The sequence below is a fragment of the Falco peregrinus genome, chromosome 14, assembly GCF_023634155.1.
Source record: "Falco peregrinus isolate bFalPer1 chromosome 14, bFalPer1.pri, whole genome shotgun sequence".
In the NCBI taxonomy this organism is placed as follows: Eukaryota; Metazoa; Chordata; class Aves; order Falconiformes; family Falconidae; genus Falco; species Falco peregrinus.
This window is the reverse complement of record NC_073734.1, coordinates 5737757-5808354: the sequence shown is the minus strand read 5'-3', so window position 1 is coordinate 5808354 and position 70598 is coordinate 5737757. Positions and strand designations below refer to the sequence as shown.

The 70598-nt window shown below is 47.3% G+C and overlaps 3 protein-coding genes across 3 annotated transcripts; 1 reads left to right on the top strand and 2 right to left on the bottom strand.

Annotated features, from left to right (window-relative positions):
- Window positions 1–36362: 36362 nt before the first annotated feature.
- On the bottom strand, window positions 36363–37492 carry FOXL1 (forkhead box L1). The gene has a single exon (XM_055819199.1). The coding sequence runs from the start codon at window positions 37354–37356 to the stop codon at window positions 36472–36474; it is 885 nt and encodes a 294-aa protein (XP_055675174.1). The 5' UTR covers window positions 37357–37492; the 3' UTR covers window positions 36363–36471.
- A 5636-nt stretch (window positions 37493–43128) lies between these two features.
- Window positions 43129–45823, bottom strand: FOXC2 (forkhead box C2). Its single transcript, XM_027779406.2, has one exon. The coding sequence runs from the start codon at window positions 45490–45492 to the stop codon at window positions 44017–44019; it is 1476 nt and encodes a 491-aa protein (XP_027635207.2). The 5' UTR covers window positions 45493–45823; the 3' UTR covers window positions 43129–44016.
- Window positions 45824–50672: 4849 nt separating this feature from the next.
- On the top strand, window positions 50673–67996 carry MTHFSD (methenyltetrahydrofolate synthetase domain containing). The gene is made up of 9 exons (XM_055819001.1): window positions 50673–50705; window positions 51946–52037; window positions 52233–52335; window positions 53768–53881; window positions 54478–54591; window positions 56245–56335; window positions 57232–57344; window positions 57556–57681; window positions 65871–67996. Exons 1-9 carry the CDS (start codon window positions 50673–50675, stop codon window positions 66384–66386), a joined length of 1302 nt encoding a protein of 433 aa, XP_055674976.1. The 3' UTR covers window positions 66387–67996.
- The last annotated feature ends 2602 nt before the right edge of the window (window positions 67997–70598 follow it).

Sequence of the window (70598 nt, the reverse complement as noted above, 5' to 3'; positions counted from 1 at the left end):
AACGTTTAATTTGAGCTCAAATGCTTCATCAACCAGGGAAGGCAAGTCCACCTAAAGAAACCTTCTCAGCCTCGTGAGTTCCTACAGAAGTCAATTAAACCTACTCAAGGGCGTTCACCTTTTTAAAGATCAGGCCAATTCCAGTTAGAAAGCCGCAGATGGGTTTTGATGGCTAAACATCAGGTCCTATCTTTAAGAAGTGGGGCCCTGAATTACAGAAATGGGTTAGTCAAAGCACTCCAGCCCCCATAGTAAGATGGGAGATGCCTTCCTTTTGCAGCAGTCCTGCTGTCCCCATCCAAAGGTCTTCCCGATGTTGAGGCCACAAGGCTGAGGTTCAGCAAATCAAGCTCATGATGACGGTCCTGCACCTAAAAGCCCTTTCAAAAAGGTAGTTGGTGCTTTTTAAAATCTTTTTCTTCATTATTGCACTTACCACCTCGTAGAGTTTTACCAGAGAATGTGAAAACCTAAGACCCGTAGATAGCTGCTCATGTTTGCGTTTCCATTATTTGCTGGTCTGAAGTGAGTTATCTGCCCGTGAACACACAGGGCCTTGATTTCAGCATCCTGTGAAAGGCAGGATCTAATAAGGCAGAGGAAAGAAGTGACAGATTTTGGCTTCCTGCAGCCCATCCTCAGAAATGGAAACTCCCGGTGTTGACTGACCAGCTTGGCTGAGAGATAAGCCAAAATGGATTTGGGCACCAGGCCAGGACGGGGACGGTTCCTCCTTCAGGATAAGATTAACGAGTTTCGGGAGGAGGGCAGAGGTTCGGGGCTCCTCTTACATCTGATTTCCCCCCTTGCGGCGGTGGCATTCGTCTCGCTGGCACGGGGTCTTTGTATTGCTTGCTCGGTTGCCATCTGACTCTGGATTGCTCAAGATGCGCCAAAAAAGCCCGTTCCCTGCAAAACAGACATTCCAGCCTGGAGAATTTGGCAGGTCTCCTTCACATACAATATCCTTGGTAAAGGAGATTTTTTTGGAACCTATAGCTAATGCTGCTTGCTGGTAGTGGCTGTTTGCCTGCAAAATAAACAGGACCAGAATATGCCTCATTACAGTCACACAGTGGGTTTTATTTTTCTCTGACATTTCAGGAGGTGGTGCAGAAAATGAGACTCTCTCCAGAGTGATTCACGCAGTGGCCAAAGAGGTCTCTGTGGCTGACAGTAAACCGTGTGACCTACCCATTTCCCAGTAAGGATCCAGCACCCGGCGCCAGCATGGGACAACGGGGAAAGAGGGAGAGGGGAGGGAAGAGTCTTGGTTTGGAAATATCTCTGGGTGAATTTGGGATGCAAAAAAGAAAAAGAAAAAAAAAAAGGAGGGGGGAGAAATGAAGGCAAAGTTTAAAAAACACCAAAACAACTAAGCCTCCTCAAACTGAGGCCAATCTTTGATTCCTTCTCTGAAATGACATCATCGCATACCCAGCGCAGCCACAAAGCATGACAGCTGTCATGGGCCTGCCTTGGGAAGGATATATCACTTCCCTTTGAGAAATACGGAAGGTATTGTCTGTAATCGCAGCCTGCCCCGGCCGGGCAGGGGGGCTGGTTTTTGCAATGAGATCCTTCTGCAGCCTTTTTTGTTTTTCCCTTGGTCTTTCACACAAATTAGACGACTCCCGGAGGCTGGAACGCTCTCCGCAGCGGCTGTGCGCATCCACAGGCATCAAGCGAGGAGGTCAGAAAGGGATGGAGTTGGACGAAGAAGCCTGATTCATGCAATTCATGCAGATGTGGCTGCTTGCAGCCCCGAGGTGAGGGCTGCAATGTCCCCTGGTGCCATCTGTTGCTGGTGGCATTCACTGCTGAATGCTTTCATGCTTAACCCCACGTCTGCCAGGCTGTAACTGCCTCCCGTTCTCCTTCCCTTCTTCAGCGATGGACCAGGAGAAGCAGGAAGAGTCTTGTTCTGCAGGAGGCATGGATATGCGACAACCCAGCAGTGCTTCCTTAGGTGCAGGTAGATACATAGGAATTGTATTTCCAGGGATCATCTCATCTTGATGTCAAAGCAAGTCATCACAAAGAATGGACAAACTAAACCCCCAGGAGCAGAAGGTGACTTTGGTCTGGTTTTTGATGTGATGCATATAATGGGCAGCGGGAGTTTTACTGTCCATGACTGAAGGGAGAGAAAAGGAGGTTGGGGTTCCCTGGTGACTTGCTTTTGGCTGGTCAAATGGCCTGCAAGGACACGCATGCATCTGCCTTTCAATAAGCAAAGCTGGGTCAGGAGGAATTTGTCCCCAAGGGAGAGAGATTAGAGCCCTGCTTCGCTCCACAAACTGCAGTCTGGCAAAAAGATGGACAGATGCCATAGGAATCTGAAGGATGTATTTATTAGGATATGTGTAGCTCATATTTCATTCTTCCAAATGTCTAGCTACATTAATGAAACCCATGTTTCATTGTTTCAGAGAATTTTAAGGCCAAAGGGACCATTAGATCATCTGGTTTGACCTGGGTAACAGGGGCCAGAGAATTTCATCCACAGAGACAAATAATGTGTGTTTGATTAAGTTCAGTTAACACAATGTTTCACCAAAACAATAGAAATGGATGCACTTTCATAATCCATATTTTTAGGAAAGATCTTACAATTTACGTTTTCCCTTTGGGAATAGGAGCTCAGCCTTTATTGTTCTTTTAAATGGCAATGCTGCCCGCACTGGTGGCCTGGCCACACGCCCACCAAGGGGGAGGATGGGGAGCGGAAGCCACAGCCACATCACAGGGGACCGCGCACCATCATGTGCCATGCCAGTGGGGCTGGAGCCCTCAGAACCCCCCCTGCATCAGGTCCATGGGGGTGGTGGGGTCTGCCCACTGCGCACCTGGACCTGTGGAGCGAATCCGGCTAGGGAGATCCTCTCTCCCTCTCCCAAAACCAGCTCAAATGAGCAGTGATTAGACTGAACACAAGCTGAGGATGCTTCTGCAATTTGCCGTTTTTTGTATTATTATTATTAGCAGAAATGCAGTGGAAGATACTCAGACATTCTGGCCATGAGCAGAGAAAGAAGCTTTGAAATAAAATATCATTATTATGGCTGCATATTTCAGCTGGCACCAGATGAAGACTGTTGCAATGAGCACTACACAAGGAATTGCTGGAAGACACCATGAACAAATGGCAGGAGAAGACTGACTAGTGGTGAGAAAACCAAAATATCTTTAGAACCACTGGAAATTATTGACGTTTTGACAACATTCTTCATGGCATCCCTCTCCTCTTTCATCAGCTGTGGAAATGATCAACATTTTTTCTCATTCAAATTTTGGCAAAAATCTGCCTTTTGCATCCCACAAAAGAATATCCCGTATTCTTATTTCCTTTTCCCAAATTATTGAGTAATAAACAGAAGCACAAGAAGGCTTTCCCAAGGTCAGACAGGAAGCCTAAGGAAGGGGCCAGGAATTAAAACCAGGATTTCTGGGTCTGAATCCATCATTGCAACCAATAAGGAAAAGATTATAAACCCTTTTATTCGCTATAGGATATACAATGCACATTCCTTAGCCTAAATAATGTACATTTTAGACAGGGGATAATTATGAAGCTAGGAAGAGCTGCAGCTAGCTATGATAGTCTCCCAGCTACTGCCAGTGATTGTGCAGTATTTTAAACTGTTTAAATGAGAGGAGAAAGGTTTGTCGCAGACAGCAATCACTGCCACTTTGCATTTTTGTGACGAAACCCATGCAAAAGGTTATGATCCTGAAAAAGAGGTATCTGTGAATGTCATTTTTCACAAGACTTTCCATTTCCAAAATGGTACAGCTTATTTGAACAGAGCCTTTTGGTAATGGGGTTGTTCAAGATGTTCATAGCACATAGTAGAAAACACTGACTCTACAGTCTTTTCTCATTTCTTTTTTAAGACGCACTTTTTTTCTTCTTTTTTTTTTCATCTTGTGGTCCACATTACTCATGGACTGCAAATGATTCCCAAGAAAGCCACAATCAGTGGATTCTCCCTCTGTCTGTACAAACAAGACTGGATCCGACCTGCCGTGAGGTCATTGTTAGCAGCCTGCTTTTGGTTGGACCCAAGCCGTGAAGCCAGTTCACACACACACGGCCACCCCTCACGAGGTTTGCATTGCAAAGGGCTAGCAATGCTCCCACGGCCACTGCCCACAGCTCAGGCAGCCAGTCCTGGCCGGTGAAGCAGGACTTCTTCAACCACCCTGCTATCTGCTGTGCTGGCCAGGCTAGAAGAGCATTATGCTTTCAAAGCAGCATCAGGAATAAAATAACGAGAGCGCAGCAGAGGATTATTTAGTGGCAGGTGCTGGGGTGCCCCAGAGGCATCGCGAGGGGCTCAGCATCTCTCGTGGTGCTCACTGAGCTGAGCTGCTCAGATGTGGCAGAGACAGAGGGACAGAAAAGGCTCCTCAGACAACCGTGGGCAACGCGCCATTGCAGCCCAGGATTATCTGGTTTCCAGTCTGAAACATCGTGACCTCAGCCCCGTTCCCTGCAGACTTCAGCCAGCAATGCTAATTTAGCACCAGCATCCTGGCTGGCACAGTCAGCCGGGAGGCCACGAGCTAAAGCTCTCCTCCTCAGTGGAGATCTGAGTCAGACGGAGGGCTGGGAGACGGGTGGAGGAGGCAGGGAAAGGTGTCACTGGGAACAATCATCGTTTGTGCTACCTGCCCCTGGACACAGTGGGACTTTGTTCCTCCACCAGCTCCCACCAGCACGGGAGCCCCCCCTCCACCAAGCGCACGCATCCCCTTTGCCAAACAGTAGACTGAAGAAATTAGCCCTTACCACCAGGAGCGCCTTGAAAGGTGGCAGGTTTTAGCTGGTCATAATCACATTAGAAGGAGGAATTAATTTTAAGTTATCACAAAAGGTGACAGAGTTGTCTTGCTTATGAACTGCTGCTGATTCTGTGTGTACTGATCTGTCGAGGAGAAAAGAGCCAGAAGCCTTTATTGGCTTCGCCGTGCCTAGCGAAAGTGTCTGCCCTCTTCCAGAAGATAAGTTCAGCCTTGTTTATTTTCATTATAGCTATTCAGAAAGCTCCGTTATGTGCTGTACCAGACAATATCGCTGTGCCTTTAAAAAGGAAAGGAAGCGTGGTCCTGGCAAACATAACCGGAGCAATAAAATATAAATCTTTGTAATTGTTGTGGAGACAGAAAGCAAAACAAACTGTACTTAAGTACATTGTAAGAAAATGTCAGAGATTTGAGGGAATGGTCATTAGCATACGAAATCATTTATCTCCCATGAGTAAGTGAGTTGGACGGAGACCAACCCATTTAATTTTCAGTATTTTTCCTTTTGGGATTTCTTGGAATGTCAAAACTACTATTTTTTCCTCCAGAAAGAAAGATTGACTTCAAGGCTGATGTTCAGAGACCACAGAAACAAGTTGATCAGCGTGGCACCTCCCCCAGTCACCCCCTGCACACATGCGTAGCCAAGTGCCCAGCTACGGGTGCGGATGCCCCTGTGCCCAAAGCGCTTGTGCAGGTGCCCCATCTGCAGTGACATGAAACATTCATGGGTGCTGCCTGGCATTGACCTTCCGAAACCTCTTAGACTGCCTCCTGTATCATCACCCCCACCCATCAGAGTGTCCCCAGGATGTCAAATTTGCTCAAATTAAAATGACGGTTTCCTGTAAATCTGCAATCCACATAGCCACTGCATAAAACCATCCCAAGAGCAGCAGGATCCTTTTAGCTTCACCTCAAACCACCCACTGTCTAACTGGTCCCGCTGGTCCCTTCCCTGCCGGGAATTTGGCCTGAAAGCCACTTTCACAGACAGCCACTTCTTCACCATGCCTGTGTCACCCGACCAACGTCACGTCTCCTTTCTTTATTTATTTGAAAGCTAAATTACGGAGGGAGAAAGCTATTGGGAAAAAAGTGATGTGAAGTATCTCCAACCAGCTGGCACCAGGTGATGGGTGAGGTGTCCCAGTACCCTCCAGCCCCCTCCAGATGGTCCCTCTCCAGGAAAGTCAAGGGACAGGGATGGGTTGAACCTGACGGGGAGCCCCACACCGCCATGCTTGGTTACACAGCTGCTGAGCTGAAATGCATGAAGTTATTTGAGACAGATATGGAAACATTTGGGTACCCTGAGCTTCTCCCTGCTGGATTCTCGTCCCAGATGGGAAGAAAATGAAGTTCAGATCTTCTGGGATTAATATAATCACAGAATCTGAGAGGAAAACCCGTGAGTCATTTTCCTCCTTTCTTTGATGAGGGAGGGTGTCTCCAAGGTTAATGAACTGCATCCCTCACAGTAGGCAAAATGATATCACACATGTTTCAGAGCAGAGCAAGCTTGGAGGTACCATGGAAAAGGTTTATTCTTTTAATTATAGAACAGGAAAATCGTGTTTCAGCTCCCTATAAGATTGTTTCTAGCAGGAAAGTACTGGACAGGACCAAATGCAAATATCTTGCCTTCCTTTTTTTTAATAAGGTGGTCAAAAGGTCTAAGGGGAAGCAGGGATTTTGGAAGTATGCACAAAGTCAACAGTGCAGTTAGCAATGGGATAGTAAGATTTCACAGCTCTGCTTTGATCAGTATTTCAGAAAAGTGAAGCCATAGTACAGAACGTCCTCTGAACTGAAACCAAGGCAGGCTTTGTCTTTTATCTCAAATATCAGCTAAGAAAATTAGAATGATATGAAAATGCTGAACTCATTACATTTTATTCGCGGTTTTACAAAACTGCTCCAGGAAGGCATATGGTTTCTTAATGAAGGTAAAAATTTCTGAGACACTCTAAATGCTTTGTAGGGTCTATGTGTGAGCCAAAGGAGTCATCGACTCCCCAAAATGCTTTAGAATTTGAAGCTGCCGTCACTTTTTCACTGTCCTTGATTTTTGGAGCATACTGGTGGTTTCACTTTCTTTAAGACACTTTGAGAGTTCCCGCTGCTAAAATGTCATGTAGGAAGGGAATGATTGATTTTGCTTTTCAGCCTAATTATTTTCTCCTTCCTCTCACTTTATTTAGTCCTTCTTTGTTATTTTTATTTCAGTGCAAAAGTCCTTAAGATGTTTGTTTGAACTAACACGCAAGCAAAAGGAAAATGCTCATCCATAATTCAAAGCAGATGCAGCTTCAGTACTCAAAGCTTGGATCGTACCTGGAGGTTGTGTTACGGACCTCTCTTCAGAAGATATTACAGATGCATTTGGTGACATCTGTGGCTTTGGTGACTTCACTGGATTTGGATCAGGCCTATAGTTGTATAATAGACATCCATTTTCTCCCTGAACACCAAAGTGATGTCCACCACCTGCACTTTCATGGCTCAGTGGAGAAAGCCCTAGGTGAAAGGGAACTTAGCATGATGTTAAGAGCCCTTGCTAGTACTTTCCTCCCTATCATCTTTTTCCTAAAGCACTTTCTTCCTCCAGAAAGTCATTATTAATAAACAATTAATTAGAGCTCAGAAATGTTCTTTGCTTTCCCCTTATTCTGTCAGCGAGTGATTTCAAAAACTCCTACCAAGCATCTTCTTATAAAAATATCTGCAGAACTGCAAGTGGCACAGAGTCAAGTGACAAACCCCATCCTCAGCTTGCATGAGAGGACCTCATCCTGTGCCACGGCACTGATGCTGGTCCAGACCTCTTGGATGTATTGGGAGGTCAGACAGAGCTGGAGGTCAGGGCTTATTTGTGTAATTATCCCGTGTCTGTTGTTCTTAGCAAAACCACAAGACCTCACTAAAGCAGCCTCACCCAGGATGCTTCTAGCCTGGGGGGTAGCACAACAGAGAGGAGAGTTGAGTGAAATTTTGTTTTCTTTAAAGCAAGCAGTGTCTTTTCATTGTTTGAATTTCAGGCTCAGCATCATAGGGGTGGTTTTTTTGCCCCAAATGATCTGCAAATAATGAGTGACAATACTGAAACCATTCTGCAGGTAGAAGTTCAGCCTGCCTGTGGGGAGGGGGCACGGGTGGTGGGGAAGAGCAAAGCCATCTCCAGCAATGCCACAGACAAAGCCAGGGAAAGCCCGTGCTCCTTGGGACAATTTAGCTTTTAAACTTTAAACTTTATCAATGCCTCTGCACATCGGTACCAGGCTAAACAATTACTGAGTGCATGATGGAAAATAAGGGACGAGGTCTAGGCAAACCAAATTTTGCTGTCCCAAGGATCAGGAGCTCTTCTTCCATGTCACAGTGAAGAAACAAGGGAAATGGTGCTGGTAACGGGGTGGGATGAAATGCTGGAGACCTGGGGCAGGTCTGGAGCAGGAGGTAAGCTTTGTGCATCCCAAACCCTCCCCTGACAGCAGTGTCACCATCACCCTTGGCATCCAGGGCTGCTCTGCTGTCACAAGCAACCCCAGCCCCTTTGCTTTGGATTTCTCCAGAGCAAATATCCATGGAATGATGATTTCTACATTCCATCAGCACATTTTCAGGGAAATAAAATCATGTGCTGTTAAGTGCAACTGTTCACACCAGAAATGCCCCGCATTTGTCCAGCTGAGGAACATAAACAGGTCCAGTGCACTTACCCGTCTGCAATCAGGACACTCAGCGAAAGACTTGAAGAAGCACTTCATAAATCAGTTTGTTCAAATGCACTTTGAGAACATAGTAATCGGCCTGGCAATATTTCTGAACAGAAAAAGAGGTTAAAATTGTGTTCTAAAAAAGCTGTTGGTGATCTTTTGCGAAGGTGCATCCCCACGGAGAGGAGCAGAATGGGACAGGAGAGGGCAGTGGCAATTTAAAAGCTGGTTTGCTCTGTGCTTGCCAGCACCACTCTTAGATAGAGCCTCGGGTCCTGCACTCACCTCCCGCAGCCCCTTCCCCAGCTCACCCGATCGAAGCGAGCTCACACTTTGCCTATGCCTTCCCTAGCATGCATTTTTTTCAACAGCTGCTAATTGACTTAAGATCTTACTTCTAACTCCAAACCAAATCCTGGGCAGCTCGAGGGAGGTTGTTCCAGCCTGTCCCTGCACATGGGGTATGACCATCAAACCAAGGAACAAAAAGCACGTACATGTTTATTTTGGGATGCTCCGGTCACCGGTGACTAACCTCGCTAAACCTTTAGCCCCAGGATGCGTCTTGGCTTGATTTTGCTTTTTGCAAGCTGGCAGGTGACACTGCGCCGCTGCAATTGCCTTTCCCACCCCAGGAAGGTTTTGTGCTGAGGCACACCACACCGGGGGCTGGCTGCTTGCTCAGCGGGGAAAGGCAGTGGTTCCCAGCCCTGGGCAGCACCACATCCTGCCAGAGCACCAGCTCCACGCTGCACATTTCCAGAGGCACCTGGGACACAAGGCTTCAGGGAGACCTTCCCTGTGCTTCTTATTTAACAAGCTTCCTGCTGTATTTAAGGATCACTTCTCCTTTCGCCTTCCTGATGTCATGTAGGGGCGTTATCAGCTCGAATGAGGCTTTACAGAGGCAAGACCCCTGGCCACAGATGAAAGCTTTTCAAAGATTTCCTTTTTTTGTTTTATATTTTTAAGTTCACTAGTCACAGACCCATAAAATGACTTTCTTCTTCCTTCTCTTCTTCCCACAACCTCCTCCAGTTTCTGGTTGGGGGATGCCACAGGAACAGCAGCCCACCCGCTCTGCTCCCCATGAACCCACCCGGGTCCTCCCCCCTGAAGACAAGGAGATCCAGCAATCCCCAAGCTGACCCTTGCAGCCACCCTTGTCACAGAGCTGCTAGAGACTGAGCCAGCCTGAAGCCTTTGCAAACATCTGTATGTGGGGAGAAACAAGGAATTTTACCGGTTTAAAAGTGCATTATTTGTGGGTGGCGGTGGGAACCAAGGCAAGGCTGCTAGAAGGGTCACCCACAAAAAGTATTTTCCCTTTCATTCAGAAACAGCTAGAACCTTCCCCTGCATTGGAGGATTTTTATGATAATGAGTGATGCTCTACTATATTTAAACAATTTTCACTTCTTTCTTTTTAATCATGTGGGATTTATAAGAACCTCCCCATATTCAGAGCATCCACTTAAAACCTTGTCGCCCATACATTTTCCATTGCAGATGTTCTGAGATGACAGAGCTTTTTCATCAAGGGCTTCTCCACAGTGGAAAATCTATTAATACTAATTAACTGCACACCAAATTGTGATCCAGTGCTCGGATCCAGCTCACCCTAACCTTCATTTTCCCACTCCATTGCGCAAAAGTCCTCAGTGCCTCTCAAGTGGCACAGAAGTGCTGATTTAGCAAAGCCTGTAAGCAGATGCAAAAGTTTAACAATAAGCTGAAATCTTTTTAATTTCAATGAAACCACTCCCAGGCTTACAGTTAAGCATATGCTTAGAGTCTTTACTGCACCATTGCCTATATATAGAAAATAAAGCCAATATTAGGGGTTTTTTTCCTCTGGCTTCTATGGTCTTTGTGTCATCGCAATGTGGTGACAGTCAATATTTCCCTCGGCAGCATTATGGTGGCGTGTATTTGTTAAAAAGAGCTTTGTACCTTTGTACCAGGAGGCATGTGCCTTACTGCAGAAGCTGAAATGGTGATAATCAAATTGTATCAAGCTGAGCCCCTCTGTTATGTCTCCCTTTGGAAGCATGGACAGGTGGATGACCAAGGGAAAAACAAGCTCATGGGTGTGCTCAGCATGAGATACACTGTTCACAGTGATGTGGGAAATCAAATTGCACTGGAACAGCACAGATCTCTTCATCTTCTCCTACTAGAGATATTTTTATATTAAAAAATGGAAATAAAAGCAACCGTCCAACCATTACTAGATACTAATGTACATTGATATAGGTGCATTTTTACCTGAGCATTTTGCCAGAAAGCTATCATGCTTTTTAACTTTGGTAGGTACCCCACCCCTGGTAAGCCAGCTATCACTGACATCAGTGATCGCCAAGGAACCATGCCATTTATCCAAATGTTAGCAAAATCGTGCATCACTGTGCTTTTTCCCAGTGCAAATCCATGTGTTGGCTCCCCATTCACAAGAGTTTAGGCTTTTTCTGTAGTCCAAACTAACTCTTCAAAGTTTACTTCACTGTAATCAGTTTTGGTAAGAAAAAAAAAATAAAAGGCAGGAAAGAAAGGAAAAAGAAGAGGCGGGAAATTCCCATACAACAAAAACTCCATGAGAGCAGAATCCAGATAAACAAATAATTAAGAAGGAACCTCCTTTAATTTTACTTGGGTGCCATGGCTTTTCTGGTTTGGTGGAATTAGCTGAGAGCGAGAGTCCCCATGCAGTCCCATCCCCGTTCCAGCCCATACAAACAGAGGAAGTGGTTTCCTGGGAACAAAACCCACATGAAAGTTCTGCTGATGGTGCTTTACTTCCCGTCATTTCCTCCTCTGTTCGCATTTCACGCGTCAACCCACCAGCAGGACAGAGCACCTGGTGCCTGGGTCAGATTTACTCTCTCATCTGAAAGAAGAGGGGTACAACTCATCATCCATGCTGAGTAAACCAAGTCCTACCACGGCTCAGTTCAATGCCTCCTAAAGTGGCAGAGGGTCATGGAGATTTGCTTTGGCTAGGCTCCATCATAGCAATTACTGGTGGGGCAAGAAGAGCTGAAAGGGCTTTCTCCCCTCCGTTAGCTCCGATACACATCTTTGTCATGATGGTCCATGTGGTTCTCAGGTCATATAGGTACTGTGTCTGTCCCTACTTAAAGTGATGCTGTTGCCACGGTTACTTTTGTTTCAGAATTAAAAGTTAATTGTCTCAAGGTCAGAGTGGTTGCAATTAAAAATACCTTTGGAGCAACCAAATATCTGCAGTGTTCAGGTCATTTCTGTGGTCCCACCTGGCTGCAAGCAAGGGTCATACAGGTCCAGGGGACGATGCCATATTACCAGTCCCCTGACCTACCCAATTCTTGCTGTGTAGAAGGAGTAAAGCCTAGATACTTCCAGAAGCACATCTCCCAGGTTGTGGCAAAGGTTAAAAGACTTTAATGCTTTAAAGGACCCTTCTCTGGGGTCAAGACTGTATCCAGAATATTGACTGGACTGTCTCTTGAACATGGCATGAACCACAGAGCAGGGACATGCCTGGTTTGTGAGGAACATTGCTTAAGTACATGCTGTTTAGGGAACCATGGGATATTTAATGGAGCAATGAAGACAGTGTGATAAGATTGGGCAAAGTAATCGGGGAGGTCATGGTCAAAAAGTTTCTGTAAAATTCATATATTTTGTTGTTTTGTCAATTACTTTATGTCAAAATACTGAAAGACTACATTGTGCAGATCCATGAAGAACAGCACAAGGTAAGGTGCTCTGCTGAACACCTCAAATGGTAATAGACTGCAGGTCTTACAGTGGTTTATGTCTCAAAAATTAAGCCTTTAGCATATGTTTGAAGATTCAAACTTCAGCTGTTTCAGTTAATTAGAAAGCTTAAAAAATGCAGCTTAATGAATTCAGTGTTTGTTTATGTTAAACTGTCAAGGAGTTAAGCAATGAAAAAGTGTGATTTGGGGAACATCTGATTGCAGCCCATGTGGAATTCCATATGTCAGAGAAGCTGGAAAGCATTTTATTGAACCATTGTCTAGAATGTGAATTAATTTCCTACTACTTCATAAAAGACTTCTTAGTAGGGTTGACAAAGGATTTATCATAATTATTGTTCTGGCTTGGATCATGATTATAAATGATACGTGTGTGTGTTTTGTTTATAAAATTCCCAGTTTGCAATTAAAACAATCTGTAATTTGCTTTTTCCCTGTTTTCTCGTCAGCGGCTGATCTGAAAATCTACCGTTTGTTTTCGAAGTTAATACCTGTCAAACATTTCTTTTACTTTACAGTGCCAGGAAAAGTGAAAAATAAGAAATGTTTGAAAGATTTTAACAGAAGAGGACTGGTACTGAGCTGGTAGAGAATAATGATGCTTCATATTTGTTAAGACAAAAGCTGCAACCACTTTTCTGTGCGTAGCTGTTTCATTGCTCGAGAGCCAAATCAAACACCCTTAATTATGTCAAGGGCTAGCAGTTTGTTTGATTTTAATGAAATCACTTCTGAGGTTCCTGAACTTAGTTTTTCTCTAAATTATCACTGAAAGTGTTTGCATGATTTTTGTTGCAGGTGTGGCTGTCACTTGCATGAAAGGGATGTGTGAAATTAACTGGATTTAATGTACTTCTCCAGGCAGCGTTTGGATGTGTTTCCAGACAAGGAACAGAAACAGCATCACAGGACCTACCTGGCCAGTATGTCCTAGTTGGTGGATATGGAGCAGCCATGCAGGACCAAGCAAAAATGAAGTGGCCACACGAGACCAGGAGTAGGGGAGCGCAACCTGCCGTCCCGGCATGGTGCCCTGTGGGAACCAGCGAACACCAGCAGATGAAAAGGCAACTTGGATATTCATAAATCAAGTGAATTGAGGATGCAATGAGAGGGGTTAGATAGGTCTCACTGGGCTCATCATCCCTAGCAGAATACTGGCAGTTACACAGCTGGGTCTGGAAATGAAGAGTCTCAGCCCAGGATAACCTACACAACTCTCATTGCAGCTGCGTGGATGATCCATCAAGCCGAACGTAACACTGTGCTTCAATAATAAACATATACCAAGGTAATTCAAGCTGGGCACCTGGGGTCCTCTGTCATTCCTCCTCCTTGTTTTTCTGTTACATCCCAGACATTGACCCAGTCCTTTAGAATGCACAAGACTCTGGGTGAGGAGCTGTCTGATTTCAGAGGGACCGGATCAATGGTTTTGGCTTTACAACACTGCTGTGACTATGAAACCAGCTCACCTCATACATGTGGAAAGCACTGGTTGAAGAGGATATTCTGAGTCTCTCAAAATACCTACTGATGGTAAAAGAAGGGACCTGAGTGGAGCTGAAAAGAAAGTTTTGAAAACATTTAACCCAAAGTAGTATTTTGAACAGCAAAAAATCCCTTTGAAGTCATCTTCTCATTTTCTTAACTGTGTACGATAGCTTCAAGTCTTTCAAATCTATTTTTTCCTCTTAGATGTCACCTCTAAGTTTGCAACTGGAGCCACAGCTATCCTGGACTACTTGAGAGCTGCAAGGATAAATAATACTGCAGATGTCGTCCAGCCTACAAGTCACTGGTGTCACTTGTGCTTTGTGTAAAGCCATGGTCAACTCTCTTGTAAATCTTGTCTTAAATGCTGTTGCAAACACCAGTGGTACTGCATATACCCAAAGTCAATAGATGGTCCATTAAACATAGTAACTGCCTATGCAAAAGCTTTTTCCCCTCCCAGTAAATCAAGCTCCCATTTTCCATTCACAAAATTTGTGTGTCTGTGTGTTGTTTCTGCAGTTGACTGTTTTGGACGGTGTTCAAACATCAATACATTTTTATCACAGTTTTTTGGGGTTTTTTTTTCATATGAAAGTTAAAAGCCTAGTGGGATCGCTGCACAGAGACGGAATAGTTCCAGGGGAGGAAGTAATATATGATAAAAAGAAGGGTGTTCGATTTCAAAGACTTCTCATAGAAAGTTTCAGAAAACCATGAATAGAAAACACTTAGGCTAATACTGCCAGCCTACATTATGTATATCAAATAAAATAAAATAAAAAAAGAAAAAAGTTTCTTTTTTTAGCTCTTGGGGGAAATTAAAATAACATACTTATACAGGAGAATATGCAATCGAAGCGAATGCTTTTTTTATATTTAATACAACACAGGGAAAGTATTTTTGAATTCACTGGAGCAGATCAAGCTGGATACAGTTTGGTGCCCTGGACTGACCATTGCAATGAGCCTTCTGTGGGGCCGTATCCTGAGCTTGGCTTCGGGGCCACCATGCCGATTTCACTGATTGGCATCACCAGGGCATCAAACAGAGCCCAGACATTAACTAAACCCCTTTCCATAATCTTAAATCTGTTTCCTTTCTTCTCACTCCTTCCTTTTCTTGCTTGACGTGAAGTTTTCCAGAGTGTTTTTCCTTGGTTGGGTTCCTGATTTTTTCCCTGGAGAGAGGATTGCATCCATCTTCCTGAAAACATTTTGTGTCAGTTCTCTGTCCCAGTTCCATAAATACGTGTGAGTTCATAAACCTATTTTCAAAAGGCCAAGTTTTCTCTGAAAAGAAGATATTTTGTAATGTATGATGGAAGTAATAAATAATAGCTATTTGTACGTGTAATGCAAGGTTTATGGAAGCTTCAGCCAGCTACTGGAACCTATGGAAATCTAAAATGGAGCTCTCAGTGTTGCTTCTGCTTGGTGGCCTGAGGAAAAATGCTTGGATCATCTGAACTTGAAACCAACCTTTTCTCTCAGTGGAAGCATCCCACCAGGGAAACCCACCTCTGCCTTCAGCCCAGCAGCAGTTTAGCAAACCTTGGCTCCAACTATGATGCTGGCTTGATGAGAAGCTTTAAACCTAATTTATTTTACTTTTTGGCATTTCTTTCCCTTTTTCCTTTCTCAGGCTTGTTTGTGAGCAAGCACTGCTTGGACAGTCCTGTGTTTGCCCCCAGGAACGCCCTCCCCGGAGGGTTCCCCCCAACCAGGACCCCTCCCCAGGCAGCGCAGGCACACAGGCTGCTCCGTCACACTGAGGTATCGTTTGTGCAGCATCAGCCTCTGCCAGCATCGCAAGGCAAACAGAGGAAAGATGTGGCTGTCTTCCAGGAAGCAGGATATGTCCCTTATTACATGGGAAGTAGCAGGACACTCACTTCAGTGCATCACATCTTCGCAAAGAGTATTCACAAACGCGCTTGCTAACTCCAACCTGCAGCTGGATTCAAGTGTGTGCAATGGCTTTTCTTCACCGTTTTTCTGCTAACAATGTTTGGCCCTTATTTATTTGTTGGAGTGTTTGAAGAGGGACTTTTTATTCATGTGAATACAGGTATTCATCATGTAAATGAATGTATTTATTCTGTAAAGGCTCACCCTGTCTCTGCTACACTCATGCAGTTACTTGATAGGAATGTGACAAGAGGAAATTGAATATAAAGTCGACTGGACAGCCAATAAATCAGGCTTATATCTTTCTCTCTACCTCAGACAGGAAGGAACCCAGCTATTTTTAAATCTATGGCCCATATAACTAGCCAGAGTTGTTTCTTCTGTTAAAAAGAGAAGGGAAAAAAAAAGTAACAAAATTTTACGTACCCTACAATTCCTTAGACTTGCTCAGCTGGCTATGTGCCTGTCCCCCACCAAGGGCATTGCCTCCCCTTCCCCAAGATGCCCAACATGCTCCCGACACAGCCAAAACCCACTCAAGGACCCAATGTCAAATCCAACATAGGGCATATTCATCACTCCTAACCAAGAGCTGGATAAAAAATACAGCAATAGAAACAGTTCTCAGACCATTGCCAACGCCCTGAGCCTTGGTCACGATTCTGGAGCCGTCCTGTCCAGATGTGACAAATGCTCTCTGCCAAGCAGGCTGTGGCACAGGTCTTTGAAAGTCAAATTTCTCCAGCTCGGAGCATTTTTGAGTCGGCAGAGCCGGTTACACACACATGACCTCGCCAAGGCTGCCGGGTAGGAGTGATTCATTCCAAGCAATCCCCCAGTGTGAATCTTTGCTGATTAACATTTTCATTTGTCTTCCTTTAACAAGCAAGTTACTGCTGATGAGGAGATGAGGGATTCTTAAGTTTCCTAGAACTAAATTAACTATTCCTACTCGATTTGCTCTGGCTGAACTTATATTATATTGCCCTCAAGGCTGCTAATTTGAAAAATGCTCTTGGATATTTTATTTTATTTTTTTCAGTGTTCCTGATAGAAATCCAAGTGCTAATAAGGAGTTAAGTTACATTTTTTGGTAACATTTCTTAATTGCCAATGCTGGCTGAAACTTGAACAGTTCAGAGATTGTTGATTATGTCGGCATGAATATTATTACATCGAAATCCCTTCAGGATAACTGCAGCTTTTGTTGTATCCATTGCATCATTTTCCTAACGTTGTTCAAACCCAGTACTGCAATAATTCAGTGGATTGGAATGAAATTAACTGTGTTCATAACGCTGTGCCTCTCGAGTAGGCTCTGCCTTGTAACTGTCTTACAAGAGGATTTTGGGTTGTGTTTGCTCCACCACCTGGGTGAAGCCTCACAATGTTTTGAAGGAGATATTCACCAGTCTGTAATTCTTCACCCACACAGCTCAAATATTTTAGGACAGTATGGGAGAATTCCCTGTGTCCATAAGCTCAGAAACAAGGGCTCCAGAAGAGTTAAAATCCACATTTGCTCCAGGGAAACCCAGTTTGGGAAGGGTGCTCTGGTCTGGTGGGGATACCCACATGAGGGCTGGGTGCTCTGGAAGGGAGGTGGACACCTGGAGTGAGTCCACTCCAAAACAGATACTGAAATATTTCTGCACAGATGCAAGGCAGAAGATCTGGGTCCTTTGAAAGCCCATTAGTGATTTCAAGTAGCAGGTCAATAAGCCGGGGGACACATGGCATTACCCCACCCCTCCCAGGGTCCCTGTTCCTGTACAGCTTCCAATACAAGCAGCCACAGTGGAACACATCCCCAGACACGGAGTGATGCTCATCCCCAGGCGAGGCATGGAAATCAGCCGGGACGCTGGGCCAGCCTGCCTGCACGAGGTCTGTGCTGCCTTGGCGGTATACCTGCACCCCCATTAGAGCTCATTTAAAAACATGACATTTCTACACATGCACCTAAAAAAAACTCAAAATGCCTTCAAACATATCATCCGTTACTCTGAGTCACCAGCAGCTTCAGAGGCCATTTGTTCAGTTTGAAAAATCGCGTCTCTGAAGGTACAATATTAGCTTTAAGCTGCAGCTATCACTGTCTCATATATCAGCTCATTAAGAACACAGCTCGTCTGGATGGGGCCGATGCAGATGATAAGAGACATCAAGTAGCAGCCCGTGACAGGAGGAGCACAAGAGCCTGGCCAGGCTGATTGGACTCAGCTGTCCTTCCCTCCCCATCCCATCCCCAGCTCTGTGAGGAATTCACATTATGTCTTATTTTTGTGGTTGCTTTTAGATTCCCCTCACTCAAGTCGCAGTGAGGTTTCTTGTTTGGTTTTATTCTCTTTTCAGGAAATGCACCATTTTCTTCCTCACCGCTTGTTACAATTGGTGTGCCCACAATGTGTCCTCTGCAAATTCAAATCTTTGCTCCACCAGGGAAATGTGTTTCTCGTTTTCCTGGTGTCAGTTTCTCAGAAGTAATTTCTGTATAAACTTTCCACCCTTCTTCTCCTGCTGTTTTCTGTCTTGTGTTCAAAAGGCCTTAAAACATGTCAATTTTCTGTTTCCTTCTATGGTACAACAATCCTTTTAGCAAATATGATAAGCATCTCTGTTGAAGATGCAAAAACAATCCACTGCTGTTGACTGTTGGGTAGGCACCAGGAATAAGCAAGAGATTACTTACAATCCACAGAGTCTGACTGGATCTCTGAGATGAATATAAACACTAGAAAAATACAATGGACATCATTAGAAAGTCTCATTTATTCTGTATTCACATGTACTTGGTTATTTGCAGTTTTCCCTACACCTAGGAGGAATGGCACAAACCTTACACTAAACAGGAACCTCAGAGGTGGCAAAGATGGGCAGGATTAGCAAGATCTTTAAGGGTCTCAGTAATTTTGCTACTGTCATGTTTGCTGTTGTTTCTCATGTCCCCCCTCTGAAAGCAAGAATACTTGCTGTTCTTTCAAAAGCACAGAAGCAGGGATGAATTTGTCACTCAGATTAATGAAATCAAGTTTTCAGCCTTGGTTTCTAAGCTCTGCTACCGATTGCCTGTGTGGCCTTGGTTGGGTCTTTCCATCTCCTTATCCTCCACTTTCCCCTCAAACCATAAACTTGGGACTATGTCACAAGAAGCAGTTTGAGACCACAGATAGGAACAAATTCAAAAGTGCAAAATGTGAAAATGCTAATTTTTGTTTTGTTATATCAAATTTTGGTTAGGAAAAGAAAAAATCTTTCCACGCGGGGAAAGGGAGAGTTGTTGCTATCCTCATTACTCAGCACATCCACCATCTCATCGTCGCTCACACGGGCTCTGCAATGCTCAGCCCCCGCGGCACAGTGCTCTCTCCATGCAGGTGACACAGCCACGTGAACGTCACGTCTGTGCAATGCAATTTTCTCTTATAAGCGTGAACAGGTTCTTGCAAGGTGAAAAGTTCAGATCAAAACTATTTCCATCCTGAGCCTAACCTTCCTGCCATCAAAACCGATTGCCAGATTCCTATTGATATAAGTGAAAGCAGAATCAGCACTCGCATAATGGCAAGCTTTGTTTTTTCATGGTTTATTATTACTGTCAGTGACTCCTGGGTTACTGAGGGCTTATTCACGCTGTCTCCTGGATATATCTCTCTCTCTTTTCATATTCATTTTTCACTTCTTTGTGCTGTTCCTGTTTGGGTGGAGGAGATCATGGACCTGGCAGTGTTGGTTTTGGACAGACTCTTACCTTATCAGATGGGATCAGAGTATCCCATCTATTTGACAAAGCTACATAACTGATGGATTCTGCATTTCATAGGAGCTCAGATAGCAAAAACTGTGTGTTTGCTTATTGACCTGAGCATCTGTTTGGTAAGAAAATGCTGTGATGAACCCTATCTCCCCAGGGCCAGTCTGGGCAGCCGTGGGCTCGCCTGCCCCATGCATCCCAGGAAGCAGCTCCGACACACTGGGTGGGGAGCCCAGGGCATGGGGAAGGAAAGCAGCTGACCCTGACAGGGAATTTTGCGTAGTAGCAACTGCAGGGTGATGGGTTTGTGTCATCTGCCTTGCTGTTCCCAAATGCTGTGCACTAGAGCAAGCCAGAAAAACAAGGGGAAATGTCTTCCCGCTGCACACCCCCCACACACACACTTTGGTCAGAGTCTGAAATGTTAAGAAGTCTTTTGCTGGCTCTCAGAGTAATGCTTGATCTGCTGCTGTTCCCATGTAAAGGGGAGAAATCAGGAAAATGCCATGTAACCCTCTGACTTCTTAAAACAAGAGTCTTCAAAAGAATGAGAACCAAATTATTTCCCTCTCCCTTTGTCTTACAGAAAATCACAAACCTGCATTGCAGCTTCCAGTGCAGCTCTCTGAAGGATGAAAGTCTCTGCAGTGAGTGATAATCTGATTTATTGGCACTAGGGCTGAGAAAACAGGGGTAAGTATATAGGAAGAGAGAAAGGGAAATGCAGGAGAAAATAGAAGATAGAAACCGTAAAAAAGTATGTTCTTGCTATCAGACTTCTCAAATCCTTTCACTGATTCAGCACACTTCTGGCAGCAGGTCCCACTTCTGTGACTAAGCTTTGCCTGGGCTGGCAAGCCCACTTTTAAATGCCACAAACCTACTTGGTGTCCCGACCCCTAGTTTGGGATCCACAGCTGGGAGGGATGCTCCATGCAGATAGAGAGCCTTTAAATGCACCAACAGATCCAAAATTCCAATGTCTGAACAAGTAAAAATAGCAAGAGTTGATGTCAGTGGCTTGATCTTATGAATTTTATTCCGTTTAGCAAGGAAAGTCTTTATCAGATGAGAAGGTTTGGTGACATTTCTAAAGACAGACAAGCTTTGAGTTCGCCTGACACTCACTAGAAGCAAAGCTGATTTACTAGGAACAATATGTCTGGGGGTGAGCGAGGCAGCGTGCTTAATCGCATGCCTTCACCCAGCACCTCCAACTGGCATCACACCAAAAAGATTCAACATTCAAAACATTCCTTTGTTTTTCTTTGGGTTTGTTTTTTTTTTCATTTGCTGCACTTTTAAGTCCCAACCAGAATGAGAAAAGCCCAGAGCACTGTCAGAGAAGACAGCTCACTCTTCACCAGGAACAGGGGGAGAAGAAAATCAGAACATACTTTCAAACCAGATAAACCAGTTTCCAATATTTATCTTCTGTGATGCACCAGTTTCATTTTTGCTAAGTGAATAGCTCATTCTCTTTTCAAAACCCACTTGCCCGGAAGAAGGTTGATTAAATAGAGGAGAAGAGAACATCCCCAGAGCCAGTATCTAGTTAGCAGATGAACTGTCATCAATGGAAAGAAGGCAGAGGATGATTTCTAGCAGTCAGAGCATTTCCACAGTGATGAAGAGGGGCAAAAAAACAGGGAAAGGTTAAGATAGGGTTGACTTGTTTAAGCAAAAGATCACATGAAGTGGCTGATTGTGCTAGGAGAGAATTTGACTTGGCAATTAAAATTTTTTCTCTCCATGAACTGTGTGAAATCCCCCACTGCCATTTTCAGCACAATCCTCACCTTTTGAAGAAAAGCCTAAAACTTTCTCCAAAGGCAGATGGTTTGGTTTCCATGTTAAGAGCTTGCAAAAACTTGCATCCTACTGCAGCCGGGTGCACGATCAGGGATCCCATGGTCCCAGTTGTGTTACGTGTGAAAACCCAGGTGCGTGTGGATGAAAAGTTTAGGACTGCACCAGCACGCTGCCACTGAGCGCCTCTCTGCAGAGGAGCCTGAGGTTACGGCTGCACCAAGGGGTAAATCTGCTAAAGGCAGACACTGCTGGTGTGCCATGAGATTGTAGCCAGGGGAATTCATCGCCTATCTCTGATTTCTTCTCTGGTGTGCTTCTCAAGGGGAAGCAAAGCATCTATAACCTTTAGCATCCTCTTCCGTTAAGGCAGGGAGGAGGAGAGGTGGGCACCAGTCCTCCAGCTGCTGGTGAGATCAAGCTTCCATCACTCAGAAGAAGCACGGTAAGCAGACTAAAGGGATTTACTCCCTTAACTAATATAGTGTGAGCAAGGAGAGAGACATTACCCCCAAATGTGAGGTCAGGGAGGCGGGAAAGTTCCTGGAGCCCACCACAGCATGCCTCTGTGGGGTGGCTGGAGGGCAAGGAGGATGCAGGAGACCCGGCTCTCACCCACTGAGCCAGCCAGAGAGAGGAGCTCCAGCGCACGAGTGCAGAGCAGCAGCGAGAGCTGACTGCTGTAAGCTCAAAAGACTAAAGGGACTGAATGCAAAGCTGATTTATTTCCCCTCACTTTTGCAGGCACTAGATGAGCCCGGATCAAGCCAGTCCAGCCTGGGGACGAGGCACGGGCTCTGTTTTACCCACTGTCACCAAGAGAGGGATCCTTTCGCCTGTCCCTGGAGGCTCGCCTGACATTTCTTTTAAAAATTAAAAAAAAAAAAAAGAAAAAAAAGAAAAAAAAAGTGTGAGTTGAGTGAAAGTGCAATTACACAATGCTTTGAAGTGCCTTGCTAATCCTCTTGCTCCCTCGGGACATGAGGCACAGGTTTGCAGAGTGACAGCCACATGGATTCACCCCAGTGAAAGGTGGTGGAGGAACTGCTGCCTCAGGACAGCTCTGTGCTCATGGACAGAAAGTGGCGCAAACCCCCTGTCCAGACAGGCAGCCCTCTGCTTCTACTATGAGCATAAAAGGAGAAATCCCACCAGAGAATGTAACCCCAATGGATGCAGAAGCAGCCAGTACTGGTGATAATTATGAAGCCAATCTAACCTCCTGGGGACGAAATCAGAGAAGATTACGGTAGGAACGTGGGGTCTGTACTATTTTAGGACACCTCAATACAGCTGCTAGGATGCTCTGTAGAAGTAAGGACAGGTGAGGCTGGTGTGGACCCTGAACTTGTTTTTTTTGTTGGGTTTTTTTTTTGAAGAAGGTTTGCCTCCTGCCTTCCCAGCCCTGCCCTCTTGGACCCAAGGATGGCCCAGCTGTGAAGAGAGCAGCAAGCCACGGAGCTCGCAGAGGGACTCGGGAGAGGCGTTCCCACCTGCCTCCAGCACGTTGGCAGAGCTCTTTGCCCCAATCTATTTACACAGCGTTTAATTCTCTTGATGTCAGTGTGGAGATGTGTTAATAACCTAATTAAACTGTTCACCCAGCTATGTCAAATCCAATAGCTTGAGGAAGACTTGTGTGTTTTGCTTTGTAATTCTTGTACCGCGTTACAGCATGCAAAAGCGATGTCCTTGCAGCTGACAGCTAGCCCCAGCTCATCGTCAGCAGGAACTCATGGAATATTAGGCAGTGAAGTGCTAACATCTAAAGTTGTCTTGTATGAACACCACCTGCACTAGCCGACCACTTCCTCCCCATCGTGAGGATGGAGGCAAAGGCACACAGGTGTGTGAGATCACATGTGACACTTGGCAGAAGGTGCCCAGGAGTAGGTCGTGGCTTTCTGAGGTGGGAAACATCAACACAAGATCTTGGCAAGTGGGCTGCAAAGTTGGGCAATTAAATGCTGCAGCAAGGACATTGCCTTGATGGCAGGACAGCCCAGCAGCTGCCCACTGGTAGAGCACGGTGCAGGGTGTACGTGGCACCTACCACACCAGCTGTGGCTACGTGCAGGCAGCGGGCTGAGGGCTCAGGTCTGCCTGAACATGCCCATGCACGGCTGACAGGACTGTGTCTCTTCTTTCCCGTCCAGCAAAGGAAGGTAGGAATGTTTCCCTGCCTGACTCAGTTGCTTGGGAAGCTCCGTTGCTTCTTTCTGCAAAGGGATCACAGGTCCAAGGCACTGTTTTGCAGAGGTGTTTACCAGAAAAGACCAGCTATTCATGTCCTTCTATCATTATCCGTGGCTGTCACCCTCTGGATGTGAGTGAGCAGCCTGTGAAGCACAGCATATGCTGTGTCCACATGTATGTGTCCATGTATACCCATATATGCAACGGACCTATGTATATATATCTCAGTGTATGAATCACCCAGTATTTGAGTGATGTGGTTTGTATTTCCCTTAGATTGATCTGATTTCCTTCTCTGCTGATCGAAATCTGTAAGCTCTGAGTGTCCTCAGCGCTGACCTCTCAACTACAAATTTAATACAAACCCCTCCTGAAGCACAGAAATGGAAAACGGTGTTACGTGCTCCCCTAGAAGAAAACATCTCCCCTCCAGACAGTTCTTAAGCATGTACTTAACCGTAGGCATGTTTAACGCCAGCCGGTATCCACAGAGCTGAAAAACACATCAATAAAGCTTCAACAATTCACTTAAGGGCTGTTCTGAAGAGGATCAACTTAAGCATGTGCTTAAATATTTTCTTGAATTTAAGCCTATATTAGTGGAAAAGCCATTGTTCCATACTAGATTTTTATATGTCTGTGACTTTAGGATAGTTTTAGTATTCTCAATAGATTGCTTCTTTGGATGGATTCCTCCACTCATCATTAATATTTGGCGTCAACTGTCTTTCTTTCTCATCCATTCCCAGAGAAAAGGAAAAATTTTCCCTTCTTTCCACGGATGTATTTATGTTCCCCATGGAAATTCTTCTCTATGATATATGAACTATTTTCAGAGAAGTTTAGCAAAGCCTAAATCACAAAGGGAAAGAAAACCTCCTCAGCTTGAGTTCATAAGGGGAAAAGTTGGGATGGCAGTGACCTGTGGTGTGAATTTTTTCTCGAGTTTAATTGTTATTTCCATTCAAATCCCTTATATCCCTAGCCATAAATAAGACTCCTGAATAATCCTTAATTGTTGTCCCCATATCTGCTTCCCGTAAAATTAGGAGGAACTATTTAGGATCTGCCAAGATGACAAAGTGTCCTTTATGGTGGCCGAATGAAAGAAAGAATATAACTTTGGGAGAAAGCAACATGCTTTCCTTCAGCGTAGGATTTCCTCCACAGAGACATCATCACAGACTGTCAGAAGCTGGGCAACCCTCCAAAGGTTAGAGACGGGGCCAAAACTTATAATTTCTGCTTTACAGAGGGCCATTTCTGTCTCTGAGATTTTAAATACTGTCTCACCGCAGCTGTGAAATTCAGAGCTTGCAGTTCGCAGCTCGCGCAAGACGTGAGCTCGCCAGCCTGGGATATTTCACATCCAGGGCTGTACAGGCTATTTCGAGTAAACTAGCTGGAAATGAGTTTGAAAGCGTGAATGCCAGGACAGGCGCAGCCCGATCTTGCGAGATGACTTGCAGTCATTGCAACCGCCATGGGAAAGCTCAGCTCCACCACCCTGCATCCCCCTCCCTCCTCTGTGAGGGGCACGGAGCTCTCCACGGAGCGCCCACACCAAAGCACCCTCAGAGCCGCTTCCCCGCAGAGCCTCCCCTCGCCCTCTCCGTGCAGAGCCAAGTGTGGTCCGCTCAGCCGGGTACGTACCTCCGTGCCGGCGGAGCTGAGTCACCTAATTGTTGTTGGGGTGGTGTGTGCAGCCCGGGACACAGGACCCTTTGTGTGAGGGCTCTGGGGAGACACAGGAAGACGTGCGGTCTTGAATATTTCACATGTGAAGTTTCCATGGTCCATAAGGTCACCCTCTGGGTCGGACATCCACATGGGGCTCAACTGCTATGCCTGCCACCATGACTAAGCCAGAGAGAGCTGATGGAGAGCAGCCAGGTTCTTCTCAGGCCACCCAGGAGAGATGCATCGCTTACAGGACCCAAATGATTCTCTTGTTAGCTAAGGAGGGGCTAGGGGGTAGCTGCCCTTGGCAGAAGACGAGGTGACTTCACCTTCAATGCCAGGGCAAGCTGCTCCGTTCTCTTAAGATCAGGGAGTATCACCTGCTGACATTATAAAACACCATCCACAACATCCACACCCCTATGTCACATACATGGGACTGCAGAACTTTGCACAGGACCCCGTGCAGCCATGACCTCAGTTTTGCATCCGAGCACTTTTCAATCGATGCAAAGCAATCAGCCCTGTGAGAAGCTGAGCCTGTGAAAGCCCAGCCTGGCTCTCCCGTGCTTGTCCTTTGGGCCAAAACAGAGCTTCTGGCCTTACCCTCACTGGGGCAAAGTGAGCCAGGATCTACGGGTTCACAGATGCTGCTCTAATCGCTGCAGGCACGCACAGGAACCCCCAGTTCATCGGCTCACAGATCCTTCCCAGCCTTAGGAAATAAAAGGAGATGGATTTTTCCTTAGACATCATTACTGTGATGGAGTTTGGGAGGCAAAGGCACAGCCCTTGGCACTGATCCAACCAAGTAAGTCTGGGACAGGTTTTCTTTCAAGAATTTCAACCCATTCATGTACTTTCTTAATGATCCAAAGTCTTCAAGGAGTTGCCTTTTAGCTTTAGCTCCCTTTCAATATTTGTCATGTGTGTCAAAGTTGATTCTTCATGTTTCCTCTGGTAGCTTAACACACTCGATGAGAAACTTCCTTTCTTAGGCGTTTGAAAGATATTTTTTCCCTATTGATTTATTTTCTTAATTGAAGAAAAGATGATCACTTTTAAAGGAAGCCGCAAGAATATACAAGGATAAGAGCAGAGGCAGCATTATCTCATTTGGACACTTGATGCTAATGTCCTAGCACGAACAAATCTTAACGAGTGACTGGAAAAGGCGATGGAGTCACTTATTCCTCATTATGGTTGGATAGACCAGCAAGTTTTGGTGCAGAACTGATCCCTTAAAATCACCTGAGTAGAGAGAAAATGAACTATTTTTCCTTTTTGGCGTGGGGCAGGGTTGGGGAGCTCATGTGTGTTGTCCACGTGCCCCAGTGCGTCTGTCCACCCACTGTGGCACGACTGGTTCACAAGTACCTGTGGGCAGCGACCACTTGTCCAGGCTGCTGAGTTCTTGGAAACCCTGGACAAATGCCCTACACCAGGTGGTCCTGCTAAGGAGCAGGAATGGGAATGAAAGCCTCCCACCCTCCAACTTCTCCAGGAACTTTTCTCACAACATGCTTACACCTTCAGAAACCCAAGGAAAGGTCAACAGGCCTTCAGCATCTGCTGAGCCACCAGGGTGGAGGATGACTAGTCCTGTCTTGACTAAAGACTTAACAAAAGCATTTGGTAGAGCAAGGTTGAGCGACCAATCCAACAAAGCCCTGTTCGATGCCTGTCCAGGCAGAGCCTGAGCATTGCAAATTAAGCACTCAGTGAAGCTTGCCTGAACCCTGAGACAAGGAGAGACAGTGGCCCTCCAGACACCCCTTTCGGCTCTGGGCCCCGAGGAAGTCACACCAGCAGGGGCTTCTGCTGCCAGGATCCCAGTCCCATGTCTGGAGCGGCAGGAGAGCACCTCCAGGACCAGCTCTCAGTCCTTTCCTGACAAAGCATTGACCTGGATAGTTGCTTGCTCTGCACCAAAACTCAGATTCTGCATTTTGCACACACCCTCCAAATACCTGATCTCTGGGTTCTGGGAGACACCTCTAATTAAAATGCACAGGTTTCCTTCTGTCAAGGGCTTTAGTTGTTGGTTTTTTTTCCTCCACAACAGAAATCATATATGGATATGAAAAGAATTATTTTATGAGACTTCAAAGGGCTGAATCACATCTCAGTCTGGTCTTGGGCTGTCTCTGTTCAGCCACAAGCCTTATCAGACAAATGTATTTCTGCATGCTTTGCTGCATGATTGCATTTCACACTCTAAACACAATTTTCTTAATTTTATATAAACTACAGCTACAGTTTTTTCTGCTTTGTTTTGCTAACAACTGACCTGCTGTTCCTTATTGATGCTCAAGCCATAAGAAAAATATCTCTGAAAAAAGCCAAGAAAATTCAACTGGTCAATCAAAGGTGTCAAGAACCCTATCATGCTGCAAAGGAGTCCAGAGCAGTTAGGTGCCCTGTTTTAAGCTTTAACTTAGTCTGTTACCATTTATTCTCGTTAAATCCAGAGTCATCTGGCTTAATTTGGTTTGCCAGGAATTTACTTTAGGATAATTTAGAGTAGGATCAGAGTCACCAGGCTTTTCCCCCCTCCTTTTAGGACAGGGGATAATAATAGAGGATTTTTTTTTCCATGAAAGCATATGCAGTTTCCTCTATAGCCATCCAAAACAAATAATCAGAAGATTTCCCCATGTTTACAATGGGGCTTTCTACTGACCTTCCCTGCAAAGCACTTTAGGAGAAATCAATGAAAAATACTCCATAAGAAGTGGGTCACAACTGCTGTTACTGTTTCTTAGAATTTATGTAGCATCTAATCTGAAAGCAGACACCACAGTTAAGGGCTCCTCTTTGCCCTTCTCATAACAAAGCAATTATATTTAACAGTAGGTACAGTTAAATGGGAATAAATCTGGTTTGTATATAAAGACATTTCATGTTTGTTAATAAACTTTGTGTCCACAGCGTTTAGACCAATTCCAGATATAAGCTATAGCAACGTGTAAAAATTTTCCTCATTGGCATAACTGACGTGGCTCTCCCACTCCTTTTGAACGGCCGCAGTTACAGCAGTGCAAAACTGGGTACATGACCCTCAGAACTTCTCAAAGATGGACCAAAGTGAAGGCAATGCTTTCAGATCTTAAAGGGAATGGGATTTATTTGGCCCATAATTTGGTGAGTTTGCGAATGCCTTTATGTAGTACCTCTGGGGAAGCAGCTACTGGGCTACTTTTAAGTCACATCACCCGTGGGGAGTCCCTGCTCTAAACCCTCAGGAGAAGGAAACCCGTGATGTCTTACCTCCACTGCAGCACAACCCAACCAGGAACGGCTTGTAAGGAAAATAAAGGAGCCTTCTGGGTGAGTTTAGAGAAGAGTGTTTAGGCAAAGGTTGCATTTGCCAAGCAAGCTGACAGCTGGTCTGGAAGATGCAAACTGCTGCAGGCAGATTTCAGTCCCCTCATTCTCTAAAGCACAGACCTTATCCAGCTCCTCCATGTGTAACCAAAGGGTGATTCCATCCACCCTAAAGCTTGTGCCTCAGGTGGTTAGAAGTTCAGCCCTCTGAAGGTGCTTTGTGTCCCAGCAGGTTCTGGAGATAAATTTGCTGGCCAGCTTAGACCAGGCAGTGAGTTGTTAGATAGCTAGTGCTGACTGAGATTCATCCCATGCAAAACGCCCTGCCCAGGTTTGCATGAGTGATGCAAAGATGTAAAGAGATCTCTGGGAAACAGTATCCCCACCTCTGTGCTTCAGTGGTTGGAGATGTGAGTACAGTATTTTTACACAATGCATACCAGGAGCTTGAGGTCCATATTGCTTTCAGGGCTCAGATCCTTGTGATGGAACAAGTGAGTCTGACTGCTGAGCTCAAAAAAACGGTCTGAGGATGTTGTTGCCATGACACAACTGACCACTGAGTCCATGTTCCTGCAAAAACCTCCAGGAAGACCTTATCCCTGTGGAGCTCTTAGCAAAAAAGCAGAGAGACCATCTTTCAGATTATGGTTAATTGCTAGGATATAAATGAAATGTGTTTGGATCTGATGTGGCTCCAAATAGTCCGGCTAAAAAAGAGACCTGATCTGTTCTGTGAGGACCGGTGCTGGTACAGGAAAGACCAGCACTAGACCACTCATACATCTCTGTTCCTGCAGGACTAACTATCATGACCATCAAAACCAACGCTGCACAGCTCAAGTACAGAGGAAGGCACAATAAGAAATAAGAGAGAATAAGGATGATGAAATACAACCTTTTGCTATTCTACGGATCTACCTTTAGGGAGGTGGATGCTATTAGTTGCCTACTCGTCATCTTGCTCATCAGGCTTCTGCCGCGCTGATGGATGGGCGTGTGAGCAGCTGAGACAAGTGGAAAGACAAGACCAGCTTTTGCAAGAGATGAAGAGCTCCTTACGCACTGCGAGATCACAAATCCATCATATGAAGCCTAATGAGGGGGCTGAGCCAGAACAAATACAACTGTTTAACAGTTTATTTTAGCCATCCAATGAGAATGAAATAACTTAAAAGGATTCCTGTTGCCAATAATATTTTTTTTTTCCCTCTTCCCCTCCTTGCATGGTATTTGTTAGAAATCGGGATTTTCCTTAACTAAATGTCTTGTGGTCTCCTTAGCTTTGTTTCTTAACAGGGTTGTCTTTATGTTAGTTTTCTTTGGCTTCCCAATAGAAGAGTAACAGATTTCTTTTGAAGTTTTTATTGATGAATGAGCTCCTATAAATAACTCTCTGTGGCAGCAGCTTGATCTCAGAGTTTACTCTGGAATAATAGTAGCAATGGGAATGGAGGAAATTTATGGCAGCATGACATGAAATAGTTTAATGGGCTTCATACTGTTTAACTTAATCTTTACAGATGTAAAAACAGAAATACAATTATTTTAACAACCGTTATTACATATTGCTTTCTAATGAAAACAGCGACTTAGTAAGCAACTGAAGATAGGTAGTGCAGAATTAAGGAGTTCACCTTGCTGCGGATTCAGGAATTAGTGTGTTGGGCCAGTATATTGCAAACCTTCATCTGGAGAGCTGAGGGAGAGCCAAGGTGGCTGGGGAGGAGGGGGCTACAGGTGGGACTTGGCACTTGCATGAAGGGCTTCAGATTAGGATGGAGATGCTTGAAGCTGCCTAAAACCAGTGGAAGCAGAGGAGTCCTGTCTTTGCAGGAAAAAAAAAAAAAAAGAAGAAGAAGAAAAAAAACCCTCTGTGTTTTCTTCCATGTCTCCTTATTTTACCTGTCTGCTTGGTGAGGAGCTCATCCCAATCCCACCAAAATCCATGGGTATCTTTGGTGACACAGGGGGACCCTTTTCCATGTCCCTTTTGTTTTGTAGCCCTGTGAGCTGCAATCCTCCCACCTTGGAAGCAGAAACAGGTGTTACACTCGCACCAGCCAAAGGATGGAAAGAATGGAGGGAGATGATGAAAACAGCATAATTTCCAGGCTCCAGTGCTCTGATACCGACTCAATAAAAGAGGATTTAACTGCTCACCATCGCGTCTGCTCATCTTCCCATCATGGGTTTGCTTGTTTCTCTAAGTCAATGTCACTTATTGTAAGGGTGGCCCAGACGCGCCTCTTTTACCTGGGTAAACTCAAGAAGGAAGGAAAAGGAAAAGAAAAAAAAATGAAAAGGAGGAACTTAAAACCATCTGCCTTCTGTCTAAATGCCCAAGCCGCAGGCAGGCTGGCATTTAACCCAGCTAAGGATCCGGCCAGCAGACTTCGACAACCGATGTGCGAGAGGTGGGTGTATCATAATTACTAGGAAGAGGCACAGGACCTAATCCAAGCATAAGATTTCCTTTGCAGGGGTTTGAACATGGCTCATAGCCAACCACAGCTCCCTCATGCTTTTTGGTGCCTCACAAAGAGCTTGAGTAAATATTGAAACATGTTGATGCTCTGCGTAATTTCTATTACAATAGCTGACAACTATTGTTTCCTCCTTGAGGGAGCATTATTTGAAATGAAATTGCAATGAAAATTATTAGCATTGTGTTTTCAACTGTCTGTTTAGTGGGAAATTTGCATGATTCACAATACTTTCCAATCCACAGAAATTGCCCATGCAAGAAATAACTTGCAAATTCTTACTCAATTTCCAAAAATGTGGGAAAGTTTATTTATTTCTTCATGCATTCCTGATTTGCAATGTGCTCTCTAAAAATGTCGCTAAGATTTAGGCTAACCGAGCTCATGCTAAATTTAGCAACTATATTTTAAATAAACATTCTTTACGCTTTACTGAACCGGCTTTGAAGCTGGCTTAAAACAAATTGCACTCACATGAACGTTAACAATGTTTTACTTTGGACTAAGTGAACATCTGAATAAGTAATAATGTATTATTTGGTATAATCCGAAAATGAGATTTAAGAGATCTAATTCAGCCAATTTAGGAAAGATTCCTATGAGGAATACTGAATCAGACCCATATTTATTTCTGGAAGAGTCCGTTCTGTTCTCCTTGACCACTCAAAACTTTCTCTCCTGGTGTCTTGTTAGATGCTGCAAGCTACGAGCCTCAGTGAAATCAGCTGTGACTTAGCACGCATTGCGTTTGAGGAATCTGGCCCATTTTAAAGCACTTAATGATTTGTCTGGATAAAGCACTAAAAATATACTGTGGGGAGCAATTATGCAATGTCCAGACTGATGGATTGCATAACCTCATAGACCTTTTCCATCTGTAACTTCTCTAATTCTGTGATCTTGTCTTCTTGCTCTCTCTCTTAAAATCAGAGATGTGATCTGTTAAACATCCCAGTGCTGTCTCCCAGGAGATCTGTTTTCTGGGTGTGCGGGGCTACGAATTAAGGAAGGAAGCAGATCCTTCTCCCCCTCTCGTTTCGGGAATTGGCTGCTCTTCACAACAGGCTTAGGAGCAATTACCAGGAGGCCAGCAGGTTTTGGTGGGAAGAGGGATGCTCTCTCCATTGTGGGTTTTCCCAGGTAAAGGATGGAAAGAGAATTAACTCTTCAAAGGAGCGGGGAGAGGGGGACGACATGACACAGACATGACAAGCAGTTACAAAGCCCTTAGAGTCATGTCACCTTGAAATCAGACATGGACAGCCATGCACTTCGAGTGACGAGTCCGGAAAGCGGCTTCTGCTCACGTGTAAATACTCGATCATTTATTATGTATGCTACGGGACCAACTTTAAGAGAACACACACTGAGTGTATTTAAAGACTGGAAGCCCCATTTATGAGAAATTAAATTCCTGAATTATTTTAATATGCCAGATTTTCAGTTCCTCTCATAAGAAACCTGTGTTTGGAGCGAAGCTGCTCTGCGAACTGAATGACTCCGCTGTGAGCCTCGTCCACGGTGTGCTCTTCTGCGCTCCTGCGATTTAAAACTGGCTGCAGACCTCGGAGACATGAAACCTTGCTCAGTTTGGAGAGGTCATTCCTCTCCAGTGGAACGGAAAGGCATATATATCGCCCACACAAGAAGCATGCTGTTTATACTGCATCATAGGCTATTTTCTACATTTCTTCACAGTATTTCAGGCTTGTGTTTATAGCCAGCCCTGAGAGGTTGGGAAAGCCAGGAGGCAGAAGATTCCAGGGATGAGTTAAATACTGGGTGGCAGGTTTGTGTTTGGCAGCTGCTTTTTTGGATTGTGAAACAGGTGTGAAACCATGGGCATCGATTATTTGCAGCTTGTCAAGTCCTGGATATTTGTACAACACGTCGTCTGTTTTGTACTGCAGAGCACGAAAACTCACATGATGTAGAGAGAATTAAAAGATGCTCAGTGACACCCAAACAGCTGGTACTGGTGTATTGACATGCACACTTACTTCTCCACATTGAAGCACCGTTGGTTCTATTGTTTTTATTGTACCATTACTTCTTCTCCCCTCTATATATAAACAGATGATGCGCAAGAGCCATGTGCGGTTAGTCATCCCGCGAGCTGGCAATAGGACCCTTTTTCTCAGTATTCATCCCCTGCAAATTACATCAATGGCCTGATCCCAATTAATTCCAAATTGCCACTCGTAACTATTCACTCAGTTCTGAGTTCATTTTAGTTAGTGTCACTTCTGTGCAGAGCGTGTTAAGTTTACTAATTTTACCCTCTCAAGTGAAACCAAAATCAAGCCCAGTGTGGCTTTTAAATACTGCAGCTGTACTTGGTCCTGCTCCACTACAATAAAACAGAAAAAAAATCAAATGTCACCATGAGCAAAGCTTCACAAAAAATAAATTCCCATTGCACAGAAAAAGCTGAGTCTCAAAAAAAGTGCCTGTGATTAAAAATATACATCATGTGCATACCAAACCGCACTCCTAATGTGAAACTTACTCCTTCAGATGATATTTTTTTGACCAGGACCTGCCACTAAAAACTGCCCTTGTAATGAAAGGGACCTGAGGTGGGGGGGTACACACGTACGAGTAGGAAAGGAACAAAAGCCCTGTTTGCAGGTCCAAAAAGGTACTTTAGGAGCTGGAATAGGAGCTGAAGGGTACCAAAAGTGGGGGTCACGGCTAAGGTGCCAAGTTAGGAGAAAAGGAAGCAAAGGAGCCTGAAGACACGGTTAAAACTTCGGGGGGGGGGGGGGGGGGGGCGTCGGGATTTAGTGGGTTTTTCTTCACGTGGGGCTGTCCTCATGCTCTGCATGTGCAGAAGCAAGCACTTGCCCTCGCTGACAGTGGTTGCTTGTTGGCACCTCCCGGATAGGTGCAGGCACCTGGGGATGGTGAGGCTGCTCAGCTGGTCCCTGCCCCGTGCAGCGTGCCTGATGGGAAAATCCACTGCTCCTTCAGGAGAGGGTTTTTAAAGAAGCAAAAAGAGTTTTCTAGTAATAAATCACCTCATAACTGAGAGCGTAACTACTCTCTGGGGGTTAAACCCTTCTGTGGGCCAGGCTGCAGGGAGAGCAGGGATGCAGGATCCCCACCAGTGGGAAATGGCTCTGGAGCTTGTTGGAGACCCAGCTTCGGAAGTCCTTGGAGGCAGCGTTAACCTCCCGTTCCACACACGTGCCCCAAGTCCTAGCACAGGCAAGCAGCTGGGGCTGGAGAGATCTGGGGTCTCTGCTGGGCAAGAACAAAGCTGGATCTTTTCCCTGCCCCTGCAGCTTCCCATGAGTGATGTTACCACACATGCCAAAAAGATGGTGATGTCAGCCCGGAGCCTGGAACAGGATGGCCACTTATTTAACCAGCTATAATACCTGTCTCTGATTACACACAGGAGTGGCACTGTAGGGACATGGGGTTTCACTCAGAGAGCATTAACCCTCTCAGCACTTGCCCAGCCTTCTAAATTATGGTGGGGACACATGTGGCTTTGACTGGGCAGTGATGGTGGGTTTTGGGTTTTTTTTAATTCAGTGCCATAGCTTTAAAGAATGGACTCAATGGATATTCAAACAGGAACTGTCAGAAATAGGAAGCATATAAAGGATTTTATTTAAATAAAGTCTATCTTGCAGATCTATATAAAAAGCCCCATCTTTTTTATTCTCTTTTTTTCACAGTGAGAAACTGTAGCTCTGCCTATGAGTATCCTTCTTTTGAGGAACTCTACATCATTTCCCACCTTTTGGAGATTTTCTGTACTTCCCCACACAAGAGCTCTTTGCCTAGTGTTGAAATGAGCCCCCCTGAGCTCCTGGTCCAAAGGTCAAGCCACTTTGATGCTGGCCTTCCTCTGCAAAAGCTGAACCACAACTCACCTGAGAAATGCAGATTTCCAGCAGTCCAGGTGCCAATTTAAGGATGGGCTTTGCTAGTGAGACGGGGCGGAATGGTGGAAGGAGAGAGGAGAAACAGAATCATCTTGGTAAACATTATCTCAGTTGCAAGGAACGGGTCATTTCCCAGGACCCTATTTTTAGTCCCTCCCACGTTTTACCTCTCCTGGCAGCCTGGTCCATGGTGCCATCACCAGAATATTTGCACCAGAGCTCGCTGCTGCATCCCGCGGCAGGCCCTGCTCCCCGGCCCTCCGGCCGCACGAGCCAAGGGGATTTCACAACACATCAGCCACAATCCTGAACAAAATACTTTTATTGGATATAGGTTTGGTTTCATAATGAAAACTGAGAATATAGATTTTTTTTTTCCAAAAGGGCATTTATCAACTAATATACAAAAAGCCTCTATTTATGGGGGGAACAAAAAAAAAAATCCTGATTGCTTGTAATGTGCCTGGATTCTTCCTTCTTTAAGAAAAAAGAAAACCTTAAAAACACAGCTGATGTCTTTTTTTTTTTTTTTTTTTTTTATGCTGGTAGTTGTCGAGGTTGTCAACACAGCTCCTTCAAAATGCCAAGACCAGCCTCCACAACCCTCCTTCAGTCTTTTTTGGTCCAAAGCAACTGATTCCAGCAAGACATGGAAACCAGCCGCATCCCCATGTTCACAACGTGTTTGCTCATCCATCCCCCTCTCTCTGGCCACATCAGTGAGACAAATTATATCTCTATACTCAAGAAGCACAAGTGCTAGGCAGGAAAGCAGCTTGCATTAACGCCACAAGCTATACATGGTGCTGAGTCCAAGCAAGCAGAATTGTGCAGAATGAGCCTGGATTGTCTGGTCCGCCCTTATTTCAGCTCTGGTTACCTCCCTTTTTCCCACTCGGAGGACTGGGCCAGGGGGGCGATATCAGGCATTATTATGTGCAGGCACCCTTGGGTATTAATGGCAAAACAAAACTAGAGCCTCCTCCCCCAGGAATGGGAGGGGTGGTTTCGGTTTCCAAAAGAAATAAAAATAAAAATAAAAATAAAAATAAAAATAAAAATAAAAATAAAAATAAAAATAAAAATAAAAATAAAAATAAAAATAAAAATAAAAATAAAAATAAAAATAAAAATAAAAATAAAAATAAAAATAAAAATAAAAATAAAAAACAAAAACAAAAACAAAAACAAAAAAGAAGAAAACTGGAGACCTGAAGGATTCAGCAGAAACCAGGTCTGAGGAACCTGAGGGATGCAAAACTAAAGGTGCAGAGCAAATCTGGCGAGGCTTGGAGGGCAGCGTGGGACACCCCCCCACCGCCTGCCTCTATCTCCACCACCCACGGGAAAAGAAAACTGTTTTTACCTTGAAAAGTCGATCTGGCGGGGGGGTGGGAGGCAAGCTCTAAGGAGATCTCCACAGCAAGACGTGCCTTGAAAATCCCTGAAATCCTGAGTCACCTTTAACATCGTGGGGTTTGGGGGTTTTTTTCGGGGGTTTTTGTTAGTTTTTTTTTTGGGGGGGTGGGGTGTTGGTCTTTACCCGCTTGGTGAGGTCTGAGTCCGGTCTGTCCCATCGCGCCCCCGCCGCACCGAGTGGGGCAGGGGGGTACAGTTATGGGGCAACTACTGGAAATTAAATACCGCCTCGGAGAAGTGGAGAGGGAAGCAGGAGAGGAAGGGGATGCCGATGTGGTACAGCCTCCCGTGTACCTGGGAGTCCAGGGTGAGGGAGGCGTTGAGGGCCGGGCCGAAGCCGCCGCTGGCGAGCAGGGAGCCGCCGGGACCCTCCCGGGCCGCCTTGAGGGGCGCCCCGGGGGGCGGCTGCCCCAGCCCCTGGGCGAGGATGCTCTCGATGCTGAAGCTGCGGCCCCGCGGGCCGCCCTTGAGCGAAGGGGCGGCGGCGGCGGGCGGCCGGGGCGCGGCGGGGGTCCCGGGAGGGGGCGCTTCCCCCTCGGCCGGCTTGGGGACCCCCTGGTGGCCCGAGTCCCCCCCCGCGCTCCCCTTGGCCCTTTTGGGCTCGTCGGGGCGGGCGGGTGGCCCCGGCGGGCCGGCGGGAGCGGGGGTCGCGCCGCCCTTCGGCTCCGGCGGCCCCGGGGCTTTGGGCTTCCTCTTCCTCCGCCGGTAGTTGCCGTTCTCGAACATGTCCAGGCACCGGGGGTCCAGGGTCCAGTAGCTGCCCTTGCCGGGCCGTCCCTTCTCCCGCGGCACCTTGACGAAGCAGTCGTTGAGCGAGAGGTTGTGGCGGATGCTGTTCTGCCAGCCCTGCTTGTTGTCGTGATAGAAGGGAAAGCGGTCCATGATGAACTGGTAGATGCCGCTGAGGGTCACCTTCTGCTCCGGAGCTTCTTTGATGGCCATGGCGATGAGGGCGATGTAGCTGTAGGGGGGCTTCTGCGGGGGGTCCTGCCGGGAGATGGCCCCGCTGGGGGCAAAGCCCAGGGCGGCCGGGAGGTACAGCATGGAGGGGCTGCCCATGGGCGAGAGGGGGCTGCCGTAGAGGTGGCTCATGGCCCGCGGGCTCTCAGCTCCTCTCGGAGCCCAGCGAAGGGACGGGGCAGGGCAGGAACCTGGGGCGAGTCCACCGGGGAGCGATTTGTGCGAGCTCAGATCCCAGCCCTGCCTGAAGGAGCTCGCTCTGCCTCTGTCCCTGCTTCATAGCTCTTAAAAAAAAAAAAAAAAAAAAAAAAAAAGTTAAATAATTGTTGTAAGTTTGCTATTATATGTTGACTTAGCACTGGAAAATAAATTGTCTCTGATAAACAGTCGTTTGTGTTCTCAGCCCACCCACATTAATTAAAATTTCATTGCTACAAAACTCCAAGCTCTCTCCACGTGTCTTGCTGGTACCAGCCAATGGTCTCCAGCTTATTCCTTCATTTGTTTATAGAATTAGTCTGTTGATAAGTCTGCCCACCCAAGTCGAATCAAGCTGTGTTTATTTGGAAAAATTTCCGGGCACCCAATATATAAACGCACTGATCTGATGTTTGAAATATCACGTCCACCCTTTGACGCTGCAAGCACACAGAGCAGAGCAGGATGTGCACTGCTGGAGCGCGGAGGAGCGGGCAGGGAGCCCCGCAGGACACTGGGGCGCTCGGCAGCAAAAAAAAAAAGAAACAAAAAAACCCCAAAAAACCATGGAAAGAACGGAAAAGAGAGGGATGGGTGAGAGGAGAAGGCAGCGCTGCGGCGGGGAGGGAGGCAAAGGCACCGTCTGGGTTCCCGAGGAAGGGGGAGCTCAGGTGTGGCGGGGGTCCCCCGTGCGGGGTCGCGGCTGGGAGCGGCGGCCGCGCCCCCCCGCCCCGCGTCGCCACGGGCCACCCGGGCGCGGGCGGAGAGCGACCCCCGGCCCAGCCACAGGGCTGCGGGGGGGGGGGGTGCTGCAGCGAGTTCCGCAAAGGGGGGGGTTGGCAGGCGCGGGGAGGAGGGTGGGTATTTGTGAATGCGGGCCTGTTGCTTTATATTATGTACTTTCCTGTTTATAACAAGGAGGGGGATTATAACAACTTTACAAGTGCACACAGCTGGCCGGTGCTTACATTAGGAATTTGTGATGCTCTTTTTCTGTATAAACGTCCAGGTTTGGGGCTGTGTTTTCTGTTGTTGGATTTTTTTTTTAATTTACTTATGTAACAGCTTTAATCCGAGGCCCCGAGGGATTCCGATGCAGTTGGAGGTGTCTGTTGCTCCCCCAGCCCCCCACGGCCCAGACCTGCGTTGGACCCTGGGGAGACCCTGTTCCGCGGAGCATCGTTTCTCTGGGGGAGGGAAGAGGAGGCCTGAGCAGCTCCTATCACTGCAGCTCCCACGTCCGTGGTGGGACTTTTACCTGGAGGGGAATATGTAAAACCCGGGCTCCGAGGTGTCCCCCAGCACCGCCCGGCCCTGGCGATGCCCCCTCACCCACTCCACGACCTCCCTGCAAGCTCACCCGTGGGGTTTCTCGCCCGCTTCTGCTCCCGTCCTGCCGTTCCCCCCGCAAACCATCGGGCGAAGGGTTTTCATCCCTGGGGTAGAAGTTACCGCGATGGCTGCGGAGCCGCAGATGGGCGCTACAGCTGCAAACCGCCTTGTCAGCCTGGGAAACACAGCCGGGGTGTCGAGGGAGCTGGCTTCGCAGGCGGGGGGGTCACCGGCTGGCCCCACGCGTGAGGGGGCAGCCCACCCCTCTCACACTGCCCTTGCCGGTAATCCCGCATCCCGCCACCGCGGTGCGCACACCCGCCGGCCCCCGGGAGCTGCACGACCCAGCCGGCGTGCCGCAAATGCAATAAGCCTCCAAATAAATAAATAAATAATAAAAAAAAAAGAGGCAAAAGAACGGTGTGGGGAGGGAGGGGGTTCCCCTCACCTCGACACTGAGGACCAGCATCCCCGGGCAGGCCCCCCGTCCCCCGGTAGCATCCTTGCTGGGGAGGGATGGAGCAGAGCCCGGCTGCTCTAACCCGCCCGACGCATCCTCAGGGCAGCCTGCCGAGGCTGAGGGTCATCCCCCCCGAACCTCCTCCTCTCCCCACCTCGGGGAGTCCTCCCTTCCTTGGGACACTCCAAGCACGGATTGTTAAAACAATAAATACTCGCGTGTACGGCAGGAGACAGACACACGGGCTTCCGCTCGCTCCCTGAGCTCCCTCCCCCAGTAAAATTCTTGCTTCCTCCTTGTTTTCCCCTCTTGGCGGTAGGAAATCCTGGGAGGCAAAGATGCGGCTTTTCTCTCTGCTCTTTCTTCCCAGCTCATGCGCTGCCCGCTGTCCCGCTCCTGCCGGCGGCATCGCTGGCGCTCGCCGCGTTACCGGCCCGGGAGCAGCCCTCCGGGCGGCTCCGACGGCTGCGGCGGGACCGGGAGAGCGAGCGGCGCGGCGGAGGTGGGGGCTGTGGTTGTGGTTGTGCTTGTGGTTGCTGTTACCGTCGCTCTTCCCCTGAACGGAATAAAAAGAAGAAAAAACCAAACGCGGAGCCAGCGACGGAAGCGCTCCGGCCGCGTTTCCCCTCCTCTCCAGCTGACAGGCCCCTTTTAAAGCATCATCGAGGAGAGCTCCCGCCCGAGCGCCCCGGGGGAGCGGGGTGCAAATCAGTGCCCCCCACTCCTGCTGCATCCCGGCCCCTGGGGGAGCGGGGTGCAAATCAGTGCCCCCCACTCCTGCTGCATCCCGGCCCCTGGGGGAGCGGGGTGCAAATCAGTGCCCCCCACTCCTGCTGCATCCCGGCCCCTGGGGGAGCAGGGTGCAAATCAGTGCCCCCCACTCCTGCCGCAGCTCTGCCTGGGGGCAGCAGGGGTGCAGATCAGTGCCCCCCACTCCTGCCGCAGCTCTGCTCGGGGGGAGTAGGGGTGCATATCAGTGCCCCCCACTCCTGCTGCATCCCGGCCTGCGCTGCCTTAGACACGACCTGTCGGAGGGGCCCGGTGGCAGCTGCCCACCCCTCGCCCCCTCACTGTACAGCTTCGAGGTGGCTCGATATGGGCCCGGGCTTGGGGGTGTATTCCCGTCTCTCCCGGCCCCCCAGCGCCTGGTACGGATTTTCTGCAAAGTCCCCTCTGAAGTAACAGCAGCGCCAGCGGCCTTCCCCCAAAGCCTCCTATCCGGCTCCTTCCCACGGCAGTTGCCGAGCTCTAAGGGGGGCGGGATGGCTTAGGGGGGGCACCAGGCAGCTCCGTGGTTGTGCAGAGGCCTGGGGGGCTTGCTGAAGGCACGTGCTTTACCCGGGTCCTGCAACACCAGGGAACGGCTCCCTGGCCGGGCTGCGGGGACCTTGCCGGTGGGGACAAGCTGGAAAACCGCCGGTCCTTCCCCCTCCCGAAACCCGGAGCTGTCTGGGCTTTCAGACAGGTTTGCAAACTCGTAGGTTAATGGTAATGCAGAAAGAAAAAATAAAACTGAAAACCCTGTCCACCATCCTCATCCTCTGCCTCGAACTGCGCTGGGCCACGGCTCCATGCAACCGGCCATGCAGCAACTTCAGCCAGCCCCCCCGGGGCCGAGCTTGCCCCCCTGATCTGCTGCGGGGGGCTGATGCTGGTCCTTCAGCTGCGAGGGCCTGCGGGGCCCGATCCTGCCGCGGCTGTGCGGCAGTTACCCTGGGTCTTCCCCCTTTCTTCCTCCCCCTCTGCCCCAGCCAGGCTGAAGTCACCTGTCGCGACAGGCTCCTATCGCGTTATCGAGCAGCCTCGAAAAGACCCCTGAGTCCCGCACCTGGCTCCCGCCTCACCTGCACAACCAGCCCCCCCACAAGGCTCCCCTCGGGGTGGAGGGGGCGATGGGGGGCGACGCGGTTGCACATGGGCTCTGACCCCCGCACGGGACGGGGCACAGCAAAGGAACGACGCTCTCAGCCCCCAGCCCCTGGGAGGGGGCGGTTGGATGCCCACCCTGCCCTGGATGCTGATCCTGCGGCTTCAGAGCCCGCGCTGCTCCCAGCACCTGACAGAAGGTTTTTCTTTTCCTGCCAAGCTCCTGAAATCCTGAAACCCTGACATCTGCGAAGCAGCAGTGCGGGGAGGGGGAGAGGGGCCGGGACCATCCCACCCGATGGGGTGGGAAAAAACCCATTGATAAGGGGTTGCGGGAGCAGAGGGGACCCTCAAGCTCGGCTCAAGCTGTGCACATACCCCCCCCCCCCGGAACTGTCCAGCAGCAACATGGGGGAGGTCGTAGAGCCCCGGGGGGGCCCTGGCCCCAGCACCGCACCCCCCGGCATCCCTGCCCGCCGCCGAGGGGACGGGTCCCCGTGCGCCCAGCACCCTTCGCCGGCGTGGGAGGGGTGGGAGCACCAGCGGCCCCGGGATTTCTCGTGTGGGAAAGCCCACGGCAGGCACGTGAGCCCCGCCGCCTCCGGGGGGGGGGGGGGGGGGGGGCAGGCACCCCCCCGGCGCTCCCCTGCTGCCGGGCTCCGCGCCGGGGGGAAACCCGCGGGGAAGGGTGGCTGGACTGGGGGAAGAATTCTTCCCCCTTTTGGTTTGAATTTTTTTTACCCTATTTATTTCCTTTTTTACCCTTTTACCCTATGATTTTTTTTATCCTTTTACCTTATTTTTTTTTACCCTCTACCCTACGTATTTTCTTTCTTTAAAATAACATTTTAGGCTTTGTTGCATTAAAAAAAAAAAGAAAAAAAAAAGAAAAAACACAAACCACGAAACACCCTCTGAAAGCCAGGAAAAATGGCAAAGAGTTTTACAAGAGTGTTCCTTAAAGCACAAGATCAAGTGAGGCTCGGACATTTTTTTCGCATTCAAACCGAGAGTTTCAGTGGGTTTTGCCAGCTTTCCAGCGCATGCGAAATTTACCCGATCAAACCCAATTGATATCACGGATTTTAACAGCCTACCGCGGGTATAGCCGCTCTGTAAGCTCAGCGGCGCACCGGGGGGCTGCGGCGGGTTGGAAGGGGCGCACGGCCGGGCACTGTTGGACGGCTCGGAGCCTCTGCGCGGTCTGGGCAGCCGGGGAAGGAGTGAGGGTCCAGCGAGCTGGGCGGGCAAAGCGGCGGAGCCCCCCCGACGGGCCGCCTCGGCAGGGCCGGCATTCTCTGCCTCTGGCACTGCTGCTCCCTGCTTCAGCAGGTGAAGGGTGACCTGGGGGAAGGCGCAATCTCTGTCAATGCCCGGCGTCGCAAATAAGAGTTTAAATAGATAGAGGTGGTTAAAAAAAAAAAAAAAAAAAAAAATCAGCCCAGCCTTCCTAGGGAAGAGTATTAAAAACCTGTAAAATGATGCCCAAGCTCTAGACTCCGCAGCGAGTCCGGGTTTAAACGACCGCTCTCAGCACCAGCACCCACTCGTAGCCTTTGGGGCTTGTTTTAAAAATAAAAAAAAAACGGAGGGGTGGGATTCTGTTTGCTTTCTGTGGTGGAAAGAGCCAGCGGAGACACGCAAAGCACCGCACAAGGCCTGCGCTCGCAGGGACGGGGCAGGGGAAGCAGGAGTCCTCCTCCCTCCGGCTCCTTCTTCTTCCCCTTCTCCCCACCGCGGGGCTGGGAAATTTCCCTAAATTTCAAGCTGGCCAGGGATTTGGGATTGAGACAGAAAGCCGGTGCTCGCCCCCGCGGTGCCTTACTCCTTTCCCCCCGCAGCTGTACGATGCCCAGCTCTCCACCTGAACGAAACCTTTTCTCACCGAAATAATCACCATAATAAACGTTCAAGGCTCCAGGAAAACGACTTTGTTAGAAGAACAACCAGTGCCACGTTTTCCGCACGAAGGAAAGGTGAAGGGAGGAAAAAAAAAACACCTGCAAAACCCCACATATATACACAGACAAGCGCCAGACTTGGAGCAGAAAAAAACAGCATGGATTTATTTTAAGGTAAGTACAACAATTAGGACCACATAAGACAAACGAACTTTGAAGCAGGTTAAAGCAAATAGTCCTTAGGAATGGTCAAGGTGAAATCTATTATACAAAACATCACACGTCGTAAATAATAATAAAAAAGTATTAGAGACTTTGTCTTTTTTTTCTTTCAAAAAAAAATCCACCAGCAAAAAATAAATTATTTCCTCGTCTTGCGAAAAGTACAGCTCTAAAACGAAAGAAACTATTGCATAATTGTACACAGAAGAAGAAGAAATCACTTGTGATTAATTTGGAAGTTAGGAATCGTTGGGCGAGACAAAAATAATCCAGTGAACTCAACTTTAAATATTATATTAATGGCTCTGAAAATCAGCCTGATTAGAAATCCACACATTTTTTACAGCACAACAGAGAACTTAAAAAATACCCAGGACATATATTTATATATATATATTTATATACTTTTTTCCTTTTAAAACGTATAAATGGTCGTTGTGATATTGGTCCATAACTTACTTTTCTGAGACCCCCTATACTTTAGCATATAAAATTTGCCACTTTTAGATAGACATATATATATAGAAGTATTCCTTTTTTTTTTTTTTTTTTTTTGTTTAGGAGACATCCCCTTTTTCAAGTAGAATTTTACTTGCCTGGAATTTAAGGAGGCCCAAAACGGGGCTTGGGACCTACAAACTCTGTGGCTGCCAGGTCTACGGGGAAGCTGTCAGATTTAATTTTTTTCCTGCGTCTGAAACGATTGGTGTGGTTTCCTTTCTCCTGATTTTTTTTTAATAATTATTATTATTTATAATATTAAAAAAAAATATTTTTTTGGAGGATGGCCCTAGGCGGGGGGGTCGCGGCTACTCAGTACTTAGTGCAGTCGTAGGAGTAGGGGGCGGCGTGGCGGTATAGGGAGGGCGCGGATCTGTAGGGGATCTGACAGGCGGAGTTGCTGCTCACCTGGTGGTCGCTGAGCGAGGCGCTCTCCATCCCCAGCCGGTGCGAGGTGAACATTTCCCGGACGTTGGGAAAAGTCTGCTGCTGAGAGCCGAAAGTGTGCCCGGGCAGGTGGCTCAGCTCAGCCCCGTGGTTGAGGTACCAGGAGGCGGTGGGCTGCCCCCCCGCCGCCCCTCCGCCTCCGCCGCCGTGGGGATGGCCGGCCCCCAGCGCACCCTCCTGCCCCGACGGCAGGCTCAGGGTGCCGAGGGGCGACGGGGCGCCGGTGGGATGCTCGGCCAGACCCTCCTCCAGTGGTGCGGGGGGCACGCACATGTGGCCCGGCCTCTCGCCGCTGTAGAGGCTCATGGCCCGCATGCTGCAGTGGTAGCTCCCACTAGTGTCCAGGGCCTGGCTGCACGCCGCGCTGTAGCCCGACGGCTGCCCCGGCGGGTAGCCCAGCGGCATGCCGGCACCCGTCCTGCCCGAGGCGGCACTCACCGGGCTGAGGTCCCCCGCGGGGGAAGTCCGCAGGGTCATGATGCTCTCCACGCTGAAGCCCGGCAGCCCGTTGCCGGCGGGGTGATGCTCGGGCAGCGAGGCCTCGGGGGAGGCGGCGGCGGGGGGCGAGGCGGCGCTGCGGGGGCTGTCCCGCAGGGCCCCGCCGCTGGCCGGGCTCAGCGTCTCCACCTTGGTGATCACCGGCAGCTCGGGGGATGCCGTCTCGCTCTTGATCACCACCTTCTTCTCGGAGGCCGGCGCCGAGGCGGAGGAAGAGGAAGAGGAGGAGGAGGCTTCCTTGGGGAGGTCGGCGCCGGGCAGCCCGGGGGGCTTGGGCTGCTCCTTCAGCAGCCGTTCCCGAGCCTCCTCCTTCTCCTTGGAGACGTCCTTCTTCTTGAAGCGTCTCCGGCGGCGGAGGAAGCTGCCGTTCTCGAACATGTTGTAGGAATCGGGGTCCAGGGTCCAGTAGCTGCCCTTGCCTGGCTTCTTGTCGTCGCGGGGCACCTTGACGAAGCACTCGTTGAGGGAGAGGTTGTGGCGGATGCTGTTCTGCCAGCCCTGCTTATTCTCTCGGTAGAAAGGGAAGCGGTCCATGATGAACTGGTAAATCCCATTGAGCGTGATCTTCTTGTCGGGGGCGTTCTGGATGGCCATGGTGATGAGGGCGATGTAGCTGTAAGGTGGCTTCACCAGGTCCTTGGGGGCGGTGGGTTGGTGGGGGTGGTAGGGGCCGTAGGAGCGCCCCATGCCCGCCGCGTACTGCTCGGCGTGGCCCGAGTAGACGCTCATGGGGTTGCCCATGCCGCCGTACGTCCCCGCCGTCCGGTAGTAGTTCTGCTCGCTTAAATACGGCACCACTCCCAGAGCGTTGGGGTCCGAGACGGAGTAGCGAGCCTGCATCATGGAGAGGGGCTTCCCGCGGCCGGGGAGGAGAGAAGGAGGAGGAGGAAGAGGGGTGGAAGGATCTCACCCCCGTCCGGGACCCCTCTGCGGAGAAGGAAGAGGGGAGAGAGGGAGAGAGCGAGGGAGAGAGAGTCTCAGAGGCGAGCTCAATCCCAGCGTGTCCTCTAGCAGCGGCACCGCAGCAGCAGCATCCTTCGGGTCGCCGGGGGCAGGGTGGTCTCTGGCCGCCTCTCCCTCCCTCTTTATTACTGTGATTCTTGTATGCACACCTACGGCCCGCGGCGGGCACTGCTGCGGAGCGGGAGGCGGGGAGCGGGGCAGGGGGGGGGGAGGGGGGTGGCCTGTTCTCGCAGGAAAAGGGATTTATAAAAAAAAAAAAAAAAGTAATAATAATAAAAAAAAGGGGAAAAAGAAGAAGAAGAAGAAAAAAAAAAAGCAGCCTTGCGGAAACCCAGTTCTTGTCACAACAACGGCCCGAAATCTTCCGGCGCCGGCGGGGCCCCGCCGGGTCCTGGCGCGGGGTGCGCGGGGTGCGCGGAGCCGCCCAGCTCCTCGGCCGCGCTGCGCAGCTTCAAAACTCGCCCCGCGCCGCCGACGCGCTTTTACTCCCCGCTGGCCCCGCCCCCCGCCGCCGCCGCCCGCCAATGGCGGGGCGCGCACCCGCCGCCGCAGCCAATGGGAGGGCGGCGGCGGGATGCGGGTTGGCGTTCGCGAGCATCGCGGGCGGGCGCGCGCCCCACACACGCGCGTGGGCGCGCGCCCGCCTCGCCTTCCCCTAAAATCATATAGACGCACATTAAACAATTACATACATCCCACCCGTCCCCCCTTTTTCTATCATTTTAACGGTTTAGCCCTAAAAGGAGCCAGCGCGGGGCGGCTGCGGGCGGGGGCTCTGCCGGCCCGCGGCACCGTCCCTCCCGCTCCACCAAACCCCCACGGTTTTAAGCACTTTTGGGAGCCAGGTTGAGTCGCGACAGCGCGCGCACCGCCGCATCGCCCCGCGATACCGACATAACGGTGCCCCTGTGCCGGGCAGGTCCTTCTGCCTTCTTTTCTAAATGTATTTATTTGAAGTGCCAGAGCCCGGGGGTTCCTCGCCCGGCGCCGGGAAAGGTCACCCGGTTCCCGCCCCGCCGCTCGCCCGGTGGCGAGTGGCACCTCGCCCCGCTGTGTCCCTCGCACTCGGACCCCGGCGGCCACCGGCCTCGCCGTGGCTGGGGGCCGGGAGCTTCCTCTGCCGCTCTGGGGGACTTTGAGGCTATTTTTTAATTATTATTTTATTTTTTTAAATAAAGAAAGAAGTGAGGGCACTTAAGTGGTTTTGGGTTTTTTTTTTTCGTTCCGGCCATTGAGGCGGATTTTCTTCTGCATGTGAAATCCGCCCCTTTGCCTTTTCTCTAATGATTTCATTACAGGCAATCAGAGTGGAACAATTAGGGACGCATGGTGACCAAGTGTAAACCCAGGTATTGGGGAAACTGCTGCACGCTGCCCTGTCCCAGCCGGGAGAAGCGTGGATCTGCCCAGCGAAGAAATGAAGGTGGGAAACAGCGGATTCCCCCCTCCCCGCTCCGAAAAAAAAAATAAAAATGTGTGTATATATATATATATACATAGTCACTGCAAAATCGATTCGAGCCCGAAAAGACCAAGATAAGATTGAAATTAATTAGCTGTCACTTCGGCAGGGCTCCTTGCCGCTGCCTCCCCCGAGCCCGGCTGCTCCTGCTCTGATGTCTAAGCGGTGATCTTTTGGTTTCTTACACTGTAATTCTGCCTTTCCCTCCTGGCAATTTGTGTGGCTTCGTAGGGCTTTAAACAAAGCTATTCCCCACACACACGCCATCAAAAGTCAGACTGGGATTTGGGCTGGCTGCTGGTACGGAGGGTCCCTTCCCCGCTCCCTGCCGGGGCGGTGGGGACGAGACCGCAGCCGGCTCCGGCCGTGGGAACTCGGCGGTGCTACTAATTACCGGGGGCGTTCTTAATAAGAAAGGAAACGATTTTATGTGATAAGGGGGGGGGGGGGGGAAGAAAGAAAAAAAGAAGGAGCTCCTCTACAAGGAGGTATGTTTAAGAATTATCCGCGATGGAAAAATTGATTGGAAAGTTTCTCCGGACGCTTCGAAATTGTTATTTAATTTTGATGGAAATAAATGTAAATGTTCTAGGAGGGTTTCATCGACCGAACAAACGTCCGGGAATTTTTTTTTACAAAAACAAATAGCAAATTCTGCGAGGTCCGTTGGCACTTTTCACGTAAATGTAGGACCATCGAGAAAACATTTTATTTATTTTTTTTCTGGAATAATATGAAAACGACTTCACATTTTTTACTTCGGTTTTCAAAGAAATAATATTTCTCATAAAAACTAGGGCGTTATGTTAGCGTACACAAGCACACGGAATTTCTTAAACGATATAACTTTTTAAAAGGCAGGAATTTTTAAAAGCAAAAGTTTGACCAAAGCCACCCCTGCGGCGTCCGAGAGCTGTCCCTTCCTAGAAGCCTGTACGCTCTCGAGAAATAACCTTGCCTGAATCTTACCTCTCCTCGGCTGCAAACTTTTACCGAGATGAATTTCTACAGAAAATCAAGGAGCAGCGATAGCTCTTTGCTTGCTGCAGCTGGGAACTGAACAGAGTAAATCAACGGGCTCGGGAAAGCCCAAATTTCAAATTGCAGGAAGAAAAGGAAAAAAAGAAGGAAAAAAAGGATCGGTATGAAAAATAGCCAGCTTCTAAAGGGGGGAGCGCAAGGAGAGGGGTCCTTCCGAGCAAGGGAGCTGGAGGCACCGGGAGCCGCGCTGTCCCCCGGGCACGGCGGGCTTCTCCCCCGCTTCCTGCGCGGGACGCGGGAGCGGCGGCGGCCCGGGCTGCCCCACTGGCCCCGGGCTTCCCTCCGCAGCCTCACTCGCCTTTGGCGAGCGCCCGAGAGCAACAGCCTGACCCCTTCCCTTCCCCGGGGGCTCTCCCCGCGCCGGCTGCCCGGGCCCCGCGGCGGGCGGGTGCTCGGCGGGGCCGGTGCCGGCAAGTCGGTGCCGGCGGCGGGCGCAGCGCTCACCTGCCCGCCCCGGGGGCTCTGCGCGGCGTGTGCTGCCCCCCAGGGGACACCGGGGGGTCTGCACGGCCGCCCCGGGCCCGGCCCGCGTCCCCGGGTGTGCGGGAGCACGGCGCGGCGAGGGGGAGAGGGGCCGGGGGCAGGGAGGGGGAGATGGGCAGAAGGGAGGCGAAGGGGGGAAACGGGAGGGGGGGGGGAATGAGACATGGGGTCGCAGAAAGAGAGGGCGAATGAGTGAGCAGGCAAAAACCAGCGAGCAAGGAGTGTGTGAGAGGGAGAGAATGGAGAATGGGAACGGGAGAGAAAGAAGGCATAAGAGTGCCAGGGGGTGGAAAGGAAGACAGAGAGAGAAGGAAGGAAAGAAACAGAGAGGAGGAAAGAGAGAGAAAGCAAGAAGAGAGAGTGCAAAAAAAGATGGAAATAAAAAAGAAAAGGCAAGAAGGAAGGAGACGGAAAAAGACAGAGGCAGAAAGAAGGAACGACACAGAGAGGAAGACAGAAAGATGGAAAGGACAGCAGGAAAGAGAAAGAGAGGGACAAAGAGAGGAAGAAAGATGGAAAGAAAGAAAGAAAAAAGAAGGAAAGAAAGAAAGAAAGAACTTAAGAAAGAAAGAAGGAAGGAAAAGCTATGCCAAGGCAATGCAAACAGTGGCATCAGTCCAGCTAAGACCCACTGATACACATGGCTTTCTGCTCATTCACCAGTTTTGTGTCTGTCCTGGTGACCAATGCAGGAGAGAGCACCCAGCGCTGGTTACAGGGCCAGTACACAAACTGACACAAACCCACACCTATTTTCCAGCAGTAGGCCATGTTGTTGGGCTCAAACAGGTTAGCGTGGGCCAGCTCCACCTGCCCTAATGTGCCTCCTTTGCCAGGTTCTTTCGTAAGCACAATAACTTGGTGATACACCGTTTATTCACACACGGAAATACATTTCACAGTGGTCCAAAAGACTAGTTTCTAGTACCCAGCTAATATTCTGTGTGAATGAAAACCTCATTAAAGCCTGTTGTCTTTAAAATTTGCAGCCTATTTTCAATTTTCCATATTGAAAACCAAGCAGAGCAGTATCACTAGTTTAGTGCTCCTCTTTGGGTGCATTTTGTCTGTTTCCCGTGGCTGCCCCTGTGTATTCAGCCTGCACTTCAGAGAAATTATTCCCACAGCACAAGGAGTTTCCTTCTGCATTGCTCACAGGGTTTGCGCTAATCTGGCACTCCCTTTTTCTAGGTGTTTTCCCAAATTGTGGGTGTTTCAAGCAAGAGCTGCATTCCACCTTTTGTATGAAAGCCCAGGATCCCTTTTTAACCTCTTTCACTAGAGTATTTTATTCAATTTGGAATAAAAGGGATATTGGATGTGAATCAGGCACCTCCAATAGACTACTTCCATTTATAAGTTATACAGGTAGCCCTGTGTGCTTCCCACTGAAAAGAGAGGCTTTCCAGGGGCATCCATACAAGCCACATCAGGCTGCAAGAGTGAATGTTAAAGGCTGCAGTACACGTGATAGAAGAGAACCTGGCAAAGTAATTTGGAGCAAATTTCAGACCTGTAGAATCAAAGCAGAGAGCTGGACCAGCAGAAAAGACATCACCCATTAGCAAACTCCTCATTTGCTTAAGGCAAAGTACCCTGATTTCTGGAAAGCCAGCTCAGACCTTCTTTCTTGGAAGCCAAATCCATGTAAGGAACAGTTTTACTGAGCATCTTGCATGGAGGTTGGATGGAGATGTAGGTGGTCTGGTAGGATATCAGCCCCCCTTGATTGTTAATGTATTAATTAATGGCATTGTTGCTACCTCATTCGCTTTCCCTTCCTCAAAGGAGAGGAGGAAGAGAGTGTGTTGGAGTGGAAACAGGTCACACAAGCTGCAGTGTGGCAATTGTGGGTGACAGCCGACAGACAGACAGCGCTGGCACTCGCAGCCTGGGAGTGAGTGCAAATCGCAACACTGAATTACAGAGAGATTGTAAATTGCTCACCAAAGGCCCGATCCTGAAGTCCCCGTAGAGATATCAAAGTCGCTGGGAGTTTTCCGTGAGTAGGAAGTAGAGGAATGAGCTTCAAACATTTAGGCCTAGCTCCACATGGGTGGTCTATTATGCCTGGATGGATTCCCACTGGCTCCAGCAGCACTCCGAGGTAGTGAAAAGGCTATTCCTAAATGCACCCCATTGCAGACCCAGGGCTTTAAGTACTTTCTTTGAATGCTTAGGAGGAACTTCACTGGAAAGGTGAAGCCTCAGGCTCACCACAGCTGCTCTGCAGCATTTAGTCCAATATGAGTTTGAAAAACACACATAGTTGGAGGGGGGAAGACTCCTGAACCCAGCGGAGTCCTGGCCTTTGATTTGCACTGTGAAAAAAACAGTCCAGCAATCAACAGCAGCCGCAGAGAGAAAAGGCGTTTGCATCTGCCCAGCTACATCTGTAACTATTCAGAGAAGAGCATCCGAATTTGTTCCGCTTTTTGGTTGGCAGAGTAACAGTCAGCTCTGACAGTCGATGTGTACTGGTAGCATCCAAGCCAAGCAGATTAGAAACCAAATTCAAAAGCCGTTTCCCCCTCTTCTCCAACACACTTTAAAATAAACCTCTGTTTCATTGTTCCCATGACCCTTCCATCCCACTCTGCTCAGGAATGTCGGGATTCTCAATGTCCTCCCTCTTCTTGGGGTAATTGTCAAATACATGAATTCCATAAATAATAAATCATACAAATTATTTACCGCCCTATTAAACACACACGAGAAGCATACTTTCTGAAAGCTGGCAGACTTGGAATCCCTCGTAAAGGCTGGATATTGCTTTACTCACAACCAGCCGATTTTAAAGGGAAAAATAACTGATTTGGGAGTTTATGAAAAGTGGGGTGGGTTTCTACTGCAGCTGTTGCACGTGATTGGAACTCCATAGTATTTCTATAATGCTGGGGGTTCCCTCACATGAACAATACGGCACGTCCCTTCGCATGTTTGGCTTTCAGGAGGAATGGTGACACGTGGCAGATTTGGGCCTGTGCGGCCCCAGAGGGAAGACGCTGGCAACCCCCAGCAGCAGGGCGCCATGTCACAGCCTGGACGCTGCCCGCCGACAGCGAGGGGAGCGAGGGGAGCCCAGGCCGCCACAGGCCCAGCTCCTGCCCAGCCACACTTCGCCTCACACACGCCAGGCCCGGCACCCCGAGGAAAGGACCCTCCATTAGGCCTTCACACAGCAAAAGGAGGCTCTGGTGGGAGCACGGGCCTCCCCCTCCCTGGGGGTTCGCCTCGCTCAGGCGACTATAGCCTCCGAGCGGCCCTTCCCCTGGCCCAACGGCCCCACAGCCGCCATCTCTCCCGCTTCGCCTTCGCGCCCTTTTGACCCCTCCGCGCCGCCGTAGACGCAGAAGCGGGGCCTAAGGCGGAAGCTCCGCCCCCGTCGCGGGCCGCCGGCCGCGGCGCCATGGCGGGGGGGCGTGCGGCTGCGCGCGGGGTGAGCGGCGTGCGCGGAGGGGCGGGCCGGCGAGCTGCGTCACGGCGCGGCGGGAGGGCGGGTGGGAGCGCGAGCGTGGCCGTTGAGGGGCGACCGTCGGTGTGAGGGAGAGGGGCGGGGTGGGCGGCCCGGCGGCGGGCGCGGCGCTCCCCCGTGAGGCGCCCGGCCGCGCCCTCAGCTCTGCCCTCCTCCAGGTGCCTCCAAGTGGGACGTCCGGGAGAAGGTGTGGGACCACCTGGAGGCCAGCGGCCTGGCCGAGTTCCCGCGGCCCGTGCACCGCCGCATCCCTAACTTCAAGGTACGGCGGCCCGCCTGCGGGGCTGGGCCGCGGCCTCTGCGTCAGAGCCTCGGGCCTCTCGCCGGGCTCTGGAGCCCGGAGCCCGGGCCGGCAGGGCCTCCCAGCTCCCCTGCCTGCGCCCCCCAGGCTGGCAGAGCTCTAACAGACACCACCATGCAAACAGCATGCCTGTGTAATTCATACCGAGCAAAGAAATGCAGGTGCCTGTACCTGACAAGATGTGTCAGGTGTGTGTGGTGTTTTAATTGGTGGATACACACTCACCTTGTGAATGCAGTAAACATATTTATGGATGGGAAGGCTGAGGCATTCAGAACTGGATTTCACTCAGGGCCTTAAGTAGGTCCGTGGGATTGGAAAGCTGAGGTCACACATCTTGTGGGACTTGACGTAGGAACATACTGTGTGCTGCCAAAATGTGGATGGTGGCCGAGTTATTGCTGACAAAGTGGTGCTGGCGGTGCTGGCAGAACCTCCCTCCTGCTCTGGCTTCATTGTGTCCCTAGTTTGATGGTTGGGAGAAAGAAAGAAGAGGATTTTCAAGCATTCAGTTGGTCAGGCCACTGCTTTGTCATCTGCCTGTTTTAATCTAAACTCAAGGTGTGTAGCCATGTATCTGCCATGCACTGAAGAAACAATGACTAAAATAGCGTTGTGGGGGTGTGCATTGGCTGTTTTAGCCCATGAGTAGTGTTAGGAGATGGGCTCTGCTTTTGCTCAAGGGACTGCCAGAAGTGTTGCACCTTACTTTGGTGCTGAGGTAAAACGGGTGCTGAAGCAGGTGGAGGAAGCCTGGGACTAAAGCAAGGGGATATCAGCTTAAATTACAAGAGGAGTGCGTGCGCTGCTAAGCTTGAGCACCTTACTCAGTTAAGAAGCACATCTTGTGAGTTCAGTATAGTCTCTAAAGCGAGTGCCTTGTCCAGAAAGTCTTCATCCAGAGAGTCTCCAACTATGGCTTGTGTTTGAAGGAATCTGTATGTATTGACTAAAAAGGGAAATTGGTCTTCTGCTTTCAGTTAGCTGTGAAAGAGGGTGAAGTTAGGCAAAGTGACTGTACTTGGATCCCCTCTTTTTCTGAGGTCTGTGAGATACTAGTCAAGCGCTCAGCATCTGTTGGCATGTGAGAGTTTCCCATAGAAGACATCACAAAATTAACACTATGTCACTCATATTCAAAATCTGGGGAAATCAGCCTCTCTATAGTGTGAAAGATTGTAAATTGCCCATCTCTGCTGTGAGCTCCTTGGTGATACACTGATATCTTGTGAAAACAGGGTGCCTCGCATGCTGCAACAAGGCTTCTGGGTTTACAGGAGTTCAAAGCTGCCAATACTGTAAAAGTAAATCCTGATGCTCCCCAGAAGAATGCTCGCTTTCTAACGCTGGAAGTAAGTGAACGAGTTCTCTCCTGATTCCTTTCTTCATGCAGGGGTCTTACCAGGCTTGCTGCTCTATTAAAGAGCTGGATGTGTTCAACAAAGCACGTGAGATTAAAGTGGATCCTGACAAACCTCTAGAAGGTGTTCGGCTAGCTGCGCTGCAGGTAACAGCACCTTTTCACCCCTAAGGAGGAGGGTGGTACAGCAGTGTAGCGCTGGGCAGCATCTCATGGTCAGTGCCAGCCTTTTCTCCAGAGGGAGCTTTACCAGTCCCAAGCCTCATGAGGTTGCTTATGTAAGGATGTCTTTGCCTTTTTGGCAAATACCAAAAGTGCAGGTGGGGCTCGGGGATATTAATATGTTTCTGCAGAGCAATAGCTGTTTCACCATTACTGTATTCTTATTCCCCAAAACACGTAAGGCAGCCTTGCCTCTGATTGCCTTGTGTTTATTGCAAGATGAATGTGTGACAGACTTACCTCGGACCTTGGCACGTGCTCTTGCTTATGTGGGTAGCTCATTCGTTGATGTGCCCTTTAAATCAATAGGTGTCTCTTGCCATTTGTTTCTTAAAACCTTCTCTGGAATTTTGCTGTACTGGAGGGGTTTCACCTACAAGTGCTACACAATCAACAATGCGAACTAGTCTATAGCAAATAAGATGATTGACCACATGGAGACCTCTGGGATGGTAAGAATATTTCTTTAGTGTAAAACGTGCCCACCTCCTTTTAATGTGATAATTTCTTTTGTTACATAGGCAAGGAAGACTTTGTTGGTTCCCACACCACGTCTGAGAACTGGCCTGTTCAATAAGATCGTTCCCCCTTCAGGTGCAACTAAGGAGATCCTGCGAGTATGTGCTACGTCCCAGGTAGGAATGGAGAATGGGGGAGGTCTGAATTAACTTGTAGAAGAGTGTTGTGTTATGATAGTCTAACTGGAAGTTGGAAAACCAAAATGCTACCTGAAATACTGTTCTGCTAGTGTGTTACTCCTGGTTTTGTGTACGCAACCACCATTAATTATTTTTTTGTTGGTACTTAAATCATGAGGAAATTTAGAGTTTTCACTATATTTTCTTGACAGAATGGTATCAGTATTTTCTGAATGCTTTTGGAACATTATGAGAAAATTTCATAGGTGAGTTAGATCTTTAGGTTTCTAATAAATAGTACTCCTATATTATTCTGCAATTTTGAGCTAGTGAACCCTATGAGGACTATTTTAGTGTTTACAGTTTTTGCATAATCGCGTCGGCAGAATATTAGATGTTAGTAAATAGGAAAGATCAGTTCTTTTAGAATCCTAAGTCTAAAATAACATTAATTCAGTCATTTCATCAACCGAGGTTCAGAAATGTGTTAACAGTTTTATTTTGAAGTGTGGTATGTTGCTGCCCTCTGGTGTTAAAATATCATACTGTACAGCTAAAGTCATTTGGCAGAGAAGCCTGTGTTAGTTTATATGTGTCTTTATTTGATATGAAAATGTAACTTGTAAAAAATAAATAGGCCAGCTGTATAAGTTTATTTCCTTCTTTATCTCCTGCTAAGGGCAATAAAGTTCCACAGTAATCCTGTATATAACTGAGGGTTGTAAATGGATGGTAATTAGTAGCGACTTTCTTTGTTGGAAGTTCTATTAAAGTCATTAACTAATTAAGCTTTTCAGGGTTGAAGAGCACTTTTGAAAGAGACCTTTCTCTTGACCTGCTTCAGCCTTCATATCTCATCTGTGATCTTACCACCATGGGTCTGGTTTTTCCCCCAACCAGGCTTACTATGAGTAGATGCTATTAGCAGTTTATATTTACAAAGCACTGTGCAAACAATTCTTACCACGCTGCTGTGAAGTGGATAACGAGCATTATTACTGATAGCCAGCCACAGATTGCTGATCTCTCAGGTTTTGTGCTCTGCATGGAAAACGTTTGGCTTTCTATTGTGAGGATTAACTTAGCGCAAAGTTGCATTGTTGTGAGGAGGATTTACATTACACTGTGTACCTGGTTGTGCTGCAGTAAAGCATTTTGTGTGACTTCAGGCAAGCAGCTTAACAACTTTATGCTGTAGTGGTCTGTGTCTAAATTAATTTAGTAATTTGTACATGAGAATGAATTTAAGAATTTGTTGTGCTCTGGTACTCCTCATGGGTGTGAATTTACATATTATGACTTAAGGTAGTAGTAGGGTAGGAAGTGTAATTTGCTCTCATTTTGAAAAATAGATGTCCAATAAAGGGTTTCAAAATACGAGTTTGTCATCCTAAATAAGTAACCTTGCTTTAAAAAGTGCCCACCTCCCTTAGCTCTCCTTGAATGTGCCAAAATTCTTCTTGCTGTAGTAGGGAATCTATTCTAGGATTCCCTAGAGGACAGCTTTCCAGACATGTACAGCTTGGCTATACATGGAAGAAACACTTTGAAATGTGGGGAGTTACTTGTATTTATCAAAATATTCTGGATCTCTGCCTCACTGGTTGGAAGACTGCACTCTGCAAATCTAAAACTACGTTTTTCTTGCAGGGTATAAAAGAATACAGTGTGCCTGTAGGTCTTGATGGGAAAGCACGGGTGGACTTGGTTGTTGTAGGATCAGTGGCCGTCTCTGAAAAAGGTAAGATAAAGCCATGTAAGCTTTTCAGGAGGAGGGTCCTAAGTCACCATGCACAATGTCAGCAGGCTATGCTGTCCTGTTCCTTTTGGCAGACCCGAACATATCTTTGGAACTGAATTATGGTCTTGCATTTTTGTCTGTTCTGTGTGACAAGCCACTGATCCCAATCCAACCAGGAAGAATCAGTGCCCGCTTTACAACAGTGCTGCCAGGACTTCAGTGGGCAGAGAGCAGTCCGGTTTAGAGCATGTGGGCCAGTGTTTTGGCCTTCAGTAGAATTGAAGCAAGCAATTTTTGATGTTATATATTATTTTTTTAAAGAATCAAGGAGGGCTCCCTGTTGAGAGGATCTGCTCTGCGCACACAGTGTGTGTGAAAGGACATGTGTTAACGGCTGCTGGTTCAGTACCTATTTGGGGATCAGATTTTGCATTTTTTGGTATTTTGAAGACCTGCTGGTGATGAAAAATGTTCCACTGGCTTTATCCATTGCCTAAAAATAATGTGCTTTTTGTATGTGACCCAGACTCCTCTTTACCCACATGAAGTTAACCTATGTTTGACATGAGTAAAGGGTTCTAATTACAATGGTGATTTTTACAAAAATAGGTTTCTATGTTAATTGAACTGGACTAAATTTGGGTTATTCTGAATGGGAGGCTCCTGGGATCCCTTAGTTCACTGAAACTAATGTTTTATTTTAATTTCAGTGCTGATTTACAAGGGAAGTTGCATTCTGTGAGAAATACTGATCTGAATTTTCCCCGAGTTACAAGTCTGTGCTTGGTTTATCTGTTACAGACTGCTTAGCTTAATTGCGTGCTTTTGACAGCTACCAGCCTTTCCACTCTGCTGTTTCTGCATTTACTATCACTGTTCACTTTTATGTATTTTAGGCTGGAGAATTGGAAAAGGGGAAGGTTATGCAGACATGGAATATGCAATGATGGTGTCAATGGGTGCAGTGCAGGAGGATACACCTGTAATTACTATTGTGCATGACTGTCAGGTAAGTTAAAATATCCACTCTTGAGTGACGAGTCATAACTGTGTGATACTGAGTGGTATGTCCAAAGAAGAGACAGGGAATTATGTTGGTGTGTCATTTACTTTGTTTCCACTGGCATTGACAGATTGCCTGTGTTTCAAGACATCAGGAATGGTGCACAATGTTAGTGAACTTGTTTTTAACTATTTAGCAAATCTCTTGTTCTTTGTAGGTGGTTGACATAGCAGAAGAGCTTCTTGATGATCATGATTTAACTGTGGATTATATACTTACTCCAACAAGAACTATCAAGACTAATTGCAAACGACCAAAACCTCAGGGAATAATATGGCATAAGGCAAGTTAACTCTGGTAACAGTGGCTTGTTGCTACTGACGTTCTGTTGTAAAACCCCCATTTTTTACATATAAACACATTTGTTGTATTAGAAATACTTGTAAAAGAAGCAGATGTGTTTGTCAGATGAAACAAAACTACAGCATCTGCGTTCAGTGTTTCGAAGTGAAGTTTTGAAGTGAGAAGTATATTCCTGAACCTGGTGTTGCTGTATCAAATGGGTTATAGGGCAAGAGTCACTGGAAACATTGTAGATTTTTAAGATAAATGTTGTTTCTTGTAGTTGTTAGCGTTATAATAGCCTGTGGAAGCTGAGGGGCTTCTGCACCTTAGGTGTTGTATTCCTCAGGGCTCTTTGGAATTGGCTCTGTCTGTTTTCTGGAGACCATGCCGTAGGCAGAACTTTATGGCTGTGTGGGATGGGTAGAGTATGTGGTGCTGTGATTGTGAAAGGAAGGCATGACCTAGTGGCTGGTACGTTGCTGTTTATGTAGTGGATGTATGGGGTTAACTTTCAAAGAACAGAGAAATCTGTGGCTGGAGCTTGTTTTCAGGTGGAGGAATAATGACTTTATACAGCCTTAAATCATGAATCATTATTTACTGATAATTATTCTTTTATGGGTTTGGCCTCTCTGCCCCCCCGCCCCCCCCCCCCCCCTCCCCCCCTCCCGCCCAAGATTGTCAGAAACTTCAGCAGCTTCACAAATGGTTTCAGAAAAGCATTTAGTGAATTGTTTTACTGGAAGTTCATGCTGGGAAAACTTTTTCTTTGTCATTAGATTTTCATTCCTAAAGTCATGCAGTTAGGGAGCAGACACAATCCTGCATGACTGAGTAACAGTAGGAGCACACATGAGGAATAGTATACCCGTGTCTTGCAGAAACCGCTGAGGAATTGTTACTGACTACTTCTAGGGAAATCAAGAGTTGTTTGCTAAGCACTTGCCGACTAGCAAAAAGAGTTAAATTTGTTAAGGTGATGTATCTACAACAAATAATTCTAGCCAGTGCTATTTTTATTCCTATGGTGGGAGAGTATTTTACCCTGCATGTGGTTGCGGAGTTGAGGTTATAAATAAATAAATAAAAGCTCTGTCTGTACTAGTGCATTTTTTCCATTGAATTATTTTTGAATCATAATTTTTTAAGGATATTATTGAATGTAATTGTTTTGAAGGCCTACCCCTCGTGGTCCATCCATCTTGCCAACATACTTTTGATCGCAATTTGTCTGTCTTAGTGTCAGACTTCAGCCTCAGTAAGTGGCCTTGCTAACACTTTTTTTCTTTTTTTCTGTCTGATTCCCTTTAGCAGCAACATTTTTCAAAAGTCTGGGGAAACAGTCTCTTGCAAGGGCCATTGAGTTTTTGTGAAACTTTGCCATTCGTGATAAGTCAGTTAGTCTCAAGCGATGTATCAAATGTGATGTGACCTTGGCCTGTCTTTGCTTTTCATAGGAAAACATCAAGATCAGTATTATAATACATGCCTGATAACCTAATGAAATTTCTGCCACAACTCCTTTGCGCTTGTTTCTAAAGCTTGAGGAGAGAGGTTTAGCAGAGTTGCCTAAAGCTTGCGCCATACTGACTTTAGCCAGTTTGCATGAGATAGTGAAACTTTTTCTAAAGGGTTTTCTACATGAGTGGTGTTGTCTGAAAAAATACAGCTCTCGCTGAATTTTCTACACTGTTCGCTAAGAATGAAGCACATTACCTGGTTGACCCTTTATTTGAATAGCTGAATGTTGATTTAATGCCTAAAGCTGCTTTTGGCTGTTGATCAGAGCATGCATTGATTAGCTAAGAATATTGGAGAGCACTAGCCAGAGCAGGGATAATCATTACATTTCTGTCCATTTGGGACAAGTGTTGCATCTATATCAAGAAGACAGAAATTAGCATTATTCTTTCACAGGGAGCTGAACCACATGTATATTTGTTTTGTACTTCTGGTGGTAACTGTATGTTCAACTCTTGCACAGAGGGTCTTGGAGGTGGGAGGTCTAGTTAATCAACAGGGTGTTAAAAATGCAGGATTTGATACAGGCTATTTAAGTGTTTGTCCTTTGACTTTTCCTGGCTGCTTCTGCATCCTTTTCTCTGCATCCTTTTCTCCTTCAAATCCTGGCTTTACTGATGCATTCATGTTCCTCAGAGCAAAACTAAATGAACCAAGAGGTAGTGAGTAAATAAATAACCCACTTCTAAAATGCAGTGTTTTGTCAACAGAAAAGTAGCTTAACTTTATTGTTAAAATGTGCAATGTATAAAATACATTGCAGAAAAAAAACCCCTTCATTCTTCAGGAACATGGCTGATCAAACCAAGACAATGATTTAAGAGCTTAAATTAAAGGTGTTTGCAAACATGGGATTACAGCTAAGCACTGTTGTAAAGGATGTGTTTTCTTGAAGCTGTTAGGATAAATAGCCGTTAATACATGCAGTCTGTTTTCATCTCCAAAAAGGTAAGAAGGTACTTATGCAACCAGCAAAGTGCACGTATCCAGGCTAAGTTTCTGTGCTCAAAAAGGTACTGCATTCTCCTGGAGTCTTTCTGTTTATGTGCTATGTAGGAAGGAAGTAGTACATCAGATATGGGGACGGGGTACACAGGTGTTCCTCTATGAGTAAATGATTCACTTCTTGGGATAATTGGCATGGCTTGTCCTCAGTTGCCTTCTTTCAGTTCTTGGTGCATAATTTCCAGTTGAGCTATTCCTTGCTGTCAAGGTATTAAGGTTTTCCAAACAGGAATATGTGAATCACTAGCTGTGATTTTTGTCATGGAAATGCTGATTTAAATACTTCCAAGGAAATAAAAGTTACAAGATTATAAATATGGAAGAAGCATTATCGATATTAGTGCTAGGCATTCTAGAAACACTTCTAAATACAAAGGCAGTACTGGAGTGTGTATATGGATAACTTTTCTGCATCTCAGTTCAGGGTTTTGAGAAATCAGTGTGTGCTGTTGGAGGACAGCAAGAGCTGCTAAGAGCTGAGCACTCTGGAAAACTTTATTTGGATGCCAGTGGAGAATTATTTGGCTTCATCTGTCTTGAAAATCTAACCCATTGTTTCTGGGAACTGTAAATTCATGAAACGACTTACTTTCTCATTTAGTATTTTGCATGGGTAGCTGTGATCTTTATCTGTGACGTTGTCTATTATATTTGTTGCAATTATGAAGTTATTTGTTCTGTGCTTATTTTAAATTGAAACTGTACAGACCAATTAAAATATTTGGGGTCATGAAGAGGGAAATGAGAGTAGTTGGTGGAAAAATGACTATATTCTAGCAAGCATTTCCTTCTGGTTTTTTAATCATTCTTTTGCTGAGAATCTTGTAGAAGTAGGAAAATCTTTTTCTCGAAATGAAATGAACTGGGGGGAATCCCTGGGTCCAATGTTGAAATTTTAGTACACAGTGGCAGAGGTGGAAACTATCTGACAACAAACAGCTTTTGATTCAGGTCTGTGATAGAATATTTGGAAAGCAAAATTATGTTGTATTAAAGCTCAAAAAATTCACATATTCAAGCTGGTAAAACCTTTACCAGGGACACAGCATTGCCATCAGAAAAAAATTGTTGTTCCTTAAGCCAAGGTTTGGTTTGGTTTGGTTTTGTTTTTCGGAGGGATGGCATGAGCAGGGCATGCTTCCATGCATGGCTAAACATCTCAACACCTTTGCAAATATGACCCTTGCTGCAGAGTCCACAGAGTCAGTTTTTGCTGATGTATTCCAAATGTGGATTGCATAAGTTTCTCCTGAGGGACACTAGCAGACTTAATGGGCTGCCAGCTCCCAGAAATATGCCCTCAGATTGTGTGCACATATTTGGACATTTTGTGCGAATGAATGATAAAAAGTTCAACTGTGCTGGCCTGTCCTAGCTGTCTTGACTTTATCTGTGTTTTAAACCCCTGTGAGCTCAGTGCTCCTTGAAATAAGCAACTGATTAAGGAGGCAACATGAAGAGTGGGCTCAGTCCTGGAGGCCTTTATGAACAGTCTTGGGTCAGAGACCCCTCAAGGTGGGCAAAGATGAATCTCTCAAACACGTTCTGCCTACCAGCCTCAGGACTTGGAAGAGCTGGTGGATGTGCTGTACTAAAGACTGGTGGTCTTTGCAGCCTTCCACAGCAGGGCCAGCAGCATTTTCTGTCTCCGTCTCGAGCCATGGGCTTTTCTACCAGTTGGTGTGTGCAGATGGGTAGCTGTGTGAAGCAGAATTAAATAGTGGACTTAGCATGCTCTCCAATATATCGCTTCCCTCATCTGCCTCATCGTATAGCTCCAATATATGTCCTTCCCTCATCTGCCGTAGATCAGAACTGCACCGCCTCTGCTGCCAGGGAAATCAAAGTGGTGTTTGGCTTGGCCTGTACTGTATCAGGGGTCAGCATTACTCATTCTGTCAGAGGACAAACACATCTTTCATTTTCCCCATCAAAATATTGAAAGTGGCTGTGTTCACTGTTCTGGAATAACAGAGGTTGAAGAGAGCTCTGATGTTGCAGCAGAGACGTTGCAGTAAGTCCATCTGCCACCTCATTGTTTTGGGACCAAACCAGGTGTCATAAGAGTGGATGCTCAGGGTTAAGTGCTCAAGATTTGTATTGGCACTCGGCATCCAAGGCGCTGTTTTCTTCAGGTTTCTGGCAGAAAGGGGCCACATTTCCCTTCTCAGCTCCTTTCTCATAGCCCGGTAATTGTGTGCCAGAAGAATTCATCTACCCTGCTGTCCTCTTTCCCCAAGGCTCTCCCAGCTATGGCAGGGAGTAGGCAGGATTGTTAAATGATTAATTGCCTTTGGTGGAGTTATTTTTAACCTGAATCACTTCAGTTACTGAGTTCATAGCGCAGACCCACAAGCACTTTTGTTGGCCAACTCCAGAGGGCTGAAGTATGGAACTGGCCTGGGAATTGGTGGTCAAGGGATAATAGGAAACTTCTTCAGCTGGCTTCACTGCCAAAGCCAATCATTTAGCTAAATCCCAACACTCAATAAGAAGTTTACAAACATCAATAAATGGTTTGGCCTTGACCTTGTAGGGATAGAGGGAGCAAGGGAAGAAGCTTCCCACCACTGGGTTTACCCAGGTCCACATAACGGGATCAAGTCCTTTGCATCCTGGCTTAGCCTAAAGCACTAGGCAAGGCTAGGGAGGAGTGACCAGCCGGCACAGGACCAAGAAACGTGCAGCTTGTTTGAAAGAGAGGAGGAATATCTTTGGCCTCTCTCCACATGGAAATAAATCATTGCAATCCTCCACAGCTCACAAGACAAAAGAAACTTTTTGCATGATCGTAATTAGCAACACATTGTAGTACCACAGAGTTCTTTTGTTTGTTATTTTGCAACAGAGCAGAGCAAGTTTTTTCCTCTCCTCTGCCACCCACTGCCCCCTTTGCCCTTTTGGCTTTCACCCCCTGCACCCCAGAAAAGGTAGTGGCTTGGTTTGTTGAATCAAAATTCTGAAATCCCAAACTGAGTTTCTGCCTTTCATTTACATAAAAGTGGGGAAAAATAGGGGAAGATTTAGAAGGTTTGGCCCAGCTGAAAGTTTCTCCTAGACCCAAGGGAAAACAACCCTTAAGGTAAATCCTCTGTCTCTTTTGTGGCAGAAGGATGTAAGTTGATAGTGTCAGAACTTGTCTAATGTATGTTTTTTATGGATTGTTTTCTGTTACAAAAAAATCCAAGTGCCAAAACATCTGCCTTTGTTGCTTTGGTATTGTAAAGGCTACGTACTCTTATACCTGTGTAGGGCTGAACTTAAAGTAATGATGGGTTCACTTTGTGGTGGTGTTTGATCAGAGCTTCAGCTTTTATAGAAAACAACAGTTCCTAGCCCTTACAAAGGGGCTGTTGTAACTACATCTTCTTGAGTTTGCTGGGAGCCTGAAACAGATGCCGAAAACTACTGGGCACTCTAGTGAGAGGAGAGGCCATGTTTGAGCCTGGCCAGCTGGAGTCTCTTAGAGAGTATGCTGGCCCCTGGATCATCTAAATCCTCTCCTTGGTTTGTCCTTGAAAGACTGAGAGTTCCAGAGTTCATCCTCTCAGTGCCCACCTCTTTGATTCCCTTGATGTACAAAGTGGTGAGGGTTTGCCCTTGGTGGCATTGATCTTTCTAACTAAACACCCAGTCCATGCCTTGGGAACCGAGTTTAATTTCAGGGTCAAAGGAGCTGTACATACACTTGGTAAGAGGTTGAGGTTGTGCTTTGGGCCCAGGAGTGATTACTTGCATGAGGATAGAAAAATGTTTTTCCTGTTTTGTGTAATTAGCATAGAGCTTACGTTTCACATAGAAATTTGACAGAGGACAACAAATGTTCCTAATTGCTGGCCAGTAAAAACAAAGTAAGATGGCTTCAGCCATTGGTTTGATGTTGTATCACCCAGGGAAGGGGAGTTTGCTGTCAAACACAGCAGTCTGAATTCTTGGCTGAGAAAAACAAATCAGGCCAGGAATCCACAGAGCAATAACTCTTCAAAATCTGAAAATGGCATGTACCTTTCAGAGTGCAGAGGCTCCCAGAGCCCCAGAGGAAGTCCTTGCCTCTCTGTACTGGCAGCCAGATCAGGCCAAATTTGTTCAGAAATTGTTCTCAGTCATGAAGTTTAAAGGGTCTGATCCCAAACACCCTGACTCTGGGTTTGCAGTGTGGCAGAATGGAGGTAGCCTCTGCCCATAGTGGTTAGTCCTATTCTGCTGTTTGATACTATATTAACAAGACAGAGCTAGGACCCACTTTATGTAAATTGGATTTTTATTTAGTTTCAGCCCAAAATAAAACTTGCTTGTTTGCTTCTCAGAAGAGAAGCCCTGGGAACGTTTGAGATAATTCTGCTGACTGGCTTTCCCGTTACCTAAACCCAGCATTGCCCCCACCCCATCTTTGATTTATTCAGGTCACTTCAGAGCTGGGCTACTCTTCCTGTACGTTTTAGCCTTGAAGTGGTGCAGGCAGATCTAAACTCAATCTGACTGTAATTGTAGAATTCAGGGGCTCTGAGATGAGAGAGATCTGAGCTGGGAGATCTGCAGGCATATTCTAGCCGGGATATGGTGGTGCTAGTCCCATACAGCCTCTTGAGTAGTGACCCTGCTCAAGTGGCTTGCTCACACTGTGTGGGCTACTAGCTTGGGTCTCTGCTAGCTCAGGCATCGCTTCCCTAGGCTCTGTTTTGCTCCCTAAATTTAAGAATTGAATCTTGTGTTGATGGATGTTCTGCTTGTCCAGCAGCCAAGTACGAATTATTCCTCCTTCCAACTGCAGTCTGCAAGCCAAGAGCTAGACCACATTAGCTAGGGAACCACTGCGTTTCCTGCCAGTCACTGAGTGCAGCCTAGGGCAGCTCATGCCTGAGATGGATAGGGTTCAGCTGTTGAGAGGAAGAGCCCTTCCAGAAAAGCTGCTTGTGAGCTGGGGATGGGTGGAAGGGATAGAGGGTTCAGTTTTGAAGTATAGTGTCCAGGCGCTTTTCCGTTCTGTGATCCAACCCAGCAGACTGATGTGGGATCTGATGAGTAGCTGCAGGTGGTGTGTGAGGTCAGATGACAAGAGGGAGGCCGTGCTGATGTGCCACAACCAGAGAACGTGCCTCCAGCTGGGCCCACATTCATAGGAGCCCTGCTACAAGGCACGCTCCCCAGCTGCAAACTCAACACCATCGTCCCTCCCCATTGTATGATCCAGCCTACGGGATATCCTGTTTTGAGAGAAAAGAGCGCAAGGAGGTCTGCAGAATGAAAGTAACTGATGGTCTGATGAATTGTAAGCATTTAAGATACTGCCAGAGCAGGAGCACAGGACCTTGGTCAAAGCAATCATTAAGGGATAACAATGAGAACACGAATCTGAAAGCACTCTGATAAATAAATGTCAAAATCGGATGGTTCTGAGTTTGGTTTTGATTTTCCTGCTGGATCTACATTGTGCTGCTTGCTTAAAGAGTAACTAATGTTTATTTTTGTCCTGCAATGTGTATTTAGGGAGCAGCTTCAGAATCAGGCCAGCAATTAGTAACATTTTGAATGCTCTGGCACTCTGAATGTAGCAATGTAATAAGGTCCTCTCTTTTTATGGCACAAGTGGGTCCTGATGGTGGTTGTCTTTTTCTGGAAGGCGAGAAATCTCATAGTTGTATCTGTCTTCCTCCTTTTTAGGTCAGCTATGAGATGCTGGGAAAAATCCCCATCCTAAAGAGTCTTCGATACAGAGAGAAGCAGGCTGGCAAGGATGTCACCCTCCAAGACGAACATTCAGACTTGGCAAATGCCAACACACCAGCAGCGTTAAATGAGGAGGTAGTGGCTGAAAATACACGACCGCAGGCTGCTACGGGCTCAGCTCAAATAGGACAACATTGTGCTGAAAGTGATTCTCTAAGTCACAGATTAGAGGGATCTGGCATGATTGCTACTGTGTATGTGGGGAACATACCTCCCAGCCTAAGAGTGAGCGAGCTGAAATGTGCTTTAAGGGAATTCCATGCAACTCCTTTACGACTGAATTGGCAAGCGGCACAGCATAGGGCTTTTCTCGATTACAAGGATAAAGCAACCGCAGAGAGTGCTGTATCCTCTTTGAAAGGCTTGAGCCTCGGGGGTAATACTTTGCGAGTCGAGCTGGCCAAGAATCAGAGAAACAAAGGGCAAGTAGAAATCAATAGTCAGAAATGAATATGAATAGAGGAAAAAACTGGGCATGTTTTCATTGTTTTGTGAGAATCCAACCTAAGTTTTCAAGGATATTGGTATATCCTCTGATTTCTGCAGGCTGAACAGCAAAGTGCAAGGCCAACTTTTCACACAAACAAGGCATACATCTCACAGCTGACTTGCCTGCCTCATCCTGCAGTTGTACATGCAAAGTGTACTTGTCTAGACAGGTGTCAGAGGGGCCGTTTCTCTAAACAGTTATCCACAAAGTACCCACATTCTGTGTATTTGTGTTTTGGTTGGCCATAGGTTGATTTGCCATTTGGTGTGTACGTTTGTGAGGCCTGGATCAAAAACCTGCCCCTTGGTAGCTGCATGCAGCCACATGTAGCAAGGTGGCTATGTTCTGTCATTTGAAGGCTGTACCTGCGAATTTGTACTTGTGAGCTTAAAAGCCAGCTGTGGAAAACCTGTCTTAAGGGTTACAATTCTGTTTACTAAAAAATGGCTTTTGCCTGTTGGGAATTTTCAGCATATTGTTCATACAAATGGCTTGGGGGAGAGATTGTCCATTTTTTGTGCTCTTGAAGAATGGCTGTGGAAACGCTGGCTCAGCCACTGAGTTCTAGTAACAGCTGTTAACATCAGGTGGAAGAGATGGTAGCCCCTTTCTCAGCTTTGTTGGGTTAATTCAGCCCTTTGTAAACCTTATATTTCTTATTTCAGTCTGGCAGAGCAAAGTAAAGACCAGTTTTCTGCTCTGCTTTTCCCCAAAACACTTCAGCTGCCTTTTCATGGATGCAGAAAATTATAAAATAGATGCTTTTCCTGGTTGTCTCATAACTTGCTGTGATTCCATTGCTTCTGTGAAATGACATTAATATTAATCATTGTAGTGGAAATGAAAAGCAGACAGACCACAGTCAAAACTTGTGGGTGACTAGTCTGGTATGGAGTTGTTTGAAAAGTTGCTGGAGATAGTAGCAATGCCTGTTCCTGCTGTGCCTTTGTCACCACCAGTGTGGTCTTCCTGCACCCGCAACATCAGACAGCGAGGAGGCTTAGGCAGCAGCACTGGCAGCTTTTCATTGTGAAACTGCTATCAAGTACTAGCTTGAACAGTAAGAGTTGTACGCACGTGAATGTTCACTTAGGGTGTAAGGGCAAATGAGGATTTATTTGGTATGGCTTTTATTACTTTTCTTTTTTTTCTATGGTTTCCTGTTCCTGAAAAACAAGTTGAATTTTGGCCGAACGATCCTTTCTAAACAGAAGCACTTTTGCCATTGATGCTGGGCACATAGTCAAAGTAAGCATCTAAATGGATATTTTTTTTAAGTATGAGTTGGAAACTTTTTTTAGCCAGAGGGTACTGTTAAGTATATTTTAAGCACATTATTATGCCTCAAGGGTCAGGCATTTCATAAAGTATTAAATAAAAAGTTCTCGTCATTATCAAGCACTCTGTACGGAGGGGCTGAAGGAAAGCATTGCTTCAGCTTCTTGTAAGGTCAACAAAGGAAAGGTTTCTGGAAAAAAAGCAGTACTATGCTCTAAAATGCTCTCTTTTTCTCTGACTCAAAATTATTTTCAGTATCACTTAGTCTGAATTAAAATATAAGCACTGTGAAGTCCTCTGCGTCTTTTTTCAGTAGTTGTGCATTTCAAGGATGAGTCAGGTGTTATGTTACTACTTAAACATACAGGTTACATCATGAGCTTAGAAAGCCTGGGCAAGAAAAGCAAAACAGTAATTATGTATCACTGCCTTCCCCTTCCAAATGAGGGCAAATAAGTAACATGATCATGTGATGTTCTTTTTGACTCTTGCAATGCTGCTTGCATTGGTGAGGATGCCCAGGTGACCATAGCAGTTAAAAAGCAGTTACTTTGCCAGTGAAAACTTCCAGCATCTCAAACATCCCTTGTTGCTTCTCAGATTGAACCAATCTTTTCTGGTCAAATTTCTGGGAATGTTATCTCCTTACCTTATTTGATTTCTTAACATCTGAAGTTTCAGTGCAGGTATGTTTATGTGTTACGTGATACATAAATGTGTTACGTTTGCTTGCTTTGCTCTCAACATTGCATGCAGTCAGTGGCCAGTTTTGTTCAGACAAACATATCTAGATGGTTTTCTGTTTGCAGTTGTGGTTCTGTGTGTAACCCGGAGGGTGAGCTGTGCTAGCTCTGTATCCAGGTGGGCAGATCTCTGCTGACCCATCACTTTTTTCCATCATGTATTGTGAGGCCACATTTCACAGTGCTAGCTAATACCTCGTTACTTTCCCAATAGGCAATTAACTGTCCAAAACACGCTACAGAGAAGTTACTAACTAGACAGAGGTATGTAACAGTAGTTGGGCTCAGAGAAGAAGAAGAATTACTGTTAAGTTCAAGCTAATGCACCATTCATTAGCATTTTGAATGGCCTGGAATAGTGATGTTGATGCTATGATAGTTGGCTTTCCAACTTAAGTAGTCATTTTTGATCCAGGTTACTAGTAAATGGCAAGGTCTTTTGGGCCTTGTCATTAAAGATGAAGACAGGCTGAGAGAGTTGGGGTTGTTCAGCCTGGAGAAGAGAAGGCTCTGGGGACACCTTATAGTGGCCTTTCAATATTTAGAGGGCTTATAAGAAAGATGGGGGCAGACTTTTTCATAGGTCCTGTAGTGATAGGACAAGGGGTAATGGTTTTAAACTGAAAGAGGGTAGATTTAGATTAGAGATGAGGAAGAAATTCTTCCCCGTGAGGGCAGCGAGGCGCTGGCCCAGGCTGCCCGGAGCAGCTGTGGGTGCCCCATCCCTGGCAGTGTCCCAGGCCAGGCTGGACGGGGCTGGGGGCAGCCTGGGCTATGGCAGGTGTCCCTGCCCCTGGCGGGGGGGTGGAACTGGGGGGGCTTTAGGGTCCCTTCCAACCCGAACTGTTCTGTGATTCCATGAAAAAAGTGCGTTTAATTCAAAGCGGCAGGTGCTCCCAGTCAGAGTTTGGCAGCCTGTTGCAAACCCATCTGCACCAGCAGCTTTGGCGAATCAGTAGCAAGCGAAGTGCAGGCACACAGGTACACGTTCATTTCTGTCGTCTCTGCTTCAAGAGCAATAACCTGCAGGGAAACAGGCAGCTGTTAAAAACAGAGACTGAAGCTGCAGAAGGCTTACCGGGGTTCAGAGCTTCTGCAGAGGTTTAGGAGTAAGGGGTTACGTGGAGGCAAAACAGTACTCCTCAGAAATCACCTTTGGGTTGCTATAGGGTCCCTACAGCAAAAACAAGAACTTGCGTAGTTACATTCTGCAAAAAAACCAGCATGGCTTGCAGCAAAGCTGTTCTATAAGCTTCCTGTGAGAGGAGGGTATAGCTCGTGCTTTTTGAAGTGGCATGTACCAATGCAGCCAGAGTTTGAGCCTGTGCACCCTGAAGTTAATGCAATTTCTGTCTTGGCCAGCGAGGGAAGCAGTGACAAGGATGGGGCCCTTCCTGCTGCTTGAGAAGTTGCTCATCTTTAGCTAAAAGACATTTCAATGCAAGATGCTAAATTGCTATTTAATTATATAATGCAAGACTGCCCAAGGCAGACGCCTACAAGGCCTTTTGGTGCCTTTAGATGTAAGATGTGGATTTTTTCTTGTGGGCTGACCAAGTTCCTACTTGAGGAAACAGCAGATTTTGAAGAAAAAGTGAATGGGGCAGCCTGCATCTCTTAGATCTATTGTTTCAGGCTCTCTGCATGCTCAGGAAGACATCAGTTATACATGAGTCACTTCTGACTTTTCTCTAAATCCACAAAACTCTGAAATGCGATACGTTTTAGTGAATCCTTGGACTCTGATCTCATCATGAAACTCAAGGCACTGAAGGCTGCTTATGTTTTACTTTGGCCTGGACCAAGACTATACAAGATAGCGTACCAACAATCAAACAGTAAAGCCTGTGCCCTGAAGAATTTACAGTCCAAATTAACAGGCTTTAAAGATGAGAACCTTTACTCAAGTAAGAATTCTTGGGTTTGTACCTGTTGTAGCTTTGGCCTTGCCTTTAGCGTGTGTAGGTTGAACTTGGCTGCATCTATGTAGATGCAGTTTGTGCCTCATCTCGGGTGGATGCCAGCCCTTACCTCCCTAGGACTGAAGCACCGGTCTAAGACTTTGGGGGCCTCAATTCTTCAAACCAGTTCTCCATAATGGCCTTCCTGTGACCGCCAATGCCTGGAGCAGTGGGGAGAAGGTATCTTTTA

Coding starts and splice junctions, on each gene's coding strand:
- FOXL1 (XM_055819199.1), bottom strand. CDS start 37,356: ATGAGCCACCTCTACGGCAGCCCCCTCTCGCCCATGGGCAGCCCCTCC.
- FOXC2 (XM_027779406.2), bottom strand. CDS start 45,492: ATGATGCAGGCTCGCTACTCCGTCTCGGACCCCAACGCTCTGGGAGTG.
- MTHFSD (XM_055819001.1), top strand. CDS start 50,673: ATGGATTCCCACTGGCTCCAGCAGCACTCCGAG. Junction 52,336..53,767: donor GCCGCATCCCTAACTTCAAG/GTACGGCGGCCC, acceptor TTCTTCATGCAG/GGGTCTTACCAGGCTTGCTG. Junction 53,882..54,477: donor TTCGGCTAGCTGCGCTGCAG/GTAACAGCACCT, acceptor TTTGTTACATAG/GCAAGGAAGACTTTGTTGGT.